This window comes from Lagopus muta, chromosome Z (genome assembly GCF_023343835.1).
Source record: "Lagopus muta isolate bLagMut1 chromosome Z, bLagMut1 primary, whole genome shotgun sequence".
Classification (NCBI taxonomy): Eukaryota; Metazoa; Chordata; class Aves; order Galliformes; family Phasianidae; genus Lagopus; species Lagopus muta.
In genome coordinates this window covers 19,749,303-19,810,250 of record NC_064472.1, presented here as the reverse complement: position 1 = coordinate 19,810,250, position 60,948 = coordinate 19,749,303, and the positions used below count along the sequence as shown (strand labels likewise).

At 39.0% G+C, this 60,948-nt stretch overlaps 2 protein-coding genes across 3 annotated transcripts; both read left to right on the top strand.

The window, feature by feature from the left end:
- Window positions 1-685: 685 nt before the first annotated feature.
- Window positions 686-30,414, top strand: ELOVL7 (ELOVL fatty acid elongase 7). 2 transcript variants are annotated; one of them, XM_048931468.1, is made up of 8 exons: window positions 686-786; window positions 19,255-19,348; window positions 21,803-21,993; window positions 24,138-24,218; window positions 24,610-24,666; window positions 26,361-26,466; window positions 29,073-29,209; window positions 29,942-30,414. In XM_048931468.1, exons 2-8 carry the CDS (start codon window positions 19,285-19,287, stop codon window positions 30,143-30,145), a joined length of 840 nt encoding a protein of 279 aa, XP_048787425.1. In that variant the 5' UTR covers window positions 686-786; window positions 19,255-19,284; the 3' UTR covers window positions 30,146-30,414. The 2 variants fall into 2 exon arrangements, with proteins under 2 accessions (XP_048787425.1, XP_048787426.1); XM_048931469.1 differs by having other exon boundaries at window positions 773-807.
- Window positions 30,415-33,616: 3,202 nt separating this feature from the next.
- DEPDC1B (DEP domain containing 1B) lies at window positions 33,617-54,520 on the top strand. The gene is made up of 11 exons (XM_048931462.1): window positions 33,617-33,717; window positions 34,258-34,523; window positions 41,703-41,838; window positions 44,017-44,144; window positions 44,769-44,899; window positions 47,207-47,254; window positions 47,664-47,804; window positions 50,368-50,534; window positions 51,966-52,142; window positions 52,742-52,927; window positions 53,236-54,520. Exons 1-11 carry the CDS (start codon window positions 33,670-33,672, stop codon window positions 53,395-53,397), a joined length of 1,590 nt encoding a protein of 529 aa, XP_048787419.1. The 5' UTR covers window positions 33,617-33,669; the 3' UTR covers window positions 53,398-54,520.
- The last annotated feature ends 6,428 nt before the right edge of the window (window positions 54,521-60,948 follow it).

The following is a 60,948-nucleotide window of genomic DNA, read 5'->3' as shown; positions in this document are numbered from 1 at the left end:
ACAGAGGCCCTCCGCACTTAAACACTGCTCTGTTCACACCACCAGCCCACAAACCCTTTTCTACATATTGTAAAATGTGTTTGGACGTTCTCTTCAATTTTGCCCTCATACCCTCTCCCTGCTCCTTGGTTTCAGACTCCAGTTACTGCCTCCTTGTTAATAACCTCAGAAGCATCATTTGCAGCTTTCTGTGGGCTGAAGTGACGAAAAGACCAAAGGAGCATCCTCTTACACCCCAGGAATCTCCCATCACCCCCCTTTTGTCCTTTACGTCAGTAGATGGGGTCACTGGGAGCTTCATCTTCATTCAAAACGACTTTCTGCAAGAGATCTGTGGTACCCACAATCCTAAGAGGATGGAAGGGGACCTGAAATACTGAGCTAAAGCCGAGCAGTGTAGCTTTGTTGTATTTTATTCTCTTTTTTGTTATGAAAGGAACGACTCCATCTACCAGGTTTTGCCTTCCGCGACTCTCGTCTCGTCTCGCTGCTCCCTGAGCACGAAGGACTCGCGCAGCCATTCCGACTCGCAAACAGCAGCTCTTCGGGGCGAGCTCGCACACCGCGGCGAGGCTCCGACGGCACACCAGCGCTAACCTCGCCCGGCTCGCACAACCTGCCCGCCCCGGCCCGGGGGCGGCGGGCGCTGACTCAGTGCCGCGCCGCGGGAGGGAGCGCGGGGCGTGTCCGGTGGGCGTGGCCCGGCAGTGGGCGTGGCCACCCGCGCTCCCTGTCGGGGGCGGCCCGGTGCGTCCCGCAGTTATTGCCCGGCGCGGGGGGGGACAGGTGAGGCTGCGCGGCTGCCGCGTGAGTGCTGCCGGGGCGCGGGGAGGGCGGGAGGTGCGCGCGCGATCCCCGGGTTGCGCGCAGGGGACGGGACGGATCCTCGGGTGGCTCCCGCGACCCCTGCCCCGAGCTCGCGTGTGTGCGGCTCCCTTGCCTCTCCCCTGTCCCCGTCATTGCTCTCTGGCTGCTCCAGGCCTCCGAGCTCCGCTTCCTCTCACCTTGCGGCTCCCTCGCGGTGCCCGCTGCCACCGCGCCGCCCCCCGCGGTGCCCGTCCCCTGGCCGCGCTCCGCTCCCCATCGTTCTCCTCCGAGCCCCGCCCGGAGGAACCGTTCCTCCGGCGAGGAGGCGCGGAATGCCGGGGCGTTGCGGGCTTTCTTAACAGAAGCGCCTTTTCGCAGTCCCCGGAACGAAGAGTAGTCGCGGAGGGCTGCAGGTGCCGGCGGCAGCGGGGAGAGGCGTGGCACACGTGGTGGAGTTCTTCGAAGGCAGAGCTACAGGGTGCTGTTTCGCCAGGGGCCGTCGGGCGGGTTGGGCGTCCTGTGGGCGCCGCCGCCTCCTTTCCCTCTGCCAGCCGGTCCGGCCCGAGCTGTGTGCGGGACGGCGCTGGGCGAGCGGCGGGGTGAAACCCCATTAAGTGCCGGAGGATGCTCTGTGAGCAGAGAGCTGCAGGTCGGCTCCGACCGGTCGCTTTGAGCGTGTGGCAAATGGAGAGAAGTTGTCTCACGCTGTGGGAACAGATCGGGAACTTTCTCCCTTGCCCGTTTCTCATCCAGACGTCGCGCTCTGTTTGAGAGCCGCCCCGTTCGGAGGTTTGGGCGGTTTCAGCAGCGCGGGGCTGCAGGCACAGCCCGACCGTGTGGGGCCGCGTGGGAGCGGAGCGCTCGTGGCTGCGCGTCTCACGGCGGTAGCACAGGGCTGGGAAAACTGGGCCGGGCTCGGGCCGAGAGTCTTCCTTGTCGGCAGCTCTGGCGCGGGAAGTAGCGCAGCCTTCCTTGCAGCGCGTCAGTCAACTTTCTGCTAAGTACTGTGTAGGAGCGGCGGGAGGCAGGTTGTGCTGCAGGAAGCGATATTCATGGAATGTGCTGGGAGAGACGCCGCGGCGTTAGGCGAGGAAAATACACGCCGCGTAGGATTTGACTAGTTAAAGAGCTCTGAATATTATGAAATGTCTATCAGCTAATTGCACGCTGCAGAAAGAACTAACCAGGTATCCTGTATCTGGTATCCTGACGTGACTCTGCTGCCTTTGCTGACTGTGCCGTGCCCTTCCTGGCATTGTTTCTCCCTGCCGCAATAAACCGGAAAACTGTGACACTTTTTTTTTTTTTTTTTTTTTTTAAACTCGCTACCTTGTACTTTTGCTCTTATTCCTCATTTAAACCTTCGCTTATCTCTGCTGGCTGCTGAGCCTGAGCTGTGGCACAGCAGCGCCTATGCGGGTCTCCCACGGCTGCTGCAGGGTGGGAAGGATGTCGGAAGCATTAAGCTGCTTCCCAGACCGTGTGCTGCCAGAAAGAGCTCTGTCTCTCTCAACTGCTTTTGTCCTGGTTTTCTTTCCTGGGGTCACAGTGGGTGACACACAGGTGTGCTTCAGTCTCTCTCCCCCCTGCCGAACTCCATGCAAAGTTTGAGAACTGGCAGACCTCTGCTTGCCTTTTCTTCTGCTGCCATTTGTTGATGCTTCCAAAAGCAGCTCTGAGTGTTAAGGAGGGAGCCAAATGCTGGGAGACTCAAAAGAGAAGCTATGCCAATTAAAAAAAAAAAAAAAAAAAAAAAAGTGTATCAGGAAGAAGAACACAGAAGTTTGTTCTCAGGTTTAGTCTTAGGAGTTTCCTGCTCAGTTAAAATTACCTTAAATACAATCGCGAACTTGGTTGGTAGCTCCACATAGTAATACTGGACCCGTTGCTTCCCTCAGTATGTGGGCCATGTGCTGCAGCTGCAGGAAGCAAATGCAGCCTAAAGGGTGAAAACTAAACTTTTCCCTATTTTCCTATTGAAACATTTGAACAAAAACATTGACAATACATTCTGTATACCTGGTTTTACTCTTTCAATGTAGCTCCTTTTAAAGGGAAGAAAATGAAAGCTAAAGGGACATGCAGTGCAGTCTGATTTTTCTAGAGCCTGTTTTCATGTGTTTGATTTGCCAGAAGTTTGTACAGTTTCAAGTGATATGGCAGATAAAAATTTTTCTGTCCTTTTGATATTAAGTGAAATCCCAGAAGAAATAGTATTTGTTTCAACTGATAGTAAGTGTGAGTTAAGCCTGATGATAGAAACCAGAGCAGCTTGGGTATTTTTTTAATGTCTTTGGTTTCTGTGTCTGATGCTGAATATTGAACAGGAAATGCTGAGCAGTGGTTTTCTTTCCTCCTATAACGTAGTAAAATGCTCTCTGTGTGCTTGTTATGTTTTCATTTTTTTTCCCCTTGGTGTATCTCTCTCTGCTTACACTCTGTTTGCTTTTGATGGTTACACAAAATATTTCTTTACTTAAGGTGTTGAGTAAAGAAGACCTATATGCATTGTAACTAGAAGGTAATGAATGGAACAGTGGGAGAAGAGCGCTAAATTTAGAGCGGCACAGGTGTGCACAGAGGCTGGTTTGCTACCTTGGTGCTGTATGAGGATGGCAGGATCAGAGTCCTCTGACATCAGCTGGCACGCAGCTGACCTCTGTGACTGCCCCTTGCGCAGCCTGCCAGCCCTGAGCATGCTGGGTGCCGTTGCAGAGTAGTACAGATGTCACAAGGAGGCTGAATTCAGGTGGCAGCAAATAAGCACGGTGAGTCACCGTATTTGCCAGGAGCAGTGGTATTTGGATTGCCCCCTCCCCTGCGCCAGGGCCGCGTCACCACTGTCAGCCCGATGGCTGCTGTCTCCCCTCACCTGATCCCTGATCCCACCTCTGCCTCCTGTTGCAGTTTCACAGCGTTTCTCCTATCCTTTGTCAGTGCTGCTTCTGTTGTTGTGGTTGGGTGCTGAGTGTGGGACAGCGCCCTCCTGGATGAAGATGCTCTTTCCTTTTCCTGTGGGTTGTCTCCCCCCTGCCCTTGTGTTTCACAGTCTGTTTCTATGAGGCCAAGAAAGGTTGCATGAGTAAGGGGCTGTGTTGGAGTAGGAGTGAGTAATGGGGGTGATGTAGATTAAGATGACGTTAGTCCCATTAAAGGGGCTTTTCCAATTGCAAACTTAATCTGTAAACAACTTGCTGGTCGTCTTGTCATGTTTTTGTGAGTTCCTGTGTGTTCCCTGTGTGCATGTAATTGTATCATGAAGTCTTTGCAATTTGCATTATGTTGTGTATTGATAACGTGCCTTGCCCAATGGGACCCGTGTCTGGAACCTCTATTCAAACTACTTTTTTTCTTCTCTTTTTAAAGCATTTTGTCACCAAATGTGTATGAATATGAATGTAAGTTTGTATTGCGCAGTTCAGAAATGCGTGCAGACAAACAGTTGTCCAGTGAAAAATGCTAGTAACTTCTTACAGGTATCTCCTGAATGGGACTTCAGGAGAGCCCTGCTATTCCAGGGACTGTATTTTGGATTTATAAATATATCTGAGTTAAAAACAGAGCTTGCTAAGAATAACTCCATTCCTTCTATTATTTGTCTCCTAACAAAAGAAGGGGGAAGGGGACAACTCCTGCTGGAGTCAGAAACACAAAGATCGGTTTGTTGATGTGGAGATAATTTGCATTCTGTCATCAATCGCAAAATGATTTAAAACAAAGTCACACTGACCTGTTTCAGTGCCACTCTGTATCCATGTACAGTATGGGAACATTTCACATTAGTGTTTTAGTTTTCTTTAATTTTTATTTTTTTTTGTGTTTTGTCTGAGCAGTTGGAAAAGAAAGTGGAAAGTGTTGGTAGTGGTTGAAGCTGCTGTTTTGTGATACGAGTAGAGAGCAAGGTGAGTGGAAAGGAGGAACTTTGTCTAGAGCTGTTGTTGCTGATGATAATATCTTTAATGGGAAAAAATCGTTCTTCTCAGTGAATTACAGTATGTTTTAATGTATCAGGCTTCTTCTGGTCAGGATTAGACAATAGACAATATTTTCATTTTCTTTACTTTTGGTAGACTGCTTTTGGTTTTCTTAATTAAAGATATTGGCTGAAGCTTTGAAAATATCAGGGTTTATAGGTCAGGTGTGTCTGTTCCTTCTGTTAAACAAATACTGTGGTATTTGCCATATGGTGTTATGAACAGATAGGGATGGACTGAACAATAAAGTCTATTCTCTGTTCATAGTTGTACTCCTAATGCTGCCTTTTCCTGTACAGATGAAAATCACTTAATTTCAGATATATATATTTCAGTTGAATAGTGTGTTTTACAGTGTTTACATTTATATCATCACTGTATGATCCCTGTTCGGTTGGCTTAGACGTACAGTTGGAAATATCTGAATTGAATTATATTCTTTAATTGCTTCTGTAGTCAGAGTTCTGTGGCTTGTCTTCTCTGTACTGAAATAAAAGGTTCACTTTTGAGACTTTTAGCTGTACAGAATGGGTCTGACAAGCTTAATTAGATTACTGTAATGCACTTAGGAAGTGCCCTGTCCACCTTCATCTGTTGTGACCAAGATGTATAGAAGAAGCTGTGTACAAATGCCAGAGGGCTAATGCAATGAGGGAGGTGTTCAATGTCAGCTTTGAAATTAAAGCTTTGGAAAAACTATTTTTGAGCCATGTTCCGTGTGGCGTTATTGCAGATGCTAATTCCTTCCATCATCTGTATTACTACCACAACACCAGAAACACTGTTTCATTAGCACTTTTGTACTTAGATTACAGGAGTCTACTGAATTTGTTTTTTTTTTTTTCCCATGGAAAAAGTGATGTAACTATGAAGGAAGGCTGTAAGTCAGTTTATGGATAGCTCTGGTGTTCAAGAAATCTCATTTCAGTTCTAACCATGATCCTTGGCATTTTGGAGAGGGAGAAAGTTGGGGAGTGCAGAAGCTGTAAGTTGTTGGAACTCTCATTGCCTCCCTTCAACGAGTCCTTTGATGAATGTCTGAAACTTTACGGAATAGGAAATCCGCCAGCTGAGTTTCACATTATCTTGAAACAGCTTTCCAAAAAACGACGTGGTTGATTGCTCTGAGAGGGTCTTATCTGAAGGTTGCAGAAGAAAGCTTCCTGAATTCTAGTTGGAAAATGCTCAGTTCTGGTTTGATCTTGACAGATCTGCTGAAATGAGGCTGCTTCTGTATTTTAGAACTGAATAGCTTATATGCCCCACTTGACTTTAAGTTACTGAATAGACAACTACCTCGGAATCCGTGGAAATTGTGCTACTTGGTGTGGTGTGCTTGCTTGTATCTTTGTAGAGTGTAATTGCATGTCATCACTTGCTTTCATCCAAGGTGCCAGAGCACTGGCAAAATGTAATTGAGTCTAGACAGGCTTTTGTGAAAGGAAAGGGAACTGCTCTTACAGATGGTGGAATTATATAATCTTGATGCATCTGTTGAGACAAGGGCACAGAGAAGAGGTCCAGTCAATGGGCAAGCATCTCACTGTATGGATGTTGTCATCTGGGTGAGCCTGCAACTGGATCATGTGTATCGAAGATAGTGTGGGTGAAAGCGGGTTCCTTGGTTTGATTGTGACCAGTGAAATCTTTTGGAGGGGAGATACAAGAGTGGGAGAAAAGTGGCTGCCTGCTGGGAGGATGAGGGTTGTGGTGTTGCTCTAGGTTCAGATAGCAGTATGTGGGCTGGTTGTTTGGGGTAGTAACTGGAACACGGAGCTCAGACCAAAACTTTAATTTTGTTCATTGCTTTGCTGTGCTGACAAGTGGGAAAAGAGATACTATTTCTCTAGTAGCTGAGCATCCATGCAGAGAACAAACCAAACATACTGACCTGTTCTGCAGAGCACTGAAACCTTCATGCAAAGAAGGCCGTCTCAGACTTCTTTTGGTGACTGAAATGCACAGTTAGATATACGCCTAATCTTTCTTTGATTTGGAGACGTTCCACTTTTCTTCTCCTTTCCTGATGTTGCATGCTGAGTGAGTCTCGTGTACTGTTAAATGGGAACATCAGCATTAGGCTGAGTGCTCTGCTTCTTGCCAACCTTCTGCACTGAAAGTATTATCGTCTCCTCCATTATTCTGATGTGGCACACTCACTGCCTAATGTATTTTGTTGATGGGATTATTCATTTATTTATTTGGCTATTTGTATTTGGCAATCTTTCAGGAACAGAAATGGGAAAAATAAGTGCAGTTGATATGAACTGGTTGAATCCTCCACACTGTCTAGCTCAGCTTATCTATTTTAAACTGCAGCCATGTCTTGTGGTCCTCGGCGGTCACCTGTTGCCTGGGAACTGCTGTGGTTATGGAATCTTCTGATGGAAGGTGGAAAATATTCAGTAGTCCTCCCAGGTGGAATTGTACTTCACGGCATATCTGTGGTGCTTTTCATCCTGTTCTTCTGTAAAGGTATTATTCAGTGTTAGGCTAATTTAAAGAAGCTCCAACCTGCACAGTACAGCTCTATTTACTCTTCCTGAGCTTCCTGAAAGTGCAAAATACTGACAATATCTTAACATTCTGGTTAGCACAGGAATTGAGATCAAAGTAACGAGGTCTGGGACAGATGTCAACCTTAACAACTGTGTCATATCATTAATATACTTTGCCCATAACACTTGGTGTTATGCAAACTGCTGCATGTTTTTTGCTTAGAAGTAGAACAAAGTGCTGATAGCCTTTTAAGCATCAATTTTTATTGAAAAACTTATTTAAAAATGGCTTAATGGTTCTTTGCTAATCAAACCAGGTAATATTTTTAGCTGGTAAGGAATTTTATTTCTGTGTAAGTTTTTGAGGGTAGGTTGTCATCTGGTTGCTGTCCTGCGTGATATTGCTTTGCAAAAAAGGAGCGACCTTTTTCTTTTGTTTCCGTAGGTCTTTCACTGCTCTGAGTCACCTGGATCAGATGTTTCCTCTCTGTAATACTTGTAGACAGCTGTGAGTGTTCCTGCTCCATCTGTTGATTGAGTCCAGAGCAGCCAGGCTTTTGTGGGAATCTAAAGGGTTCCTGACACCTTTATAGCCCTCTGCAGGGTATCAGCAGAGCAAGTAGAAAAAAGTGTTTTTGGAGTTCCTGTTAATGTTAAATTAAAGCAGAGGTGCATCCTTCCTTGTGTTCACAGTGTCTCTAAGCTCTGGAAAACTGGATCATCCTGCAAGGGGTGCAGTCATCTCAAAAAGGAAGGGCTCCATGGAAAGCTACTCACCCAGTTGTACTGTAAGCAGCACCCAAGGCTTCTTGGGTGGAATGCAAAGACTTACCCAAATTTCAAACATTATCACATAGGGTTTTGTAATATACCAACTTTGATCTTTTCATGCCCAGACTTGAAGTATAAGCACAATACAGTCTTGATAGCGTCTTTCTTGACTGTGGATGAGTCTACAGAGTGACTTTCTCTATTTTCCTTGATGTCTGGCATCTTTTTACCTTCTCTTCTTCATCCTTCTGTGGTTCCTCCCTTGAGGACAGAATACCACTGGAACTGGCTGGGAAACATAAGGCTTTTCTATCTCATGTCAATTTCTGAAACTGTTCCACTTCTGCAATAATTCTGGTCAAGTGCAAGACATTTTTTTCTTTTTTCCAGGTGGGGATATTCTTTGGGGTACAGGAGAAAAGCTGGGCTTTTCTGAGGAGAAAGTAGAACTCTACTCCTGTTTTCGTGGCTCTTATTTAGTAGTTCTGGCCAAGAGGCCTGAATCTCGAAGTAATGGCATAGAATAAGTTCATGGCCTGATGCTAATACTTCTGAGTGCATTTCCACAGATTCATGTGACCTTTTGCCATGCTGAAGAACGTTGTTTTTAAAATACGGACAAAGCAGAACGTCTTTAATTGCATGTTCTTCAATGATTTGGGACCTCCAACTGCATGTCTATAAATCTTCACCTCTGGACTGAAAAGGTTTATGATGTGGCTATGAAGGTTATGATGTTGCTTCCTGGGGCACTTCAGGGAGCACATCACATTGCCTAATGTTCCAAGATCGAACTGGTGAGCAGCAGCTTTTTTTTTTTTTTTTTTTTTAATGACAATGGACTTCCTCATTCTGATAGTTTAGTTTCAAAATGTGCTGAGCACAGACTTCCTTTAAAACGGCTCATCTCATTGCTGCCCTTACCATCTCCCTTCGAAGTTCAGCAGCTTGTGTTGCTCTCCCCAGAGCTGACCACTGCACAGCATGCATCACAGCAGAAGGTTGTGGACACAGCTGGTCCCAGTTTTCTTCTGGAAGAGCCTCCTAGAGAGGTTGCAGTTGCCAGTGTTTACAGTGTGCAACAGCATGTCCGTTATGCTGGATGGTGGGTGGATGGGGAGGGTGTCAGTTCTGGGTCAGCTGCCTTTAGAATTTATGGCTGCTTATTGCAATGCAAGCAGTGTTGGAGTAGAAGGAATGCATTATTTTGCTGCTGAGGATATAAGCTCAGGACCCAAGGCTGGGGAGGCTGAGCAAGTGCAAGGCAGTGGGAAACAATGGTGAAGGAAATAAGTCCATGTCAGCATGAGCAAGTGGTGTGGGAGCAGCTCAGCTCTTGTAAATTGCCGCATTAAACAGTGAACAAAATAAGATGTTACTATTCCACACCAGTGTTATCAGTGTTCCTGCTTACTCACATTCTGAACCCTGCAATATTGCAGCTATTGTAATAAAAGTTCCGTGAAATGATAATGACCTTGCATCATGGTTTCTGGGGTGACAGTACCCGAGCTGTCAGTTGCTGTAATCTTGCTGTAGGCAAGAAGAGATTGCAAGAAAATACTTCCTTCAGTACTGATGAATATTCCACGTTTTATTTGTTCACCTTTTTTAAAATAAAATTTTAAGGTGAATGTTAAGTTCTTAAGGTAACTGTTTATGCATGTATGTTTACATATTTGTCTCCCCTTCCCATTAAATTCTGTTCTGCTGAGTTTTCATGTTAAAAGACATCACAATCTTCCTCTCTTCAACAGAAGGAAATCTGAAGTCTGACTTTTCCATTTATGCTTATTCATTGTTGAATAGCTACAGGTACATTCTCACTGATTATTTGGTTAAAAAATATTATTGAAAATTGTCTGCTTTTATTTTCCATTGTTAATAGCTAGGTTAGCATGATGCTCCCCGCGTAACAAGTCTTGTTCCTACTTGTTTTAAGGGATCTTCTCTGGAAACTGTAGTCTAGCTCTTTGTCTCTTTATTTCTTTTTGTTCAAGTTCCATGGATTGTGCCCACAGTGACTATTTAATGACAATTTATTGATGTAGCTTTTCTGCCACATGAGTGGATGTGAATTCTTGTCTACCAGTTCCTGGTAGCAAACTGTTTATATTTTAATTAATTAGACATATGAGATCTCTATATACAGTTCCCCTTTTGAGTGTTAATGAGGAGGTTATGTGTTGCAGCTACAGCTTACAATTGAAGGAAGGCAGTGGTCTCTCATTCTTATCCCATTCCATATTTGCACAAGTAGCTTTAATCAGGCAGGTATGAGGGCTGCTCCAAAAGTAATGCCTCCTATTTCATTATGTGGTCCGTGATGTCAGAGGTGCATGTTGGTAATATGGTAGTAGAGCTTGAACCTTCTTGCCAGTATTCCATTACGTTCTGTTGCCATGTGACAGATGGCAGCAGAGTGACAGTCTGACAAAATGGTGTCTGACATGGAAGTGCATATGAAGCAAAGGTGTGTCATTGAACTTCTCCATGTGGAGAAAACGGCACCTACTGACATTCATTGATGCTTGCTGAACACTGATGGAGACCAAACAATGGATGTGAGCACAGTGAGGGGAAAAAAAAAAAACAAAACAAACCTTTTAGCTTAAATATCACTCTTTATCCCTCTACATCATTTAGAGTTTACTGTAGAAGGAAAAGGTCCAGATGGGTATAAGCTCTATATGTTGTGATTCTTACTTGTAGAGGAATGAATGGGTGGCACAGGGTGTGTGTGACTGTGCTGATGAACATACTAAACTGCATCATTACTCCCTAGCCCATGGCTCTTGTTCAGTGAAAGCCTTTTTAAAGTGACTTAAACGAACTGATCTGATCTTAAAATGAAAGCAACTGCAGAAGGTTTTCTGGTTACATAATTAAGAAGGAGGAAAAAAGAGGTGCTGTTAAGTCCTTTGGATAAAGAGGAGATTAACTGGAATCAGATCTGTTGCAGATACTAAATGAATACATTGCCAGAGGTTTTTGATAGGGGTAATGATATATCAATAGCTAATGGAAATGAGGTTTCATTACTGCAAATATTATATCATAAGTGAATCTTATTTTGACTTCCAGGTAAAAGTTGTCACACCGTGTGTCACAAGACTTGCTGTGCTGGCTGCAGTGGGTGGCTTTGGGAGCTGGTATCACCCAGCTGGAATGAAACCTGTAGGAGCTGAGCAGAAGCCATGCACTGGCAATTAGGGAGAGGAGCTCCTGTAGGCTGGTTGTAGAGTGGCCTGTAGCAGAGGTGAGGAGACGAGTGAGACTAGCTGATGGCAGGGTGGCTGACCTGCAAGTGCTCAAGTAAAGGCAGAGCAGCACTGATAACATATCTCAAGGAGCTTTTCTCCCTTATGTTTTTGCCTTTCTCAGTAACACTAGGAACATAATGAAAGGGGAGGTGGGTGGGTATGGAAAGAGATACTGCTGTTTGTGGTGGTTGTTTCCCAGGTGAAACTGGAAATCCTCTTCTGGACCAGCCCAGTGTTTCTCTCATCGTTGAGATAAACTGATGACTGAATTCAGATTTGAAAAAACCTTCCTTCCAGGTTATGTTTGCAGGGACTATGATTTGATGGGCCTTTTTATGGGATTAGTCCCTAGGATTGCTTACAATTGCATCAATGTTATCCTTAGTCTTTTGCTACCAGATCATAGCACAATACATTTTGTGTGGCTTTAGTTCTTGTATCGTGAAGCATCCCCTGTACATGTGATGGACAGATTGAGGGCTTCCTGAAGTGGTGTGTACTCTTGATTGAATATATAGCGCATGATCATCTATGGTTATGCAGGACAAGGCATGAGAATCTTATGCTCTCCATATGTGATTTCACCATCAGCTTAAACCTCTATGACAAGGCTGCTAATCTGACTTTCCCCACCTTCCTGTGACATCACAATTCATGTGGTGTCTTCTTGTTCTTTTCCCTCGTTGTTCTTTTCCTTGTTGTTTTCCCTTGCATGAACTTCCTCTGGTGCATCCACTGCTTTTCTCAGAAGATGAAGATTCCAAGTGGGTTGCTGAGCTGTAGTGGTTTATCCTGCAGTTGCCTGAGGACTGGATCTTATCAGCAGGGATGCCATGAGACTGTGTGATGGAGTTGCTGGTGGTTGGATGGGAGTACACAGAGAGAAGAGTGCTTGTGTGATACTAGCTGGAAGCTGGGCACAAAATGGAGCTGTCTGTATCTGTTACCAGTCTTCAGTGTTGACTGAAATCTGCAGTATCAGTTAACAAGTTTTAAATGGGTGTGGGAGGAAATACAAATCGTCTTTATTTTATCAGGATGGGAAATCCACTTGGCTGGCAGAAAACTAATATGAAACGTGATTGAAATGGAGTGTTTTCACTAGTTCTGCTGTTTATAGGCTACTTTGCCCGTGTAGGTAAATGACAGATTTGATGGTAGTTTAAAAAGCCAAGATTTAAGTACGGAGATACCATATAAATAATGCAATAAAGGTGACAACAGAGGTTAAGTATTAGATCTCTTACTGACTTCTGCCAGTGTGGGATTTTACAGGCACGTATTCTAATACAATTTCTAAACCTCTTTCTTTGATTTTTAAGATATCCCCATTCTTTGTAAAGGAATTTACACCTTCTCTGAAATCTGTATTCCATTCTGATGCTAAATGCATGTAGAGAGGTGGCTGATGCAGTCTAAGGAGTTTTTTTTAATGGAATGGCTTCAGAGATAGAACTTTAAATTTAATAAGAGTGACAACTGATACACCTCAGTATTAACAACAAAAATCCACCCATTGCTAAGGAGGTTATAGCCAGCCTACCTGTGAGATGGGCCTTTCAAGAGGTGGGCAGTGTAGTTGAAGGATTGGGATTGTCAGGGAAACTTCTCTGAGGGAAATCTGTAATGCCAGGAGATAACCAACTTCATTGCAGAATGTAGGTGAGCAATCAATATAACGTAATAGCTATTCTGTATTTGTTTGCAGTGTGGCATAAGGGAGTAATGTAGTTAAAATAACTTTACGTAACCATGCACCCTTGAGAAATAGGAAGGGCAGAGCTGATGTTCTCCAGGTAATGCAAAAGATAACGATCTGTGAAATGTTCTCGATTTAATTACCATGTGAACTTCAAGAGCAGAATTAACAATTGTATATTAAGTGATTCTGAAACATCGAAGTTTCATAACTGTGTCTGAATATGTCAGCTAGTATTACTGTCATTTCTTAAGAAGTTGTGAAATCAGAACTGCGTGGATCAGTGCTCTCTCATGTTCCTGAAGGGTCTCTGGGATGGGAGGGGTTCTGCCATCATTATCTGCTGGACATGTTAGAGGGGTAACATTCTAGAAAATGTGCTTCTAGCATCTGCCTTGGGTGGAAGTTACCCCAATGAAGCTTGTACTTTGCTGTCGTATTTCCAGTCTTGCTGAGCAATACCTATAAAAGCAAGGTCCTCTCTGCCAGGATCTGTAAAGATATGACAAGGAAGAATGATTTTAAACTAAAAGAGAGGAGATTGAACTTAGATGGCAGAATACAATTTCTTACTGCAGTGGTGTTACCAAGATTTGCTTTTAAATAGTAGAAGTATATTTTAATATTAAAAACTCTGTAGGGGGAATAAATAAGTGCAAAGAATGGCAAATATCTCTCGTGTGGGTTAAGCCAAAGAATGCTAGAAGCTTGTTGTTCTCATTTAAAATTAAAGAATGTTTGAGGCATACCAGTAATTCTTATTAGAGGAAACAGTATTATTATTTTTTTTGAACTAGCAGAACTTGAGCGCTTCCAGCAACTTAATGCCTACTGCTTGTGATCATGAGGAATTCTGAAATGGTTGCTGTGGCATTTTGCACATTCTTGGCTGGCTTAAATTACTTTATCATATATCCCCTCTCCAGTAAAGTTAATGGTCAGATTTTAAATCAGTTCTGCAAAACTGTATGCTTTAATTCAGCTTCAGCTATTTCAGCTGTCTGCTGAGCTCTGGGGAACTGGAGAGCAACAAATGGTATTGCTCTTTTGATGCAGCCTGTTCCATCGTTTGGTTCACTTACGCCCCATCTTTATAACGATGAGGCGTGTTTATTTAAAGGTCTCTTAAAAATGATATTAGTGCAGCTGGCTTGAACTGCAGTGCACAGGATGAATTCTGTTGCTATTAAAATATATATATTTAAAAAGCACTCATTATTTCTCAGAGTTGAGTACCTTCACAAAGGTTTTCACAGATGATTTCATTTGTCTCACAGAAGTGATTGCAGTGCTTGTTTTCCAGAGCTTCATAGGACTCTACATATGTTCTTTAAAACTTTTCAGTCAGCAAACTGAACTTGAATTGCTGGATTTTTTAAAAAACTAAAAACAATAACAACACCAAAAACACTTCTGTTACATCATTCAAAATAACTGAATTCTGAGCATTATTCCATTAGTATCACTAATTTTGAGCAAGTTCACTCCAGTCTGGGCTATTTTAAAAAGAAAATCCCCTGCTACTAGCATGCTGTGTCGCTTCCTATAGCGTTCCTATTATAGGCAGGAGATGGAACATTGGAAATAAAAGAGCTGATGTGCTGATTCTGCAGGTATGTTAGCAGGTGTATGAACTAAATGTTGTCGAACTGACTGAACTGTGACTAAATAAATGCTTAATGTGCGAATGGGTTCACAGTGTGAAGAGCTAAATCTGTGTATTTAAGAAATGGTTTTCTTTGCCTCCGGGTATTTGTCCCTAAAATAAGGGACTAAAAGGCTAAATACTTCCTGTTTCATGCTTCGAGGATAAGTTCTGTAGGCTTTGAAAGCTGCAATGGAATCAGACCTGTGCCAGTGATTCATTGGGTTTCTTCCCACTGACATGATTGTATTGCAAAAAATCAGCCTTCAAAATTGTTTGTTTTTTTTATTGATGTACAGTCTAATTGTTTCTCTTTTGTGTGGTTATGTGGATTTTTTTGGAGTGTTCTTAAAAACTAACAGCAAGAAAAATTACAACAAGAAGACTTGTTATGGTATTTCCCAGTATGTATGAGTTTGTGTGTGAAGTGTAAAGTGACAAGACAAAATGTACCTCCTAATGTAAATGTAACCAATTGCTCATAGAAGTGGAATTACAAAGGAGAAGTAGGTGGCTAGTTGAGAAATCAAATAGAACTGTAAAATGCTTTAAAAATAAGGTGATAGTGTTGCATGCGAAAGTTGATTTTAAATCTTCTAGCTGTTGGAAGGTTATGAGCAGCACTGTCTTCCTCACAGACATTATTCCTGCTCTCGGAGTACCTAGTTGTGTCTTTTTGTTCTCTGCTTACTTTCAGATGTAATTTCTTAGCATCTGCGAGGCAAAGCTGAGTGAGGCGGACTGCTCTAGGGCTGCGCCCTTCTCTTCTGTCTGGCAGCTAAGCTGCAAAATTTCCAGAATAAGTTCAGCAGTGGTTGTGAACAGAAACAAAACTTGGAAGGCTGAAGGCCTTGTTGTATCAGTACCTGTGAAATGTTTTTAGGGGGGAGATGGGGCAAGCGTTTATGCAACAGTATGGAAAGAGAGCATTTTTTTGTCCGCTGCAAATCTGCCATGAGCAGAAGCAGGGGATTAGGAGTAGTCCAGTTCCAGTGGCCAGCTGGCATTAGAGTCGCTGTTTAAACACTGACAGCACGTTTATCTGATTCTTAATACAAAACTGAAGTGGTGTTGACACGTCAAATGGATAAAAGCAAAGACTTGTGCATTGCTGAGGTTGCAGTTGTCAGGTTTCGAGGTTGCAGCCATGAGGAGGAAAAGTCTATCAACACCACAAAGAGTGGCAATCTATTCTGAGCAAGCATCCACACGGTTTCTGGACTTTTGAGAGCATGTTTGGAGGTAGTGAGATTCCTCATTTAATGTAGGTCTTGATCAGCATATAGAACTAGCCAGTCTGAGCTTCATTTAGATCATCTCCAGGTTGACAGGAGGAGAATGAATGGCAGTGAATTCAGTAAGCTATTGTTCTTTGTTAAAGTACTGATTAAATGTTACGTGATTATCTGTATTCGGTGAATATATATATATATATATATATATATATATATATATATATATATATATATATATATATATATATATATATTTTTTTTTTGACTGAAATACTGAGCTGTTCTGTGAACAAAGTATTTTGTAGGTTTCGGTAAGATGTGTTGAACATTTGTTTGATATACCTCGATATATAGTCTGATATACTCTTGACTGGATATTCTAAGCTGACTGAAATAGGAAGAATTCTTTATTGTAAGTCTAACTTGCTGTAATTAATCTATTTAATAATTATTAATAAAGTACAGATTTTCAACACTTTTCCCTAATGCAAGTTAACCTTCAGCCACGTTGCTTTGTTGATTGTTGTACGATCTGATAAACCTTGCTTTTCAGCTTAACTGGGTTGAGTTTACATAGTGTTATTATCATCCATAGTTTGGTTTCTGAAGCAAGATGACAGGGTTATTTATAATTTGCAAAAAAGAAGAGGGTCATTGAAATTTACAATAGAGAAGGAAGGAGATATTTCCTGCTTTTGCTAATTTTGCCAGCACCTTTATAAACACAGTTTTATAACACTGTGGTGCCTTTTTTAGAAAAAAATAACAATAATTGTGTAAAAATGGACATGGACTTCTTTCATGTTGAGTTCTGTTAGAAGCATGTATGGGCATATGTCTGCTCATTGAGCTCCAGTGTGACTGTACATGTGTGGGGGAGTAAAAGTAATTGGTGTGGATTTATGGGTACAGCTATTGCTGAGGAATGTATGGGTAGTGATTTATTGGTTATGCTAAATGCTCTTGATCACAGTTAATGTAAGATTGCTAGAGCAAGGCACCATTGAATTGAAAAATAAGATTAATTAAAAAGAAAAAACAAAAGAACTGTTCTCTGCAGAAATCCAGCTCCTGTTGTATTTATCTTAGCTATACAGATTCCTCAATATTTGCTTGCTTAAATGTAAAAGAGGGAAAAAGGGAAAATTCATGCTTAATTTGAAAATAAAAAAAGGAATATTTGATTCACTAGGAACTGAAGATTATAGTGCCCATGTGTGTGAACTGCACTTAGGCTGTTAGAATTGCCTTGTCAGTAATGTAAGGCAATCAAATTAATCTGTGTAGGTGGAAATAGATTAGGCTATTGTGTGCTTGCATACTAAAGGTCATCAGGCTATTTCTAATTTTAATAAGGCTTTGAATTACAAGGAACATTCAAAACTGTCTCAGCAAGACACTGTACCACTGGGCATGTGGTGGAAAGACTTAATATAAAGAGTTCAGTACAGCATAATAACAAAATTAAGCTTTTGTGAAGTGAGCAACTGTGTGGGGGATTATGGGATTTTTCTCTACTTTTTAATAGCTGTGTACGTGTCTGTTTTTGTTTGTGCATTAGAATAATTTTGCATTTATGTAGAATGTTATGCTGAGTGATAACTGCACAGTAATAAGAAACATCTTCATTTTAACTTGTTTGATGAAAGATTATAGGCTTGCTGGATCAATGTTGACTTCTGATACCCACAAAAAGTAGTTTTGCAACATCTGTAAAGTGGAAGATATAAATGATAATCACTTCTTAAGTGTGATAGCTATGAAGAAGTAAGGAGTTCACTCCCTTCGTCATACTGAAGGTGTTCAGCAGTTTGCAAATTTAGCTACTTGAATTTGTATCGTACTGTCTAAATCAAGTAGTATAGGGCATGTGAAGATGGTCAGCATAAAGGCAGTGATGTTTTGCTAGGAGATGATGATGGTGATTCTGGAAGATGGTGTTTCTGGAAGCTGTCAGCAGAGGGAACAATTTCTGAACAACAAAAAAGGGTGGTTTCAGGTGTATACACACAGGACAGAAGTGCAAGCAGGAAAATGTGGGTAGCAAAAATGAGAGTTGGTAAGAGCTAGATCAGATGAACCCTAATGAAGGCAGGCTTGTCAGTTGTGTTTTGTGATGAAGGGCTGGCGTAGCGTGTTTTGGGGTGATTCAATATTATGAAATTCCAGAGAACAGGAAATGCTTTTAGAACTAGAGATAAGGAGGAAAATATTTTATAGGCTTGCTGCAGTGCAGGATCATAGAATGGCTTGGGTTGGAAGGGACCTCAAGGATCATCGAACTCTACCTCCCACTCCCTCTCCTCCCCCCCCCGCCAACCTCCACACTTAATACTAGACTAGGCATACATCACCACGGTGGTAGAATGGTAGAACTGGCTCTCAAAAGCTGCAGCTGACTTAGACTGGAGGAGTATGAGATTGGAGGCCAGAACAAAGGAGCTGGTTATCAAGGTGTGTTGCAGCCTGGACTAAGAGGTGAATACTGTGTGAAGATTATGCTGAGATACTGAGAGTGACACTGAGTGGGAGTAGGAGTGGAACCACTCAGATGTGCTGGGATTAAAAAAATAACTTCTCTGGAGGAAATGAGCTAAGGTAGGGGCTGGTGGGTACTTGATTTTTGGAGTGAAAAATCAGTACTCATACAAATGTGTGGTGCTTTATATTTGTGGATGGTGCTGTGTGCAAGCTGGATTTGCTGGAAATTTCTTTGAGTTAATGCTATTGCCAGTGGTAATATAATGCTTCATAATGCTGTTGTAGAAAGAGTTGATTCATAAGAGTGTGATTTGCATGCTAATTATAATGTGGCTAATTACTGTATTTAAAACAAGTGTGCAGACACTGGAGTCTCTTCTCCCTCCCACCTGTCTTAGAAACCCTCCTTAGTTAGAAAATTGAACTTTTCAATAGTAAACATTACAAAGAGGAACTTCAACAATTTACCAGTGCGTTAGACTTTTAAAGGAGATGGCAATAAAAACAAACTAAGCAGCTGCTCTTTATTTATATTTTCCCCTTCACTGTGATGGTTAACCACAGTGTGGTTTCTTGAGATAACACTTTATGGCATGGAAGCACCTTGTTCAGTATGCAGAGATTATGAAATCATATCGTTGTGCATAACAGCTCAGCTATAAGTCAGCATCAAGTGTAATGCAATATGGCCAGCTAATAATGCTCCCTAATCTGTATTTCACATGTGGTGCTCCATTTAACTTTTTCTTCTTTCCATTCTATTTGCTGAAAATATTTTCCAAAATGCTGTTGGAGAAGGCTATTGACATAATGAGACATTGATCTTTGTTTTATTAATTACATAAATCTATATTTATGTTTTGTTTTCATTTTTCCTGCAGGCAACATCATAAAATCTTAATCAGGTGAAAATGGCCCTTAGCAATTTGACCTCAAAGGCTGTGCTGCTCTATGATGAATGGATCAAAGATGCCGGTGAGTCATTTAAATCTAAAACTTAACTTTCAATAATGTTGAAGTTCAGTGTGTAGATACTGTAGGTGTGCTGATACCAGCTTAAAGTAGCTTTGTCTTCCTGTACGTGTTTCATAGACTGGTCAGGATACCTACTGACATTTTTAACTATAAAGAACAAGTTAGGTTCTGAATTTAAAACAAAACAAAACAAAAACAAACTTGGCTAACTTACAGGTATAACCCCAGACTAATGAATGCAGGCAGTGATTACTCTGTAGGAGTTTCTGGCTTGCTTAAATATGAAGTTTAGCTTTTTTCTATGCTACTGAATGCAAAGCTCTAACTTTTTCACTACCAAACAATGGTAGGCTATTGATAGAACTAGGTGTGTGGTGTTACTGTATTTTCTTTTCCAAATACAAGCCCTGATAAGGTACAATATATTGAAATTAGCCTTCAGAGCAATTCACTCTCACAACCCTATTTCAAAGATTAGTCTCTTGGTGCACCCAATATGAGGATATTAAACATGTTTTGCTTTAACGTAATATTAGTGTTCCTCATTGCGGTAGCCATGTAGTAAACGGCATTAGCTGATTCTCAGGAAGACTTGAGAAGCAGTGAAAGATTGATAAATACTTATTCCAGTATAGCTTCCAGTACAGCTAGGAACTATCTGTCTTGTTCAGTAGCATCAGAGCTTGTCTATGAACAGGGAGTTTTAGCACTATGATGCATGTGGGTGAAATGGATTGAGATGGGTGACAGAGCATTTCTGCTGCGCTGTCCATGATGTCACAATTTGAGTTTCTCATTTCTCTCTGCTCAATTGTGCTTGTATTTGGCGTCTTATCGTGTATTATGGTTTCTTCAGAATCAAATGGGAAATGTTTTGGTAGTACCAGTGCGAGGGGTGGATGCAGAAAAGCAATCAGTTGTGAAGAGCAAGTGACTATCTTGCAATGCTATGCATACAGATGCAGTTTTTTCTAATCTGCTGTGCAGTGGTTCACAACTTCATTTGGTTGGTGATGGGCAGCAGCACTGGGCACATAATAGGCTGTGAGGAGTACTATAATTTGTTTTCTTCAAGTTTTTTATGTTTATGTAAAGCCCTGAATTCACTAACAGGTATCACTTACATGGCTGTAAACAGCGCTAGAGTGCCTCATGGATAACATGTTGCTTGTGTGCCAGAAGTTGAACGCAAATTAAACATTTAACAAGAATTGCAGTGGTGTAACTCCGCTGCCAACACACAGCACCAGACCATGAAAGCAGCAGTTTATGGAGTCAGTAGATATCTCAGGGTCTTTCTGTGATTGTGGAGAAATGTCTCTTTTAGCTGGGACTTGGTGGTGAAGCACAAATAGGTGCAGTAGGATAAAGATGAAGTTTAAAAGGGATGGCAGCATGTGTGGGAGGAGACTGCAATCATTGAAATCTGTCTGTGGTATCTGGAGAGGAACTTGTAATATTTTTACTGTTTGGAAGCTTGTAGTATGAAATTATGTGTTCGGGGGTGCTGTGGAAGTGATGACATGCCAGGACTTGTTAGGCACAAGCTATGAATACCAACTGATGGGATGGAATGTTTTCTAACTTTGAAATCCCCATGCTTATTACCTCTAACAACATACTGTTTATAACACTTGAGGATCTTGAAAAGTGGAGCTACTCCCTGTCTGTACCTTGAACTTGTGAGACAAGGCTTATGCTTTTCCAGAGGAATGCAATCTTGTTTGCAAATGCAACCTCAGTAATCTGCTTGTGCATTGCCTTCCGAGCCACGTTAATGTAAGAAAATGCTGGCTTTTCATCGGGGAGAGCTGTAAACTGAAAAGAACTTTAGTTGTGATTCCATGTGTCTTTCTCATTGTGTAGTGTGAAGAACTGATGACTTATGAGAAGCTGCTGAGAGAACTGGGAAGTTTAGTCAGGAAAAGATGAAGCTAAGGAGAGACTTTATTGTTCTGTACAACTGCCTGAAAGGAGCTTGCAGTGAGGAGGGTATTGGTCTCTTCCCTCAGTCAGCTAGAGAAACAGAAGGGAATTACCTCAAGTTATAGTAGGGGGAGGTTTAGATTGGATGTCAGGAAGAACTTCATGGAGAGCGTGGTCAAGCACTGACCAGGGAAGTGGTGGAGTCCCCATCAATGAAGGCATTTAAGAGATGTGTGAGCTTAGCACTACAGGACATAATTTAGCAGTGGGATTCAGTAGGTCAGGCTGCTGTTTGGACTTGGTGATTTTAAAGGTGTTTTCCAACTATGTGATTCTGCAATTCAGGAAGAAGCATAGAATCCAGCAGGTGCTAACTCTTGTTATCCGGCTGGAATAGGTTGGAGACAAATGGTGTCTAAATCTTGATCAGTGAAAGTAACACCTGAGCCATTAAGAATTAAATACTTTTCAGAAGCCTTTTTAGGTTTTAATGAGTACAAGACAGATCTGATTTCCTTTTTCTTCTAGATCCGAGATTGGAAGGCTGGCCACTCATGTCTTCACCTTTTCCAACAACCTTTATAATTGGAACCTACATTTATTTTGTCACTTCACTGGGACCCAAACTCATGGAAAATAAAAAACCTTTTGAACTGAGGCAGATAATGGCATTTTATAACTTTAGTGTAGTAATACTTTCCTTGTATATGACTTATGAAGTAAGTATTGCTTTTATTTGCAACATAGATATATATTTGATGTCTCTAAAACACCTAATACATTTTAATAAACTTATTAATAAACTTACTAATACAATTCTTGCTCTTCAATTCTCAAAACTGTTATTCTGATTACTTTAGTTATAGTTCTCCAAGCAGTATGCTAAATAAGTTGAGCTGGTACTTGATAAAAGAGAGTAACTCATACCTTGAAAAATAGTAATATATTTTATATGCAACTATATATAATTTACAGATTTAAAAATCCTTGCAATGTATTTGATATTCATTGGCTATGTTTTTCTTAGTTTTATGTAATTGTTTTTATCCTATGCCACAGTCAGCAACGATGTTTCATTGTGATGTAGAATATGTTTACTGAAGAATAATCTTCAGTTAGGTCTGCCTTTTGAATTACAAATGCTAACAATATCTAACTTTGAGTTCCTCATCCTCTAAAAATTTTTTCTTAAAGTATCTTTGAACACTGGATGATGTTTCAGAGAAGGAACACTGAGGTTTTGCTGTAGTTCACAGCTCAAGCAAGTATTAGACTTTTAAGAAAGCAAAGCCTGGTTATGTATAGAGCTAGTGTTGATTGGCCAAAAGGTCCTTAAGAATGAATAGTATAGACTGTTTAGGAACTTTAATCTAGAACCAGTTTTTTAAACCTTAAGATAGATATCTGCTTAAGGTCTTTTTTTTTTTGTTTTTTTAAAGAAAAGCCTGGTGAAACATCATTATGCTAGTAACTAATGATGCTTTTTATATAAAATTTGGTTATGTGGTTATATGGTTTGTCAAATTATTCATGAAAAGTTGCCAGATAATCCTGCCAAAATGGCAATGATTCTGCTAGATCAATTGCAAAGATCTCATCATTATTTACGATGAACTGCCTGACGTTTCTTTTACCAGCACTTTAACAACAGTGCAGCAGGAGTTGCTTGGTGTAATGGTGGTTGTTTTGAGTGCTCTAAGTGTTGGGGCAAGATGCACATGTTTGCTTTTTACTTTTTGTTTCGAAAAATCATCAAATGTCTGTTTGTGGTTTGGTGATAATCTTGATTATAAGCCCTCAAATTTATATAAAACAAAGTAGCAGACCGAATTTTAACATAGCATTCAATCTGCGTCAAGATTTGTATTTTAAAATTTCATGAAAGGATGCATAGATGCAGTATGACAGATTGAATCTCTGCTATTGTCTGACTCAGCAAAAAGCTGAAATTTCTTTTTCCTCTTTGGATCCAAGCCATTTTGTGGGTGTTAAAGTATTATGCTGTGTTGGTGTTCTAAATCTTGCTTTATTTAAACAACTGATTCTTCAGGAAGTTAACACATTTATTGCAATTGCAGACTAATTCATTTCGTCTGTTACAGAGCTGAACCTCCTATCATGCATAAGAGGATTATGATGAGAAGTATTTTTTAAATTGATACAAGATGCAGTAGTCTCAGTGGCTGGCAGGAGAGTGAGCAAGTGCAATATTAATAATGTGGCTCTTGTCTTGAGTTCTAATGCAGTCCAAGATAAATGATTGAGAGAAATTACTAATGATACATGGAGGCCTGCCCTGTACACCTGCTCTTGACTAAAAACATTAGCTTCTAACCCATTGCGTCAGTGAAAGGTAATTGAATCATGCAGTTAACTAAGCAAGATTTTAGGGTTTAGATTTAGGGTACTAGAACTGTAGTGGATATAGATTTGTTCCTCATTAAGGGTAGTAAGCTATACTTCTCAGTTGTACTGATTTTCTTGAGGAGTAAGACTTTTGGCTGTGGTAATGGCTTCCAAAAACTTTGAAAATGTTGACTTGCTTTTGTGGTCTGATTTATATAGTTACTTAGCTAGCACGTGTTTTGAGATGTTGTTTCTCCTCCTGTTAGTAATGCTGTGAGATAATAGGTAGAAAGAAGCTTCTTGTCTGTAGGTGTGGTCCTGGAATTACAAATTCGTTAATCTGCAGCAGCAAATGGTAACTAGCCCACACAGAGGTAGGTTTCTGACAAGCTTGCTGATCCAGCAAGTTTATAACATTGTTTTGCCCTCCTGCTTAGTTACGGCAAAAGTAATCTGACATTAATTACTTTTTCATAAGACACAATGTAAACCTATGCTCTAATTTTATGTGCTTCAGTTTCTTATGTCAGGTTGGGCAACTGGCTACTCATTCCGATGTGATATTGTTGACTACTCGAGGTCACCTACAGCGCTAAGAGTAAGTAGCCAAATGCAAGGCCACATTGTTATGCTACTCTGACTTTATTTCTGGAAATGCTTTCAAACAACCAAATGTATTGCTTTAGAGTGGAGTGCTCTAAAGGATAATGCCTTTCAGCATAATGTAGAACGTGTGAGTTAACTGTAGGGGTTGGTTGTTAGGGAAATGGGCAATACATTTGTTGGCTTGTCTCTTTTGGTTTTAGAATTCTCTAAGGATGAAATTTTTTAAGAAAAAATTGAAACAGAGCCATAAAAGAAATTATGTATCACCAAGGCACTGTTTTTTTTTTCCCTTCCTTTCTTCTGTTTTCTTTTTATACACTTACTGCCATTTCTTGGTTTTATTTATGATTATTAGAATTTAACAGTGTTTTTCACTCTTGCAGATGGTACGAACTTGTTGGCTATACTACTTTTCCAAGTTCATTGAATTATTAGACACTGTAAGTATTTGTAGCCTAATAAGTGATGTATTGATGCTTCCTTTTCTCAATAAAAGAACCGCTTCTATTGGGGCTGAAGGCATAAACTGCTTTTTCGTTAACTCTGCAACCCTCATTACTGGAATACCATGGAATTGTTAACCTGTACTGTCTTTCATTGTATTCCCATCATTCCTTGACAACCAGTGAAAATGCTAGTTAGACAACATACTTCTCAAAAATTAGGAAGCCCTGATAGCTTGGCTGCTTATCAGCTGATTACACGAACCCACTGTGCTGCAGCAATGATTGTCTCAACACAGTGGATAAAACACGGTATTGATGATGTTGAAATCTGTTGCATGTCATCTTCAAATTTTTTTCTGTTTCTTGGAATATTTACATCAAATAGCACTGAATAGAGCATAAGTTGCCATACCTACCTTCTCTGAAATCTTTTGTGTGTTTGTGTGGCCGTGACCAGAGATGCATGTAGTAGTAGGCCTGTACTCCAAGCTGTTTCATAGAAAGTCTGAACTGCAGTGTGTTAAAGCAGAATGCAGGCCTTGGTCACCACTAAGAGCAGTCTGCCTTACCTTCTTTCTGAAGGGTTGGCAGAGTTCTTCTCAAGACAGCTTCTGGATGCTGGAGTCAGCTCTGATTTCTTTGTCTTATGGTACTTGGTGCAACAGTGATGATTCAGGGGCTGACTCACAAGTAGCTTGGATGTTCTATACCCTGCAAGCAAAGCTAGCCAGCTGACTTGCATCTACCAACAGTCATTTTGAAGATCCGACTGACTGGGACAAATGAAATGGTAATGGAAGTGACAGGAATGTTGGAACTGGAAAAGCCTGAATGCCTTCTATTTCTCTATTTAATAATCTTGTTAAGATTGGTACTTTCTAATTAGCGCTGGGTTTGTGAAAAAGAAAAACTATTTGTTTTATTTGAATCCACCCAATCAGATACCTATTTCTCAGCAGCTTTTTTTTTGTTGTTGGAAGAGTGATTTCTTAGCTGCATATAAGTCAGCTGTTTCCAAATATTTTTCCTGGCTCACCAGACTTAATTTTTTTGTTTCTCTTCTTGCCATCTGATACTACCTTTCTCATGACCTGGCATCTTACATTTTTCTTCCTGTTGTGGCTTAACACTTATCTCAGTGTTTGTCCTTTTAAATCTGGCCCATCAATATCTATTAAAAATGCCTGCGTATATTCTTTCCTACGTTGCCTTTTTCCAACAGTGGCTAATTTGGCGTTCAAAATCAAGTGCTCTTCCTCTAACTTAATATTTTCTCTTGCCTCTGTCTATTCCTAGCCCTTTGGTTCATTTCCCTAAATGTCTTTTTTTCGTACTTGTAGTTCAGGACACTTAAAACATCTGATCCTTCTTGATTACTTCTCAGTCCAAGCACGTCCATCTCGCACTGTCCACTGACATAGAAGGCAGCTCAGCCTTGGACACTTTCTTTCAAAGCTTGCTCTGGCTACTGAAAATCCATAGGTGGATTTTAATACTGGTTTAATTTTTTTTGAAAATTAGTCAGTCATGTCCAGAGCATCACTTTCTCACCTTGTCCTGCAACTGCAACAATGAAGAGTTTTTAAATGTACAGTAGAGAGCAACCAGCACTGACACATACAGTTTTCTGTAAGTATGTTCTGCTTGAATATCTTCCATAACATTCTGCTTGTTAAAATCTGTTTCAGATATTTTTTGTGCTGCGTAAGAAAAACAACCAAGTTACATTCCTGCATGTCTTTCATCATTCCATCATGCCATGGACCTGGTGGTTTGGAGTCAAATTTGCTGCAGGTAGCAAAGAGACAGTTTAACTTTTACATATCTTCTGGTAGCAAAATTTAAATAAGAGAGACAAATATTTGAAGAACAGATTAAAAAATTCTTGCGAACATTAATCTTTTAAGATTTGTACACCTTCAGGATCTTTGATCTGAGATACATGACAACTATGTAAATGGGGCAGTACTAATTTTTCGTATTTGACATAATTTTGTTCAGTTGAGGGGAAAAAGTGCAGAGGAGAGAGAGCTAAGCAAAGAGCACAAATATGTAAAAAAGAGGTGTGACTGTGACATTAAAAGTGGTAGAAAAGAAGTGTAAAACAGAAGTTCGCACCTACTTTGAAGACATTAGTCCCTTGGCACATAAGAGCTGAATTGGAGGGGAGTACTGTGTTCTTGTCATTCCTAGCATTTTTATTTTTACTGTTGTTAGGCAGCATAACTGGTGCTTATTTGCATTGAATACTTTGGCTTTTACAAAAGTATAGACCTTAATTATTACAAAAACTTAGGCTATACTTGTATTTCAGTTGAACTGATTTATTTTGTCCTCTTTAGACTACCTTTTCTCCTTCCCTGCTCTGTGTTTCTGTGCACGCTACAAAACCAGTGTGTAACACAAATAAAGCATGAGAATAGTCGTCTGGTAGTTGCATAATGGAGAAATACATACTCCTTTAGCAGTACATCTGTAGGAAGGTGTGGAGTGTTTTTTCTTATAGGAGTTTTTTACCAAGAAATATGGTTTTTCTTTGTACATGTTTCTTTACTCATGTTTTCTGATGTGCTTTTTTCTGGGAGGAAAAAAGTTAAGCTGATGAATAGAACTACGCTGATAACATCTGATATGTTAGTTCTTGTTTTATGAATGTGAAAACAAGCCTCAAAAGCAGTGCAGTAAACTTACATAGGGGTCTTCTGAACAAGCCCAGTGTACAGATCTTCCTTGTGTATGGAAGGATATAATTTTACTGCATTTGCTGAATTTCTGTTATTAGGAAAAAAACTCTTTTTCAAATGTTGATGAACAACTGGAATTCAAATTAATGAGAAAATTGTAATTAGTTTTTTTCAGCATACAGCTTAGTATGTCTATAGACGTGCAAAGAATCCCAGCGACTAATAGCCTCTTCTCTTCAACTTTGAAAAGTTCCCATTTATAAGTGACTTTCTGCCTCTTTCCTGGACATTGGATCATTATACCAGATATAGGCTTCTGAGTTTGCCTAGATTCAAGTTTCCCATGTGATAATTTGACCAATACTTTCAGCAAACCGTGCAAGGTCTGTTTTCTCACCTGCTCAGTCATGAAGAGCTGTGTTTATTTCTACTCTATTGCTAATCTTTATATTAATTTTTTAAAATACTGTTGTGTTTAACAATTTATTTTTTTCCAAGAATTTCAGTCCTGCTGATGATAATCTTGTATTCAGCTTTGTCACAGTTTGTCCTTGCTTCTAAGTAATGTGGTTGTGGTCTCTACTGACCAAGCTTTTCCTGATGTGATACAAACAGGAAACAAAGTATTGTATATATCTATAGTGGTGTTTTTTGGACCATATTCTTGTACTGTTGTTTTTTCCCCTCTGCTTTAACTATTTATTTTTTCTTTTGCATATTCACTGTGCAGGCCAAGAAAAGTATGTCCTTTTGGACTGTGAGAACACTCAAATTATTTTTGAAAAACACAAATAGCTTAGTTTCAAAGACAGTTTGCAATCACAGCTGGAGCAGCTATGATCTATCAAGCTGGAGGCAGTGAGAGCTACTAAAATCACAAAATAAGTTTTATTTTTAACTGAAGTGATTTTTCAACGGCAAATCGACTTTTGGATACAAATGTTTCTCACCAACTGTCTGCTCTTTTTTTTTTCTTTCTCTTTTGCTTTCTTCCTGATGGCTCAACATTTTCATGTTCATGTTCTTAAAAATAGCTTGCCACTTCTTAATTTGTACTGTAAAATTTAATTAATTACTTAAAATTACCTTCTGCCAAATTATCTAATTCTTTTGTTGATCCAATGGAAAAAGAAACATTTCTTCACATGCTACATGAAATGTTTTTGTCTTCCCAGTTCCAGTCATGAGTTTGCCCCAGAGTATTGTTACTTGGCCTTAAATTTCATTTTCACTGTATGCATGCCTTTGAGATGGAGCACAGATTTGTGAGGCCTTCATTTATGTTGTAATTAAAGAAATGTTCTGTCTGAAACTATGATTTCTTCCTTGGAGATTTGTTGGGGATTTATTACTTGTACTCCAATGCTCTGTGAAGTTCATCACAATAAATATAGGTATAAAGCAGGTGGAAGACTGCATACATCAAATGCTCTTCATATACATCTTTCATTTCAAGATGTTAGTGATTTTCATTTTATTTAAGGTCAACACAGTTTTACTGCTGTTTTGGAACATCTTAGATAAACTTTTCTGATGAGAATTGGTCACCCCCATTCTAGTCGAATACTTGGAGGATTAATCAATGTCTACAGGCTCCTATAGGCTTTGTGGTGTTTTTTTTTTTTTTTTTTTTAGGTTTTGACTCAAACTGCTGAGTCCTGAGGTGTCCTTTTAGTGCACAGTGCAATATGCTACCTTATTTTGTTTTTTTTACAGGTGGCTTAGGAACATTTCATGCTTTATTGAACTGCATTGTGCATGTTATCATGTACACTTACTATGGAATCTGTTCTTTGGGACCGGCCTATCATAAATACTTGTGGTGGAAGAAGTACATGACAACTATCCAACTTGTGAGTAGTTTTCCATTTGACTTCAACATCTCTCAGAAAGCTGACTGTGGCTAGTACAGACAGTACAATATATTTATGCCTTTTATATTCATGTAAATATCATACAGTTGGTCTACTGGCTGAATTTTCGAAATTCTGAGTTAATTCAAAATTAATTTAGCTTCTGGCTAAGCAATTACTGCTTGCGAACACCTCTCTGTGTAACTGGGAATGATTTACCTTGAATATTTGTAAGTTATTTAGAGGCCTTTTGTCTTGGCAGTATAAACTGTGGATTATTAACTTGGCGGTCTTGTGGAAATTTTGTTTTAGTCCTCCATTCTTTTTTGGGATCTGCAGCCTTTTGTGTCACATGACAATATGCGGTCAGAGCTAGAAGAAAACTAATGTTCATAAATCCTAATGTGTTTTCTGTTCGACTGGCTAGTTCACCAGAGGAATGTCCCAGTAGTTACTGGTCACTGTCAAATTACTTGTTTCTTCCGAGTTGACCAGTGTGGACTCCTTTTCCTGTAGTATGGGTTTCTCAGTGCTGACTATAATTCATATTATCCTGGCACTTCTGTCTTTAATCTCAATGCACTAACAATTGGGGAGCATCTAATGCTACATCTCAGTACCTGAAAAAGCCCCCAGCATTTTATAGATGTAAGTTACGCTAAATCTTTTTAAATGTCAGTAGAAAGTTTGTCTTTTAAACTCAAGTATTGATTTTATCTTTTTTTTTCCCAGGTTCAGTTCATTATGATTACAGCCCACATAGGACAAATCTATGTCATGGATGATTGTCCATACCAGTATCCAATTTTCATGTTTATTATTTGGCTATATGGCTCTATGTTTTTAGTCTTGTTTCTCCACTTCTGGTACCATGCCTACACGAAGGGACAGAGACTACCAAAGATGACAAGAAATGGCATCAGCAAAGATCAGTGAAAAAAAAACTCTTGCCTACAAAAAAAAGGAAAAAAAATGTGTATGTCAAAGTTAAAACTTGCACTACTTGACAATCAAGAAAATTGGGTGCACACACTACACTGTGTATATTTTGTATGTTTTCTTCCAAAGCAGACCTAGTATTTTTGCTGTAAGTTATTTGGGTTTCAGAATTTGGGAAGTAGAAGACGACAGTGTGGATTTGATTTTAAAAAAAAAAAAAAAAAAAAAAAAAAGTGGGGAAGGAGGAAGGCTTGTTTTTTTTTTTTCCAACAACTTGCTCATGTCTTCCCTGCAAGAAATGAACAGATAGATCACATCTGTCTAGAAGATGCAGGAAAATAAATGTATTTGATCAGAAAATTGAAATGTGTATGACAAGTACAAAGTACTTTGAACATTAAGGGAAAAATTATATCACCCTAGTGGTTTACAAGGTGTTGAGACAGTTAGCTGCATTTTATTAAAAGAAATCAGTAAATATCATCCTTGAACCTAAAGCATATTATGAGTATAGCTAATACATAAAATCTGCTTACAAATTATATTACTTTAAAGAAAGGAATGTATGTTAATCTGTTAAAATATGGCACTTAATTTGAATAGAGAATTTTGGATATACATTCTTTTACTGAGAATTCATTTCATGTAAGAAACTTTTACTCATTTAAACATTATTCAAGATGTAGGAAAACTACTAATACGGGGATTATCTAAACTGTCTTGCAGTGTAATGATCAAAACAAACTACTGATTTATTCACCATAGTATTATTGTATTCTTATTAGTCATTGTGTCTAGGAATATATTTTGATATAGGTAGGCTACACTGTAGGGAGGAGGAAATCCTGTAATCAAGTAATAAGAATCTTAAGTCGTCACAAGTGGTAAAGAAACTGATTTTGATTGAAATCTGAATGTCAGCTACCATGATTGTAATATGCTGTATTTTCTTCCATTCTCATTATCTATAAAAATACCTCCCTTGGAAGTCTTCATGGAGTTTTATCATTGTTTTTTGTTACTATTGTTTATGCTTAACATCTCAAGGTTAATGTTTCTGTATTAATAGGACCGATTACCTTGTCTCTGTTCCTTCAGACTGGGAAAACAGATGTGAGCCATTTTCTGAATTCCTGAGGGTAGGGTAGGTAGAGGTGGTTCAGTCCAGATATGGGATTAACTCGTATGGTGTTTTCCATGGGTAGGCAGGTTGTTAGGGCCACACATACACAGAAATTAAAGGACACTGCTATTTGTATTCAAGTTGCATTTGTAGCATATGAGTTCATTAAGGAAATGGCTCATGCAACAGACCTTTAAATGAGGAGATAAAGGTGTTTAAATCAATGTTACCTTTAAATGTACTGTTTTCTATTATGATCACTGCTAACAAAAAATAAGCTTGTGATTTTTTTTTTTTTTTTTTTTGCTTTGTGCTTTATCTGATCTGTGGAATTCTCAAATACACAAAATATTGGTGCAGGTTTGAATTGCCTCCCTGTTGTACAATTCCAAGAAAATAAGTTTTGTAACCTAGATACTTTTATGGGGATAGCAACATTGATGTACTGTTAATGCGAAAAGAGTTTAAACTTTATCTTGGACATATGTTGCGAATAATTTCTTACAAAACTGCATATGAATCTTCTTTATAAAACAAATAAAAATAATTTATATTTTACCTTTTCATGATTTATTCTCTGGGGCTATCAACTCTCATGGCAGACTGCAGTTAAATTAGGATTTGATTGGTGTGTGATATATATCATGATCTTCATTTAGGTGCTTAATCCTCAAATCCTTAGTGCTGAGTTTGATTTCCCTGGCTGAGCATGGAGGGAGATTCTGCACAAACTCATACCAGCCGAAGTGCTGAGTGGGGAAATGCCATCACTGACACCAAGTCTCAAACTATGCTAGACTTGGCTTCCAAAGTAGGGGCTTATCTCCTCAGAACCGAAACCTTGTGTTGTATAATAATGTGTTAAATAAGTACTGATGAAGAAAGAGTTCTCTGTAGTCTTGTAGGTAACTCCAGCTCTTGAGGAACTCATAGTTTTGGCTGCCCACTTTGCTGTTATTGCTCCCACCCCAGTGGTGCAAATGCATAAACATGCGGTGATCAGAACCGGTTGGAAGTTTTACCAGAAGTAAGAGATGCTGCACACAGTCACAGTTTAGGTGGAATGTGGCCTACAGCAGAGTGTGAGGGGCTGTGCGCTATTTTCTTAGTCTGCAACTTAGACCAATATCTGATTTTTTTCCACACACTGAAGCTGTGACAATGCATGGTCAAAACTGAGCTCCAAAGTGAGCGTCTCTAGACTCCTTTAAGGAGCCAGGAAAATCCCCCAGGTCCAGCAGTTGTGAAGCAGCCAACTGCCTCTGCAGCCAGTTGCTGGGAATCAAGATTTAATTAAGCAGGAGGTACTTATCAGTCCACAGGCTGTCTGCAAGGGCTGCTTTAGAGTCCAGCTATGTAATTCCTTGCAGACTGCTTTTGTTCCTGTGTGTTGTATGGGTATGCAATCAGGGGCTGCATACAGAACAGTTATCCTAAGTGCTTCATTCCAAAATCATAGGATTACTCAGATTGGAAGAGACCTTAAAGATCAAGTCCAACCATGACATAACCATACTACCCTAACAACATTAATGTTATTAATCCCATCCTGGGTTGCTGCTTGTGAGAATCACACGGGCAGTTGGCTTTTTTTCGTAACAGTTGTATGTCAGAGCTGAGTGCTACGGGAACCATTTCACAAACAGTGAACATGTGATGGCAACGAGGGGACAAGGTTGAGACTGTGTGTCCCTTAGGCTTATGACAGGAGAGAGACAAATACCACTACTTACACCTGAGGAATTGAGTCTGCATTTTATTATTATTCGTTTTCTGTGAATTCGTGGAGTCACCGTGCTAATTCACCATTCTTTGCACACCTCAGCTCACCTTCTTTGCAGGTGTTTTCCAGTCTCAATCCTCAGCCCCTCTCCCAAACGTTCACTGCTCTGCCCTAGCAGGAAGCAGAGGCGATGAGTACTTCACGCTCGTTTTAAAAATTTAGCCATCTATCCCTCCGCTGTGCTCAACAGGAAGCAGGCGTTGCGCTACACTGCCCAGTCACCGCCATTCTTCACCGCCTCTGGGCTAGCTCAGCCGTTAGAGCCGAGGAAGGGAGCTTTCCTCTCTACCCGTACTGGGAAAAGGGCGGGCTGGTAGCTGGGCGTGACAGAGCCAAGCCGAACCCCGCACAACCCCACCCCACCTCCCACTGCCCGCCCCTCCGCCCGGACTGCTGGGAGGAGAGGGCCGCGACACTCCCCGTGCCGAGAGCGTAGTGCCGGGGGCGGGACAGGTGTTCCCTCCACCAATCAAAAACGTCGACGGGCCCGTCAGGTGCTGCGACTGGCGCCCAATGGGTGAAAGCGACGCCTCGCGGGCTCTGATTCAAACGGTCGGCGGGCGCAGCGCGTGCGGCTGCTGGTTTCCGTGGAGACGGGGAGGCCCGGCCGCGTCCATGGAACCGGGGCTCGTCGGGCCCGGGCCGTACCGCGCCACCCGGCTGGTGAGTGAACGCCCGATGGGCCGGCTCCCGCTCGGAGCCCTGCGCATCCTTACTTAGTCCCGGGGGGAGCTTCTCCCTAGCGGTTCCGTAGAGCTGAGCTTCTGAGGGCCGAGCGCTGCGGCCCCGGGCCTGTCCGGGCAGCCTTCCCCGGCGGCCGGGGACCTGAGGCGCGCTCAGATACGCGCTCAGAGGCGTGCTCATATACAACGCCGGGTGCTGGTGTTACCTGAGGTGAGTCCGTGCGGGGCGATCGGCCCTGCGGAAGGCGGCCGTGGTCCGGTCCTCCGCCTCACTAACAGGGCGAGGGGCGGCCGAACTTCCCCCTGGAGCCGCTGAGCCGTCGGGAGCGGAGGGCTGTGGGTGTCCTGGCTGCCGTGTTCTTGTGTCCGTTCGCACATCTCTGGTGTTTAAATGAAAGTTCGGGTTTCAGTGTGCTTGTTGCCCAGGTGAACGAAATCTACCCAAATCTGTGTTCTGCATAACTAAAACGCTTCCTGTGGAAGAACTCCCGTAACAGTTTGATTTGTGTCTCCTTCCTAGTGGAATGAGATAATCGAACTCTTCCGTGCTGGAATGCCTCTAAGGAAGCATCGATGCCGCTTCAAAAGCTACGAGCGTTGCTTCAAAGCCTCGGAGGCAGTGGACTGTTTGCATGAACTACTTGGCTCTAACCAAAACTTTGGCCCAGAGGTGACGCGCAGTCAAACGGTTAAGCTGCTTAAAAAATTCCTGAAAAATCATGTTATTGAAGATATTAAAGGAAGATGGGGCAAAGAGGACTTTCAAGATGATGGCCATTTGTATAGGTAAAGCTATGTATCGTAGCTGTGAAAAATGTAGGTTTTATGAAAACGTTAATAGCTTTTATGTACTGGTCTTACAGATATTTCTGAAAAAGGCTGTTGCAGAGGTATCAGTGTGTCTTTCTCCTTTCTGTTAAAGACACTTTCTCCTAGTGATGTCAAGTAGCAGGACTTAACGCTTGATTATTTTTTTTTTCTCAGTATATTTTTATAGGAACTTTTCACTTGATTTCATGTTACAAATACAAAGTCGTTTATAGATTTTACAAGGTGGCAGAGTCTTTATGCTGTTGATAGATCTCAGGCTTGTCAGTAACTGAAAGTGTATTGAAAAGTGCTGATAAAAGTGGGCATGATACTGAGTGTCCAGCTCCAGTTCTCCTTCCCCAACCCCACCCCCATCTGCCTTGGATGAAATTTCCATTCCTTCTCAGAGAAGAGGGGCCATCTGAATTTAAGTATCATCTGCAACAGCGCTTTTCTTTACACCTTGGATCATCGATAGATATATCCTCTAGTTAAGAAAGTCTCCTGAAAGAAAGAAATTGTTACTTACATCAAGGATAATTGTTTGTTTATCCTTGTCTAACCTCTTAACTTGTACTTTGTTAACAGAGATAAGCTAATCTATTTGAGTCAAAAGCTTAGCATGTTTAGAGGGGTTCTTTCACTTCCTGGGGCATCTGTTAAGGCTTGGGTATCAAGAAATTGTGGGTTCTAAATTCTTACATTCTTACATTGTCCTGTTTAATAATGTAAAAGTAAACATTATCTTTAGCATGAATTTGTAACTTACATTGTGATGAATCTTCTATTGAAGAAATGGAAGCAGTAACGTTATGTTTCTGCTTATGAGTCTTTCTCATAAAGCATTATTTTGTATTTTTATTTTTCCATGGAAAATATTAGGAAATCATTACAAGTGTAATGTTGAATTTCCAATTGGTGTGAAGTTAGTTTTCTTATTTTGCTGATAATACTATAAATAATATATTATTTATATCATATATATTATTATATTTTATATATATATTATATTATAATATAATATATTATTAATATAATTTATCAATAAAATATGAAAGATAATACTATCTTTCATAGTTTCTAAACTGACTTGTTAGCTTTTTTTTCCTCTCTCTTATTTGTACATCTGTGCTCTAAGCACTGCTTTTCACTACTGCTCATTTTCTCTCTTATCTTAAAATACTTTAAGGGTAAAAGATACGTATGATGTAATTCTTTCTCTGTTGTTATAAACAGAATACAGCTGAGATATTTTTCTCATAAAGTAACCGCATTTTTTGTTTACAAACTTGTGCAGATTATTTAAAATCAGTTGGATTTGTGATCGATTCAGTTAACAAATTAATACTGACTCAAATTTCTTTACTGCTGCATGACATCTTTCAGTTAGTGGCTGCAAGTTCTTGGTTTAATATTCTGAAGAAAAAAACAAAATAAAAAATAATAAAAACCCTATACCTCAGTGTTACAACTTCTCAGCCAAGTAAGTTAAATATTTGAACCAATTTTGATCAACCTTTGTAGGAGAAACTTTAAATAAATTTGGAGGAATAAAAATTGAATCTGTTCTCCAAATTTAGCCTCACTGGAGGGGTTTAATGTAATCATTAAAAAAGGAAGTTTAATGTGTTGTCCTGTTCTTAAACTCTTTTCTGGCTATCTGCTTGAGGCTGCTGTGAGGGGTAGGAGGAGGGAGCAGATACTGATAACTTTGCCCATGAACTACCCAGTGATTCAAAAAGCTGAGGGGCTCTTGCACCTTGACTTTAAACTGGAACTAAAGGTTAAGTGTAATGGAATGATGTGGTATGAGCTGGTTTATACAGCTGAAAATCACCTTCTGGTGGGAAGACTATCGGAGGATGCTGGCATAAAAATATGTTGAGAGTGACAGAAGACAATTAATAATCATGTCAGTGTATTTCATGTTTCTAGGGCTTACGTTAATGATTGGAATAGAAAGGCTATGTACTTGGTTTTAGAGATAATTTCATGTATATATTTCAGGAGCAATGCAGAGGAGAGGGATTTTGAAGAAACTGGAAAAGATGAGAGGGGAGGGTGCAAGGTCTCTAGAGGTTTTACAAAATACTTTTGAAGAACTGTGGAATGCTTGCCTTAAAGCAACTTTTGGTGTAGAAATGGTAGCACAGAATTGTAGTATTTGTTATTTCCTTTCTTTTCCATACACATAGGGTTAAACATTATTTTTCTGGCCTGCCTTTGCTCACATATTTAATGTCCTGGCAGCTCCCTCTGGTGGACTTCACTAAAGTTAATCTTTTAGATACAAATGTCTTACAATCCTAATATAAATTGAAACACAATGTAGATTTCCATGTTAATGGACTGTAACTGCAACTATATGCTATGATGCAGAGTTGTCAGTGGAAATCAAGGTAGTTAGATATTTCTATAATTTCTTGTATAACTGAATGACTCATATAGAACATATAAGATGTGCTGTCAAATGTTGTTTTGCCTGAAAGTGTTAGGAAAATTATTAATTGTCAATGTGAAAAATAGTATGCTTTCTGTGTTGGTGACTCCTGACCTAATGGCTCAATGTAGTCTAAAACAATAAATGATATGTTCCAGTTTTGGAAGCTTTCAGGCTTTATGCTTCTTGGAATCGAGCAATTGTATTAAAAGGGCATGTGCACTGCTAGTATAGAATCATAGAACCTTTTGAATTGGAAGGGATCCTTGAAGGGTCATCTAGTCCAGCTCCCTGCAATGATTTTAAAATATTTAAAATACAAACAAACAAAAAACCACCACCAACAACAACAAAAAACCCTTCTTCCTTATATTCAGTCTAAATATCCCTTTTTCAGTGTGAAATCATTTCCCCTTGTTCCATCACAGCAGACCCTGCTGAAGAATCTCCTTACTTCCTAAAGCCCTAGATGCTGGAAGTCTGTGATCAGATCACCTTGCAGCCTTTTCTTCTCCAAGCTGAACAGCTCCAGCTCACTCAGCCTGTCCTTGTAGAAGAAGTGTTTCATATTTTGGATTATTTTTGTGGTCTTTCTCTGAATGTGCTCCAACAGGTCTCTCCTTTACTGAGGTCTTTACATCTAGATGCAGTATTCCAGGTGAGGCCTCACCAGTGCAGAGCAGAGGGGTAGGAGCACATCCCTCGCCCTGCTGTCACACTTCTTTTGATGCAGCAGGGAATACAATTGCTTCCTAGACTTTGAGAGCGCATGTCCATCTTAACAGCCACCAAAACTTCCAGGACCTTTTTGGCAGGGATGTGCTGTACCCTTTTGTCCCTCAGTTTGTACTGGCAGTGGAAATTGCCATGACCCAGGTGCAAGACCTTGCACTTGGCTTTGTTGGACCTTGTGAAATTCACTTGGATCCACTGCTTTGGTCAGCCTAGTTTTCTGAATAGCACCCCATTCCATTATGGTCTTAAACTGAGACAGAGGAGGTTTAGGTTGGATGGAGGAAGTTTTTCACCCAGAGGGTCGTGACACTGGAACAGGTTGCTCAAGGAGGTTGTGGATGCTCCGTCACTGGAGGTATTCAAGGTCAGGCTGGATGTGGCTCTGGGCAGCCTGGTCTGCTGGTTGGTGACCCTGCACATAGCAGGGGGGTTGAAATTCAATGATGTTTGAGGTCCTTTTTAACCCAGGCCATTCTATGATTCATTCTATGATTCCTCAGGCATGTCAGCTGCCAGACGCAGCTTTGTGTTGTCCCCAAACTTGCTGAGGTTTCATTTAATCCTGCTGTTGAGGCAATGAAGATGTTTCAGAGCTGTGGTCCCAATACAGATGCCTAAGAGTCACTGCTTATCACTGATTTCCATCTGGACATTGAGCCACTGACTACTAACTACTCTGTAGGTATGGTCTTGCAACCAGCTCCTCATCTGTAGACCAGTCCACCCATCAAATCCATATCTTTCTACTTTGAAGAGAAAAGTACTATGGGTGCTATATTAAGGGTCTTACTGAAGTCCAGATATATGACACTAGTGGCTCTTTCCTTGTCCATTGACAAAGTTATGCCGTCTTAAAAAGTGACAAGCTTGATAAGGCAGAACTTGCACTTGGTGAAAACATGCTGGTTATTCTGCATCACCCTTCTCTCTTCCATATGTCTTAGCGTAGCTCCCAAGAGCATCTGCTCCATGATCTTACCGAGCACCGAGGTGTGGCAAACAGGTCAATAGCTCCCTGGATCATCCTTTCTACTCTTCTTAAAAGTGGGTGTGACATTGCTTTTTCTCCAGTCACCAGGGACTTTATCTGAGTACCAGGAGTTTTTAAATACCGTTGACAGTGTTTTGACTGTGTCAACCAATTCCCTGGTTGACGCTGTAGTGCATTTCAGTGGAACTCAGGACACTGTAGTGCATTTCAGTGGAATTCATAGACTTATGGATGTTCAGTTTCCTCAGATGGTCACAAACCTGATCTCTGCTTACAGCAGAATGGGCACTGCTCAGCCAATTTCCACCTTCTGAACCACCTGCTTGAGGGCTGTGTGTAGAGCACCAGCTAGTGAAGGCTGAAGCAAAGATGTTGAGTATCTCAGTCTTTTCCTTATCTTTTTTTACCAGCCTACCTTTGTTGCTCACTGTACTTTTCTGGTTGATGTACCTGCAGGACTCATTCTTCTTTTCATCCTTTGCCAAGTCCAGTTCTGGTTGGGCTTTGGCCTTCCTAATCCCATCCCTACTCAGCCTAGCAGTACCTCTATACTCCTCTCAGGTTACTTGTCCTTGCTTTCACTGCTTGTGCGTTTTCTTCTTGCTCTCCAGTTTGATGAACAGGCTCCCTGGTTCAGCCATGCCTCCTTTTCCCTAACTTCCTTCATGTGGAGATGAAAAGCTCTTGAGCAGTAAGGAAAGCTTCCTTAAATACCTGTCAGCTCTGTTACACTCCCTTGTCACTGAGGGCTATTTCCATTGCAATTTTGTTATCTAACTCTAATATTAAACTTCCTGATTTTAGTCTCTGCCTATCCAGTATCCCTCAAGTGTGTGTGAACTCCACCACTGCATTATCACTGCAGCCCAGGCAGACTCCAATTATGTTAGTGAACAACAGGTCCAGTATTGCATCCCCCTGGTGGGGCTGTCTATTACTTTGCTCAGGAAGTTACCCTTGATGTAATCCAGGAAACTCCAAGTGCCTGCAGCTCGCTGTGCTCCTTTTCCAGCAGATGCCAGGGTAGCTGAAAGTCTTTCAGCAGGATGAGAACCTGCGATCATTGTGTCTGCTGTAGCTGGAGAAAGGCTTCATCAACAGGCTTTGCTTGATCAACTGTCCTGCATTTGACACCAACCACAAAGCTTCTTTTGTTGCCTCTGTCTCTCACCTGTAGCCTTTTACTTTGCTCATGGCTGTTTTTCAGGGGCAGCTCTTCACACAGTATTTATTCCTTGATGTAGAGGGAAATGCCTCTTCCCTTCCTTCCCTGTCTGTCCTTCCTGAACAACATGTAGCTGTTAATAGCCACACTCCAGTCATGGGAATCATCCTCCAGGTTTCAGTGATGGCAACTGCATAGTGGTTTTCCAGGAGCCACTGGTGGATTCTATCTCTTGTTTGTTTCCCAAGCTGCATGTGTTGGTGTAGAGGCACTTACTTCAGCTGGACAGCTGGCCTTGCTGTCTTCTTGCATGATAACTTCTTAATTCCTTTCAAGTGTTTGCCTTCAGTCTTCTTGTTGCTTTCAGATGTCTGGGATTTCATCTGTGACATTTGTTACACCATTAATTCAAGGTTAATTGACACAAAAAGGTATCTTTGCTACCTGCTTGTCTAAACTGCTAAAACTAGTGCTGTTTGTAGAAAACAGTGTAAACCTTGACATATCAACTTTGGAAGGCTTCTCAGTTTCAATCTAATTCTTGGGTTATTTTTGTGTAGAAACCAGAGACTTTTCACCGTCCGTCCAAAAGCTTGACCATATGAATCTTACTGTAATGCTATGTCATGGAGTTTCTCTGTCTGATATACTGATTAAAAAAAGGCCATAAAATCATGACATCTTATTTGAGAAGAGGGGAATGCACCTATTTTTTCTGGTTTCAAGAGCTTTTCTCCTGGTTGAGGAAATTGACAGATTCAGGTGTTAGGATGAGCTAGAAGGGAAATGGGAAACTACTGAGAATATTGTAAAACAAAAGAAAAATAAGATTCTTAACCCAATAAAACTAGAAATAAAATTAATGTGAAAGCTAATTAGATGTTGGGATTGAAAAGGTGGACTAAAATTTTAGAGAACTTGAGAAATCTTGAGTATGAGAAACTTCATGGCAGGATATGACTGTGTGATATCTACTCGTGTACAAGTTCTTGTTGCTTAGGCATAGCTATAACTGTCCTTCACACACTAATAAGGGGATGAAGGAGGTAAAAGCAATTTCTTAGAGCATCAGGAATCTTAGCATCTAGAACTTGGGAGTGTGGGTAAATGAGATTTGATCTGAGCCAGATTGATGGGAAGATTATAATCAGATTTATTTCTAATGTGCTGTCATTAATTTTTTTTACATACGCTCCCAGCAGGGTGAGGATTGTTTTCTAGTACCTATAAGGTCTAGCTTAGGGTTTATTTCTGCCAATTTCTTCAAGGCACTTCTTGAAATGCATTAAAAGGTGAAAGTTTCCTTCACAACCAGCTGGAAAAGACTCCAAATTGCAAGATATGATCTTTGCATAGAAAGCATGTAGACAAAAAGAATATGGTAATGCGGACAGAACTTTATGCACTTATTTGTGTGCATGCTAGTTAAATGCAAATGATAGGTCATGTGACTTAACGATGTATCTTTGCTTTGCACATGGTGAAAAACCTACCTACAGCTTTTTCAGCAGAAACCCACCTTCCTAAGAATAGTCAGGTGGTGCTGTTTGAGATACACCAAAGACATCTACCCAAGGCTTTCAGTTACATCATAGAATATACAAAGGGCTTCAGCTATTCTGGAAAGCAGATAAAGGTCAAATGACTCATCCTAGGATGTTTGACCTTTTACTTAACACCTATCTTCAGGCAATTAAGGTGCTCTGTAAATGTCCAAGGCTTTTGCTGTACTTGTGTATGTGAAAGCTTACTTGCATAGTTTTCCTTTGGTAAATATGGAATAATGTGAAGTTCAGAAGTTTTAAAAGTGTTCTCCAATTATAGATTTCCTCCTTCCTCACCACTGAAGCCATATCCAAAGAAACCTTCATTTGGAAAGGAAGTCATTAAATTTCCAGATTGGAATGATCCAAAGGCTGGCACTTCCCAAGAACACATTCCTGTGAAATCAATCATGACGGTAAGATACTCAGTTAATTTCTCCAGACCTATACACATTTGGAAAGCAAAATTCAATCAGGAGTTCTTCATTGTGCCACAAACTACTTGGTTAGAGAATTAAACGTAAAATACTTCTAATGGTGTGGAGCAAAGTTGTTCTTAATGATTTGCTGAAGATTTTGGCTTTGAGTATTCTTTCTGTTACAGACTGTAATGTACTTAGCGTCCTAGTTCAGCATGGATGCATTTGCCAATATATTTGCATCTCAGTGTGCTCTATTTCAAGTGACGTGTTTCTTATCATATAAGACATAATAATTCCTTTACTGCTGCTTATAACTTCTATTCTGACACTTCATGTTGGAGAACATGCATAATATAATTCCTTGCTATATACTGTAAAGTTGCTGGTGATTACGTTTCCTTTTCTACAAAGAATACATTGTGGTGAAGGAGAAGCTGTCCTCCTTTTGTTGCTATACTTGGTGAGCTTGGAGAATCATCCTGCTCTGTGCTCATTTGGATTGATCCAGCTTTTACAAAGTTGGGAAAAAATATTGCTTTTATTGTTAAAAAGAAATTGTCACTTGTTTTATATTTTATATACTAAAAGCCTAGGCCTTTTGAGTTTCCTTTCTTCTAAACCTTTCTTTCTGTTTAAATTGTGTTCTCATCCTTTTTATGTACTGTTGGGATTTCTTTTAGAATTTTAGCCTTTTTATTGATGCTGCTCAGTGCAAGACTTTTGCCTTGGATTTCTTGGTGAATGATAGCCTGTTTGGAAAAGCAGTTCCTATTGTTCTGCTGAACATTAAGAGGTTCTGAGCAAATAGCTATTCCACACTTGTAATGCAATTATTTACATGCAAATCAAATGTTCTTTGCATGTGCAGCAAGTTCTGTGAGGAGGCATGGTCCTTAGAACTGCAATAGTGGGTAAAAGATTTATACGGAGGAAAGAAAAAGTAGTGCAGAGGGCAAGTAAAAAAAAATAGAGTGTTTTAGTTATTGAGTAAGTACTTGCTGCAGTTGTAATGCATTACAGATTCCAGCTGTTTGCTCTAAATTTCCATTCAAGCATCCTGTCCTGGAAAATGCTATCAAATGTCTGTTTATGTACAACTGTCTCAGATGTGCCACTATGCAAATGATGCAAAGGAAAAAAGTTTTTTTTATTATTATTATTTTTTTTTTAAGGCTAGCTGCCTTAAAAAAAAAAAAAAAAAAAAGGTGAAGTGGACAGGTAACTTGAGGTGGTTTAATCAAAACTTAAATTGCTGCAGCATCAAATAGAGTGCTTATTGGCTATGCATGAATTGATAGACAGGGATCTGGGTAGTGAAATACTGATGCAGAAAGCCAGATATTAATTGCAGAGGATTTTTTTACATTTCAAACTATCTCAAGTCTAGTGTCCTACAGTGACTGTTAGCTGTTGGAGTGATTAGGTGCATTCCTGGAGTGCATTTTATGATTTAGTTGTGATCATAAAGAATGCTGTTAATTTGATGTAGGACTGCTGTGGTGCAAATCATTGCACAGTAATTAGGAATGATCCAGAACTTTGCTTCAGAGTATGCTATGAACACAGCCTGCATTGTATGTGCACTTATCTGTTGACAATTTTCAAGCACTGAACTTGAATGTGAAGACTGAGTAAAGGATAATAGTCACATGAACTTGTGTTCTCTTTACTTCTCTTTTATAATGGTAGATTAGATATGGTGGATGTCTTTATCTGTAACTGTGTGCTTTCACTTTATTGCTGTTTTGAACTTGCTAGTAAGTTTACTATTTAATTATTATCAACATACAGTGAACAAGAACAAAAAAAAAGTTTTCATCTAATCTAAAAATTTTCCAATAATTTTTCTATAAACAAGTGTTTAGTCTTAGTATGGTAGTTGATATGAACTGGTTTTGGTCCTGAACAAGATGTGAACCGTGTTCTAGACCACTGACTTTTAATGTGGATTTTAATGGCCACTCAGATCATTTTTTCAGCTTTGGAGATGCTAAGTAACAGAGAAAAGATGCTGTGCATATGAAAGCTAAAATGCTTGCATCTTGGAGATTTTGCTAGATTTTAAGACATTTTAAAATTATTGCATTGTAACACATTTGTGTTACACTGTTAAGTATTTGAAAAATCACTGGCTAATGAGCAGTGCTGTTTTTTTTTTCCTTCTGATTTTAGAATTCTGAAATGTGGTACAAGCGTCACAGTATAGCTATAGGGGAAGTACCAGCGTGCAAGCTTGTTTTCCGCAGGGAGTTAACACAAGAAAACATAGAAGAGATATGGAAATCAATGACTTTGTCACGGTGAGTATGCATGTTAGTAATACTAACTTTCCTGCAAAATCAGCAGATCAAGTTCACAAGAAAACTTCAGTACTTCCTGACTTCTTTCTCTTGTACTATTTCAGTTCTTTTATTGTGTGGGCTTTGTTTTGTTTTATCACATTTTTCCCTGAATCTTTCCCTTCTCCTGTTATGAAATTGAAGAACTCATGTAGAAGTAAGACACCATTAAGCCTTTTAATGAAAAGTACAAAACTTAATATGAAGAAATAGCTATGTCTAGAAGTCTTAGAGAAATTCCTTACATTTTTCGTAAGGAATATCCTATGCAAAACTAAATACCTTATTTTAGAACGTTTTTTTGTCCTGCAAAAATATGTTTTAGATACTTTTACATTATGATATCTTTTCATCTAAGCCTGGCATACTATCTCTATGTAATAAACTTGATCTAGTGCAGTGTAGCATAGGAAACTGTGTGATCAGAGAATAGTGTCAGTCTGCTCTAATCTTCCTTTGCATGCTTATGACTTAAATAATAAGTGTAAAGGGTCTCTTTCACAACTGTATCTGCCCTAATGCTATATATTTTCTTGCAAATTAGAGTATTAATGTATTTGTTGTGTTTTTAATGTATTTTTACAGACTACAAAAAGTCTTGGGTTTGGATTGCCTGGATGAAGTGATAGATACAAAGCTTGTGAATTCAAAGCATATTGTCCAAAATGCATACAATGTCAATAAGCAAGGCATTGTCACTTTAGAAGACAAATCAAGTGAGTATTTCAGAAGTTCTTGTTTAACTTCTTAGGTTGTAGTTTATTATTTTTAAAAAACAACATAACTCTGATTTATACAAATACATAGCAACTTTACACTTTTATAACCACATTAAAAAAACTAGAGTTTTTATGAAATGTACTGTTGTTGTGCACCCCAACAGCAAGAATCAGTTTTCTTTTCTCCATCCTCACATTTTAATATCCCTGCTTTAGTACATGTATTAGGTTTATGTGGGAAAGCTTTGGCAGCAAGGAGGATGCTGTAAGAAGAGCCCAGCAGTTGCCCCATGCCAGCTCAGAGCCAGTGCCACCTGGCTCCAAAAAAGTCCCAGTGATAGCCAAAAATGATCCAGTGAATGATCCAGTGAGTCATGCTGTGCGATCGTATTTAAGAAAAGGGAAAAAATGCTGCACAACAGCAGGAGGAGAGAGGAGTGTAAGAAGGCAAAGGCCAGGGGGCACTCCAGGCCCAGAGCATATCCCCACTTGAATTCTGTGAAGGAGTCCACAGCACAGCAGAACTGTGTCCTGAAAGATGCTGCAGTTCATGGAGTTCTTTGCTGGAGTAGGTCCTGTGCTAGAGCTGCCACCTGTGGAGGATCCATACTTGAACATTTAACTCCTGAAGGGTGGACTTTGTGGTACTGACTCACATTGGAGAGTATTGGAGAAATGGAACATTTGGGAAGCCCACACAGAAAACTACATCTAGATATTAGGTATCCCATTCTAGATGACTGGGCGGTAGGGACTGTGTCATGGTTCTATGTTTTTTTTGTTTTTGGGTTTCAGTATTCCACATCAAAACATCATGTAGTGTATGGGGCATTAAAGTGTCACTGCCCCAATTCCAAGTTCCTATCCCTGTACCTTACAGCAGTCACGGGATCTGGCCCTTCCTGGTGGGGGGGGGCGCTCTCTTGCTGCCTGGCAGTGGGTGCTGGAGGTGCTTTCCTAGCCGTTCCAAGCTTTTCAGGTTTGAATCGGTCCCGGGAACTCTCTCTCTCTCATCTTGTCTGATTTATTAATCTCAATTTCAATTAAATTGTATTATATTGTGTTATCTTGTATTCCGATATTATAGTAAAATAAGTTTTCCTCCATAGATTGCTGCTGCTGCTCTTTTCCTCCCTTCCTTCCTTCCCATTTTTGTGGGACTGGGGTGAGGAGGGAGGGCAGAGGCCTGTTGCCCCTGTCATGGACACAGTTTGATCTGGTCAACTCCGTGACAGACTGTAGTTTGCTTTCAGTTTCACTGCTTTAGTTTGTTATTATCAATAGACAACATATTATATTAATTTCCCTTGAGTCTGTTTTGCCTGTGACACTGATTGGTGAGTGGTCTGCCCCATCTCAACTTGCAAATTTTTTTCATCATATTTTCTTCCCTTGGGAGACTGAGAGGGAATGAGAACTGTATGGTGAAGTTTAGCCTACTTATTAGCGTGAAACCATCACAGCAATATTGAACAAAGGTGAAGGAACTGACATTTTTCAGTTAGAATTGTGGGGATGTATTTTTTGAAGCTGCCTTTGTCAGCTTATCTGTGCCTGGAGCGTCTACAGGAGAGCAACATGTAGTAAAAAAAAAAAAAAAAAAAAAAGAAAGGATGAGAATATATACAGAGAGGCTTAGAACTTTTAATTTTTGCGTTTTCAGTCAGTATATTTTGAAAGAAGCACCGTGTAAAACTGCTTTTCTTACTAGGGAAACATTAAATATGATATGAGAGATTACTTAATATTGTAACCATGTTTTCCACAAGATCTGTGGAGAAGTGAAACATCAGGTAGGAACCTGATTTGGTTTATGAAAGTAACCATGTCTAAAGCATTTATGTGTTAGTTCTCCAGACAGTTGGAAGACTTCAGGATATTGCTTTCCTCTTTTCAGAAATGACGAAACTGAACATATGAATGCTTTTCATCATGCATAGTACAAAATAACCACTTTACACATTCACTAGTCCCTTACAGAAAATCCAATATGTTTGGTTAAATTTTGCAAGGCAGATTAATACTATATGATACAGTTTTCCTTATTAAGCTGCAACAGTTGTAACTGATTGATATTGAAGCACTGAATATACTATGTTTGTAATCTGACAGAAGTTATTTCTCTCTATATTAAGTAGCAATCTGTTTTTTTTTTTTCCTTTCAGTCTACTTTATAAGAGGAACGTCATTAAGAATTTTGAGTTCACTATGATCTTAGAATTTGTACTAGAAAAAAAAAACAACAAAAAACAAACACCTGAGTTACACTTCCATTTACATTTTTTTAATTTTTTCCTTGTGCAGAGGACCTACCTCACTGGATATTGTCAGCAATGAAATGCCTAGCAAATTGTAAGTAAACTTGGAATAGAACCTAAAATGTCACTTAAGAAAAAAATAATCTTTATGATTATTCACCACTTCATCAGCATTTCACCAAATATCAGTGATATTCATAGTCAGTATTTTTTCTGATAATGGCCTTGAAAACAATGTTGAAAAAGATCAGTCAGTCAGCATATGTTCTCCTGTCAGTGCAGTTTACTTCACTGAAATATCTTAAGGTTAAACTATTTCCATTTTTCCCTCAATTATGTTTGTTTTCACTAGATCTGTTAGAAATATAAATAAACTATTTTTAATAGTGTATCTAAGCTTCTTTCCTGCATGAATTTGCACTTGTAGTGGCTGGAATAGCAAACAGTTGATTAGCTGCAAATTAACTTTTTCTTTTTTTTTTTTTTTTTTTTTTTTTTAATAGGGCCCATCTGCTCAGATTTGAAGCAACCTACATATTCAGGATTTGAAAGAGATGTCTTCAAAACAATAGTGGACTACTTTGGCCAGATGAAAGAACCACTTCTTACATTTAATTTTTTTGATGTTTTTGTTAGTGTGTTAGGTAAGTGGTCTGGGATGTAACAAGAAATGTATTCCTGGTGCTTCAAAGACAGTTTAATTTTTAGCTATAGCTTTTTAAGCGTCAACGAAAACAAATTAACTTACCACATAGAAGTAGATGGCCCATAGAAATATCAAAAATATGAAAAATTAGGAAAAATAGGAAAGAATTCTGGGTTTAAAAGTAAACATGCTTTGTGGCATGCTGTTTTTCAACCCTTTTTGCTAAGAGGTGCAACGCTGCATTTTATGATCTTTGTAACTGAAAAAAGATTTCAGAACAATTACATTCAATAACTGCTAAGGTTATGTAAATTCTTCAGATAGTAAAGGGGCCTATCAGTTACTGACATTTTTTAGGAATTTAGTATTTTTGTATTTTGTTAGTATTTAGTTCACTATCTTACTTCAAATTGATTATAGTTCCATTTTGGAATTTTTCTTCTGAGGCAACAAATGTTCCTGACAATATCTTTTAGATCCTTCCTACTCTTTCATGCTTTTTTTTTGCTTTTCTATTGTATTTAGTATGTTTCAGGACTGAGTTTCATTTCACAGCATTCCAGATGTAAAAATGAGAATGAGCAATTCATATCAACACTTCTGTACAAGTGAAAAGAAATTGTGCACTCTTTCAAATAAGTGTGAAAAGAAGTCACTTCACAAAAAAAAATAATATTCCATATGGAATTTTTCCTTAAAAACAAAAATAAATATATACAAGTCATGAAGGTATAGGATTTTAAGAACTACTTTGTTTTCAATCTTCATACTTTGCCTATCTACTTAAAAATACCAGCAGTATATGTTTGAAATTGTCAGATCTTTCTAGCTTTGCCTAGGCAGCCTACTCTGGACACCAATTTACAGGCGTTTATATGTCTAAAAAGTTGCATGTGGCTGTAATGGGATGTCTTGGGATACTTGATTTAAGCACCTTCATTTACTTATGTAAGGATAAGAGTGGTTGGTCTAGAGTATTCCCAGGTGTTTTTTTCATGCTGTTTTACTTTTTTTATGATTCAATTATTAGTTCCCCTATTTAGCTAGAAAAAGAAGTTCAAGAAGGCAACTCATCTTCTGTTGTGATGTCTCACTCTCCTTTTTGTACACAAAAAATAGTTCTTACTAGTAGTAGGAAAGCAAATAAGGGACCTAACTCTATGCACATGCAAATAATGTGGGGAATAAGTGAGGAATTACTTGTGTATGCCTGTTGGTCTCTGATCTTATTGGTATCACAGAGGTGTGATGGGATGGGCACAGGTTCTTTAAGAATGACATTTAGGTGAGGTGAAGTCACTCTACTCAGTGACCAGCTGAAGTGTGTGGAGCTCTGCCTGGGAGTAGATGAGGAACAGACTAAATTTATGGATTAAACGAGGGCAAGGACAGGTGACATTATGATGGTGATCTGCTATAGGCTGTCTGAATAGGAAGAACATGTGAATGAGGCCTTTTACTCAGATGGAAATTTCACAAGGCCTGGTCCTGGGGGCCTTTAAGCGCTATGATATCTACTGGAGGGACAACACTCTTGAAGATTCCTGGAATAAATCATAGAATCATAGAAGTGCTCAGGTTGGAAAAGACCTTAGAGATCATAGAGTCCAACCACAACCTAAGCATACTACACTAACTCTAACAACCCTCTGCTAAATCATGTCCCTGAGCACCACATCCAAACAGTTTTTAAACACATCCAGGGGTAGTGACTCAACCACTTCACTGGGGAGCCTATTCCAGTGCTTAACAGCCCTTTCTGTAAAGAAGTGCTTCCTGATATCCAACCGAAGCTTACCCTGGCACAACTTGAGGCCATTTCCCCTTGTCCTGTCACCATTCAGAAGAGACCAACTGTAAGGCACTGTAAGCACCTTTCAGATGTTGGAAGAGAGCAATAAGGTCTCTCCTCAGCCTCCTTATCCCCAGACTGAACAGCTCCAGTTCCTTCAGTGCTCCTTGTAGGACATATTCTCCAAGCCCTTCATAAATCTTGCTGCCCTTCTTTGGACCTGCTTCCTTCTCCAAAGGGTAGAAAAGCCAGTGAGGAGACGTACTACGTAATTCACTAACAGGATGGGGCCTGTGGGGAATCTGAAATCCAAGGAAGTCTTGGCTGCAGTTACCTTGGAATGGTGGAGTGGAATCAAAGGTTCAGAACAAACTTTCAACCCCAGGAGAGCAGACTTTAGCATCCACAGGAATCTTCTTACTAGAGTGAGATAAAGCACTAGAGGGAAGAGGGGCTCAAGAATGCTAATTCAAAGATTGCCTCCAAGATCAGGAGCAATGTATCCCAGCACAGAGAAAGTGGCAAAAATATCAGAAGACCTGTATGAATGAACAAGGAACTGCTGGCTAAACTCAAACACAAAAAGAAAACCTACAGAAGGTGCAAGTCAGGACAGATAACCTGGGAAGAATACACTTCCTTCCCAGAAAAGGAATCTGGGGAGATGGATTCTTAAGATATTTAGAAAATACCTGTGGAAATAGGTAATTGAGAAATGTTTCTGTGTTACTTTATTATTATTATTTTTTTTTTTTGAATGGTAAAACAGGTCTGCTGCAAAAACACAGCGAGGCTATAGAAGCTCTTCAAATATCTTGTCTCCTGCTGCCACCAGAAAATCGGAGAAAACTGCAGCTGTTGGTGAGAATGATGGCAAGAATTAGCTTTAACAAGGATTTGCCACCTCTTTCTGAATCAGTGAGGACCAGAGTCTTGGTACGTATAGTAATAAGGCAGAAGATCTCACAAGGCTTTTGGAGTAGCAAAAGCTACTCTCTCTTACTGGAGAGCATATGTAAAGTAAGGCTTGCTTATTTGATGAATAGTTTCTCTATTCCAATTATGCAAAAACATCTCTGAATTTGAACAAGTTGCTTTTGAACTTGTGATCAAATGCAAAACTTGCGCAGGACTTGAAGGTTTCCCCCACCTTAAAGTTAAATCCCCACTGATTTTTTTCTATGCAGACTTAAAGAGACTGACTGTTGAGAGTATAATAATGACAGAATAATAGAAGATGAGGTCTCTGTTCTTCATAATTGCAAAAAGTGTGAGAGAAACAGACTGCCTGCTTGAATTAAAGTTAAAAAATGTCTGAATTTTTTTGTTTTTGCAACGAGAAAAGCAAATTGTGCCAACTGATTTCAGTACTCATTTTTGTTCTTCACTTAACTACAGAAACATTCTTTTCTATATATCATTTTTATTCATAATTTGACAAACCCCTACTCTATGCTAATGTCAATGAAAACTGTGATAAATATATAAATAGCCCTACAAAAATGACGTTATCACAGTCACATTTGTATTGGTTTTATTTTAGGCAAAATTTAGCTATTCCACTATTTCTTTTTGTTAACATTTAAGTTCTCTGCAAGGAGTAGAGCATTGGAAAGCTCAGCCATTCCATAAAAATCTTAGGATGTCTACATCTGAATTTTTTCTGTAACAATGTAGATTTTAATTAACAATAATGATATTTTATTAAGATAATTGAATTATTGACTGATACTCTTAATTAACTGTAAATGATATTTTTAACAAAAATAACGTAATTATAAGGTAAATGTTATTTTTTTAAGTGAATCCTATACAATCCAAGTACTTTGTATTATATTTTATTTCAGTGGTTTAATCTACATCACAAAGCAAAAAACTTTGTTCTTCTGTGCTAGAAATGTTAATAGTGACTAGTACACAGCTAGAAAGCTTGTAGTCTCATATTTGAGTGTTCATTTACATGTAGTGAGCTGCACCTGAAATTTTATTTGAAGGATTAGAAAGTAATGGCATTAAGGTTTCCTTCTGCCACTTAACTTCTATTCAATTGCTGTGTTGTTTTTAAAAAATTATGAAATTTATGCTCTATTTGACTGGAAAGGCCGAGTGAAATGCTTGAGAGTAAAATGAAGAGCAGCCATTCTGTGCCTTAGGTCAGCATTAGATTGTTTGAGGCAAGAGCCATCTTCGGTCCATTCAGTGTTGGTACAGTACACAGTGCTTATTTTTTCAATTCTTTTATTTTTTTATTTTTCGGAAGTATGGTGAGTATTTTGTTGTCAAGAGATCTTTTAGGAAAGATTTTAATACATGCAATTTTTTCTCTATAAATAGAAAAGTAAAGTAAACTTTTTTTTTTTTTCTCAGATGGTTCAAGCATTTTCCCGTTGTATTCTCTGCTCTAAGGATGAAATGGACTTGGATGAACTGCTTGCTGCTAAGCTAGTATCTTTTCTCATGGACAATTATCAGGAGATATTAAGTGTTCCATCCTCCTTAAAATCTTCTATAGAGGAACATGTTGTACATGTCCAAAGAGTTCAAGTAGGTGTCTAGTGGGAAAAAACACCTTGTGTCACTCTGCTTCAATAGCAAAATCATGCCTCCTGCTCCTTAGTTTGATGTATCTTAGACTTTTGTCTGTCTCTGCTAGCATAGTAAGAGCTATTTTGTTTTGGCTACTGATACTCCATCATAACTATGTAGTTAAATGAAACTAAACAGATCTTGGACATCTTAGGGACAAACACGTTCCCATCTTGGTAAACTTCATCTTCTCCAGGAATGGGATCACAATATTTTGAAGGCATCCACATGTACTTGACCTTATCATAACTTCATTTCCTTTTTCCAGTATCGTATTTTCATGTTTAGTTCAACATTTATTGATTTCCACTGAAGTACTTAGCCATTTATTTTAAGAATTACACGGGCTTCCAATGTTTTATGCTTCTTGACTTACTAGAACTCACTCAATTTGTGCAAGAGGTAGGAGGTAGAATTTGTGGTCTTCTCTTTTTCTGTTGAATGACTTTGAGTAACATTTAATGACTGTAATGACACAGTAGTTAACTTGGTGCGGTTCTTGTCTTTTTTCCCAAATTTGTTGCAGAGAACAACTTTTCTTTTTATTCTTTCTCCAGATAAAATATGCTGGAGCTGACACTGATGCGACTTTTCCTGCTCCATCATTTTGCCATCAAATCAGCACAGATGAATTTGAATACCAAAGGGCAACTGGCTCTCAGGAACCGCTGGCAGCTTTATTAGAAGAAATTGCAACGAATAAAGAAATATCTGTGAAAGACAAGAAGAAGAAACTCAAACAAGTAAGTAAAAATTTCTCCAGTATTTATTTAATTTTGAAAAGCTTTATGGATTTTTACATTTATGGTCCTCTAAAAAAATAATGACTCTCAAAGCAGTAGATAATCTTGGGCATTTATAACATTTAATTGTTTAGAATAGAAGTGCCATGGTGAATAAGCCATACTGGAAAACAAAACTTAATTTTCTATACAGAGATATAGAGAATGTGTTGGAGGAATTTTCTTGCTCCATTCATGGATATGACAATTCTTATTTTAAAATGACAAATATGAGTGAATTCTTCATTTAAATTAATTTCTTTTTCTAGTTTCAGAAATCTTACCCCGAAGTGTATAGAGTACGATTTCCTACCCCTGAAACTGAAGCAGTGCTGTTTCCAGAAAAATCGAAACAGAAGCCACCACTTCTGATGTGGGCTTTAAGAAAGCCTTTTCAACCATTTCAGAGAACCAGAAGCTTTCGGATGTAAAGAGTTTGTATGTAATACATCAGCAAACTGAGTCAAAGCAAATTTTCCATGGATCTTACACAAAAGGAGCATGTAATTTGCTCAGAAAAAATACTGGAGTCTGTAGAGAACATCAGTAGAGAAGTGTTGAGGACACAGAAATGTGAACCAATGTCAGTATTTTTTAAATCATGATTTTTTTTTTTTTAATGTTTGTTTTGTAGTTCTTAAAAACAAGATGATTAACTTGCATTGGGGATAAGGCACACTTGCTGTAGTTTGATCATTTCAAGGTCAAAACTTGTGTGCAATGTATTGTTAGTTAATCAAGAGCATTTTTTTGTTGTATAAACTAGGCCGTTTGTTCATGTGTAGCTTGAGAAATTCCTAATCTGTAAGTACACGAATAAGTATGTAACACTGGATTTTGTTTTTCTGTTGTGTGACCTGTTGTTCTTATATAAAATTTATTTCATAAAACTGTAAAAACTCATTAATTTTGATTCTTATGATGCATTACATATAGAGTCAACTGTTGTTGAAGAGCCATTTCTTTTTTTAGTATAGACTTAAAAGCCTTTTCCAAAAGCTGTTATGAAATAGTGCTGTACAAATTTGGATGGCTGTCCTCTAGAACTCATTTTGTCAGTAAAATTTGAATCTTTGCATTTCTTCTGGAAATGCAAATATTTACTTGATTTTGGAGTATTGAGTACCCTTAATGATCTTGTTTGTTTTCCATTATGAAAACTATTGTACATGTAACTTGACTGGGAGTATGACTTGATTCTGGCAACAATTTGCAGACATCTACTGGTATGATACTGGTGGTACTTTTAGGTTATGCATCAGAGTTTTAAAGAACAGTTTTTTGTATGTCACTGAATGTCGAAGTCTATGCAGAGAGGGAAGGCAGCAGGTATCTCAACCAGTTTGTCTGAAATTCTAATAATGTGCTGACTAATGTGCAGCGTTCACTTTGCTAACCAGCTAGCATGTCAATAAGCTTGCAGATGTAAGGCTGTTGGTTTAATAGACTGGAATGTTTCTCGGGTATTGTGCTCTTTATGAACAGTACATGTTTTCATGGTCTGTCTTCACCCTTGCGCTTCTTAACAGTAATCATTGCTTAAATAAATGTGGTGCTAAAGGTACACTTTTCAAATATTAAGAACACATTAAAACTAATATTGAAAGTAGTCTGAGGCCACTTAAATTTTTTACTGGGTCTCTGGCAGTGATGTATCTTCTCATGTTTGTCATAGTATTCTGCATATTCTTATGTACAGACTGACTACTCATAACATAAACATTTGGTTATAGCAGTCATCCATAAAGTGTAAGAACTAATAAGGCTAGTGTTTTTCATAGGAATGAGGAAACCCACCCGATTTCATCTCTGACATCAGTTCTTAACTGCGCAGGAGAGGTAGAATTCTATCTATTAGGCACTGAAAATAATATCACTACTTATATGTGAGCCTTCTAGTGTCACACTGAATTGTTTCTCCAGTGATCCATTTCTACTGTTCATAGAGCCAATTTTAAACAGCACTTTGTGTTTATTCATTAGCTTCTAGTAGTAGCAATTGAAGACATGGTGTTTCTGTGGGTCAATTACAGTTGTGTTTCAAATAATTCTTTTTTGTCTGCAACAAAAACAAACCAAGCAAATCCATTTGTTGACAATTCCCATGCCTGCCAAAAAATGCTGTCACAAAAAATTCTCTAAAACCTCAGGGGGACTTAGAAAGAGAACTGCAGCAGAAGTAATAGTTTCGCAAGACTGAATTTTAGCTGTTGTCTAGTCTTGAAGACTGACAAAAATTATCTTGGAAATAGAGAATATTTAACTACAGCTGCTATTACATCTCTTCCTTGTCTCATAACTGAACTAAATGCGCGCATACAAAGCAAATATGGTATTTCTGAATGGAGGCTGGAAGAAGAAGATTGCTAGAACAGTAGTACAAAGAAGACGGTGGTCTTGGTAAAGAATAAAAATGTTTCTGTATTCCTAACATGTAATCAATAGAAACCTCTGCTTTTTATTAACATTCTTAGGAATATAACTTCTCTATGAAAGCCGTGTAGTGTCTTGATATTGCCAGGACTGAACAACCTTGAATCAGTTGGGCTTTATTTCCTGTGAACTGTGAGATTCTTCTGCTTACGCAAGTAGTTGTTACTGGAGAGGTTAGCTAAATTAAGACTTAGCTGACATTCTTTTTAAACACAGCAGGTGGAAAACTCAATAAAGGTAGATGATCAGTATCTTAAATATCTACCTTCAAGCTCATGTGTAAGTAGGAGCTATTTCTCAACATTGTAGTCTAAATTTAACTCCTTAGTACTAAAGTTTCTATTGCAATGCCATTATTTGTAGCTCTTGGGCTTTTTGGAAAAGAATCAGAAACTTTCAGTTGAAGTTTCTGTGATTTTTGTTTTGTGTGTATGCTAAGACCAAATAGGTAATTACACATGACTCTAATACCAAACCTTCCAGAAGAGTGGAAAACTTGATGCAAAATTTTAGTGGGACAAATTTGATGCAGAATATTATAGCTAATTATTATTCAGTATGTTGTTTTTGATTTCTCACTGAAGGTACACTTGTATGGTGAATGTAGCTTTGTTTGTAAAACTAAAATTACAATTGTATTTCAAAGCGTGTTTTAGTTTTTAATCCTGAAAGTTATGCTGTGGGAGTGAGATAGCTATATGGTATGTTTAGGTATGGTATATAACTGATAATATACTTAGCCTGTATTTGTTTTATTATGGACTCCTTGGAATTACTAATGGAATCACATACATGGTTAAAAATTGTGGCTATGTTAGGCTTTTTATGGCATTACTTTTAATGGCTTCTGGCAGAATACAGTCATTAGTCAGTAATGGTTAAGTGATTAAGAACTGCATAAATGTAAGTACAAGGGCATTGTAACTGATGGAGATGCACTTTATGGATTTTGTCAGAAAATCTGTACTGCATTTTCCTGTCAACATTTTCACTGAGAATGTGAAAATGAATGTTAAAAAAATACAACACTCTTGGTATCACTAGGTCGCCTTCTCTGTTTTCAGAATGCTCAGTAATAATCAAGACATCAAAAAGGAACTGTGCAGGTTAAAAATGAATTCATACATGGTCACATCTAAACTTACATCAAAGAGCAGGGAATGTAGGTCATTTGAAAAAGAAAAGAGAGGAGGAAAGATTGTGCTCTGAAAAACTACAGTTCTATGAGTTTCCTCCTACAGTGAACAAGGCTTCCCAATATGCTGAGGCAGAGGGCTAATGTGATTCTTTAAGGTCTAAATTGGAGGTGGTTACATAAAATCAGCTGACTCATCTCTTGTGTGACCTCTGCTCAGTACTGAGTGACTGATACTGAAACATTGCAGGATTTGCAGATTTTTATAAAACTATAGATGATGAAAAATGAGAATTCAAAATTACTTTCCTTAAACTGAGAGTTTGCATTACTTCAGTCTTTCCATTTATGCAAAACAAGAGCAGGAAGTCACTTGATTAGCTCATGGAAGTACATTTACATAAAGAAGTACATATTTTGGTAAGCAACAACGATGTGGGTTGAGATGGGAGCATTACGATGTAGTTGGAAAGTTGAGCTGGATGTGTTTAAATATAGAGGGTTTTTTTTAATAACATTTAGGGCACTGAATGATGGGAATGTAGTGGATTTTATCTTTTCTTGATGTCTTCAGAAGTGTCTTTTTTTCTGATGGATATTTGGATATTTGCTGAAACCAAGGTCACTAAGCTCATAGCAGAGTGAGCAGAGAAGCAGCATAATGACTTAACGTATAGGAGGCTGGACAAAATCCCCTCAGTCTGCACGCTCTGGATTTTAACGAAAGTTGCCCATCTGTTCGTATTTATTGGCTTCACTAAGTGATTTGATACTCAGTAGCTGATGTGAGTTATTTGTCATTTCTCTGTGTTGTTTTTTTTTTAATTTTATTTAAAGCAACTAAAGAAAACAGTATCTTTAACTTTTTTTTTTTTTCCCCAGACAAAACTGATGAATATAGGCAAAGTGGGATCACCTCCAATGTTGTGATGGCACAGCTGCATCTGGGGATAATGAAAATCAGCTATATTCTACCTAAAACTGGTCAGGGAGGGTGAGGTATGTGTCTATGTACTGCAGGATTTCTGCCTGGAAATTAGAGAGAGGATAGGATCCATAGAGATATGATCTGATGGCTGGTATGAATTCTAGTAATAGAGTAGTTGCTTTATTATCTATGTAAGTATTCTAAAACGTGTCTTAGTCTTGTATTTTTCAGCCTGGAATTACATGGTGCTGAATTGATCAAGGTCACACCTAGGAAAAACAGCTCAAAACATCCAAAACAACTGAAAATTTTTCATCTTAGCACTAATGTAAAGCTGTCTATAGCTAGTTCTTGTAAATATTTTTTTCTACGATTATGGTTTGAAATCACTGCAAGGCTCTCTAAAACTTCAACAATGACTGTGAGAGAGCAGTGTTTCCTGAGCTCATCTGCTGAAGAGAGGATGGACTGACCTTGGCACTTCTAGACAGACTCTGAAGGTGAATAAAAGGCATAACGTAATATATTTACATGTTTGCAAATTTGTCCTTTGTTTTCTTGTCTAACTTAAGTGCCTTAAGTACTTATTTGCATGAGGATCTGGCCTTGTGCATAAGTAAGATATGCTATGTGATTTCAAATTTAATGTGCAGCACTGGCTTATAACTTTGATCTCACCAAAAGCAGACGTTCTATTCTGAAGCTAATTTTGCATTCATACAGTGGTGACATGATGAGTTTATCAGTTTCTTATCTACTACGATGACATTCAGAATATTAGCTTTATTGTTCAGAGAAACTGTGTGAAGTAAATGGCCTTTTGTATGCTGGCATATATGCAAAGTATTTTGGGATCCTTGGTAACTACTATGTAGAGTTACTGCCCTTTAGATGCTTGGTAATTTATGACCCAGCAGAGGTCAGCCTTGTGACATTTTTCAAGGCACATGATCAAAGAAAAGGAGTAAAGTTCTTCTTTTGAAAGCCCTTGAAATTTTATTTTATAAAATGTATTTCTGCTAGTTACAGTTGGATAATGTTGTGTCGTAGTTAGGTGTGACTTCTTAAATGCCTCTCTATGTATGAGGATCGTTTATTGCACTGTAAAATCTTTCCCTTGTTTGAACACAATTTTCTGAGTAACTTGAACTGGCTCCCTAGTAGTTCCATCCACTTAGACAGTAGATGTGAATATGCAATAATAACACTGTCAAAGGTTCTGCTGAGTCTTCTGCAACTGTGCTTGCGTTAATGACTGAAGCATGACACTTGAAACTGAGATAAAGACACTGCCTTTTACATTCAGCCAGTTTTCTGGAGCACAGGCCTTACGAGGAACAGTTGGCGGAGCTGGGGTTGTTCAGTCTGGGGAAGAGGAGGCTCAGGGCAGTCCTTACTGCTCTCTATAGCTACCTGAAGGGAGGTTGTAGTGAGCTGGGGGTCAGGCTTTTCTCTCGTGTAACTGGTGATAGGACCAGAGGAATGGCTTCAAGCTGCGCCAGGGGAGATTCAGGCTGGACATTAGGAAATACTGCTCCTCTGGAAGAGTGGTCAGGAGCTGGAATGGACTGCCCAGGGAGGTGGTGGAGTCACCGATCCTGGGGGTGTTCAAGGAATTTTTGGACGTTGTGTTGAGGGACATGGTTTAGTGAGAACTGTTGGTGATGGGTGGATGGTTGGACTGGATGATCCTGTAGTCTTTTCCAGCCTTGGTGTTTCTGTGATTCTGTGATTCTAAACTTCACAGTCATTTCACTCCCTTACTGTTACTTTGTTTTTTTTTCATCTGTGAAACAGGAGACTACAGATACTGTAAAGGTGTTTTTTAAACATTAAAAACACTGAGATGGGAACAATATTCTGAGATTTTGGAGTAGTTAATAGAAATATGTTCTGTATCTCTGTTCAACAGTAAGACTTCAAGGCAAAAATCCACCTCTGAAACAGAGTCTGCTTTTTAATGCTTTCTTTTTTTTTTCTCCTAATGTTATTTATTTATATGTTTATATTTGCCTTCAAGGAGGCAAGATCAGCTTGGAGCAACAGCAGCTATTAAGTTTACCTTTTTCAAAAGATGATTACAAATCATCCAAAAAACTGGCAGCCAGAGCACATAATCTTATAAAAATATCCAGTTAGACAGATAAAACAAGAACTTACTAAAATGGAAGTTTACCTGAAGTCAAAACATTTTATTAGTGTGCTGTTACAGAAATGTTGCAGCATGCCCTTTTTGAACATGTCACTGAGGACAACTTAATGTTTAGTACTTGCTCAAGAATCGGAAAACCAAGATCCTAACGTGAAGAATCCTATTTATTGTTTATGAGCAAAAATGTGTGATGCTGTTGTTGTTCCTGTCCAATCATTCCATGGAAACGAAAACAGTATTGAATGCCTTGGGTAGTATATGCTTATATAATTAGGCTCTAACCTAATGGAAATATGCTGTTAATGTGCACAAGTAACTACCATTATATAGTGCTTTCCAGATCTTGAGTACTTCTTGACTCTACTGTCTTAAGAATCTTTAATTTGAAAGCCTATTTTGACCTCAGTGCATCAGCTTTTGCGAGGCACTTTATCATGTAGATAGTTCAGATTTGTAAACAACTCTTCTATTCAATTTATTAAGTCTTTCTTAAGCACTGGAAAACAAAAGCAGGTGCAAAAACAGGCGCTCTGAATTGAATTACCTTGGGTCAGTGTGCGCTGAAATTAATAAACAGAATGTAGACTGTCTTAAATGAAAAATCACTGGGATGTCTGCACCTGCTCTGCACCACTCCTGCATTTGGGAAGACAGCACAGAAAGGCCTGATCTGATTTTGACAGAGAAGCTTGCTTTTCAAGATCTCACACAGACATTCAGTTACCCTCTTCAAATAATAGACATCTACTTACCTCATGCATAAGCTTATTTCATACTAGTAATTTGATTGAGTGGAAGCATGCAGCACTGCCTGGGCTCTTCTGGGATGTATACAAAACTTTTCATGTGTCTTCAATTGATCTAAATTTTTTTACCCAGTACGTACTATCCTTGAAATTCTAAACATCGTGTTAAACAGTAATAAACAAACCATTTCTGTCCTTTCAATCTAAGGATGGTGGATTATGAAGCAGATAGAAAATATAGATATAAAAACCAAAAAACAACACAACCAATTATGTAAAGATTTATTTTCTCTTTTTCCCAAATAAGGGTGAAGAGAGTCTTATCTAGCTTTGGGAAATGCAGAATTGAATAAATCTTTATGGAAAAAGCTATACTATGTGCATTTAAGTGAGAGACAATCAATATTCAGTCTGCTCTGAGTAGACGAATACTGATATATAACTAGTGTGCATTTGAAATCTTACAAAAGCTCTGAAATTTTTTTATTTACAAAAAAAAAACAACCCACAAACCTTAGGTATATAGAATGAATTAGACAAAGGGTTAAATTCCTCTGAAATCTTTGAATAGGCTCATTTGGGAAACAG

Coding starts and splice junctions, on each gene's coding strand:
- ELOVL7 (XM_048931468.1), top strand. CDS start 19,285: ATGGCCCTTAGCAATTTGACCTCAAAGGCTGTGCTGCTCTATGATGAA. Junction 19,349..21,802: donor TGAATGGATCAAAGATGCCG/GTGAGTCATTTA, acceptor TTTTTCTTCTAG/ATCCGAGATTGGAAGGCTGG. Junction 21,994..24,137: donor CCTTGTATATGACTTATGAA/GTAAGTATTGCT, acceptor TATGTGCTTCAG/TTTCTTATGTCAGGTTGGGC.
- DEPDC1B (XM_048931462.1), top strand. CDS start 33,670: ATGGAACCGGGGCTCGTCGGGCCCGGGCCGTACCGCGCCACCCGGCTG. Junction 41,839..44,016: donor CTGTGAAATCAATCATGACG/GTAAGATACTCA, acceptor TTCTGATTTTAG/AATTCTGAAATGTGGTACAA. Junction 44,900..47,206: donor CACTTTAGAAGACAAATCAA/GTGAGTATTTCA, acceptor TTCCTTGTGCAG/AGGACCTACCTCACTGGATA.